Here is a 72,089-nt window from a genome sequence, read left to right as displayed (position 1 = left end):
CAGAAATATATTGTCAAGAAGGGTAAGAAGTGTGACCTCCTGCCAATGGGTGTGGAGCATTTTATTGCTTGGAGGAAAGACCATCAGAAAAAGATAGAAGAACAGGAAGATGCAAAAAAGAACATGGTCGAAGCTACTAAAATTTCTGCAGTCACCGTTCAGTCTGTAGATGAAAATAGTGCTGAAAAAGATGACCCAAAACGAAGGACGGTTTTGTTTCAAGGGAGAGAGGATGATATGACCAACACCAAATTTATTTGTATCGACGACCACCATGATGTACAAGACATTAGCCCGGGTCATGGTATGGCAGCTCCGCTCGTTACCATTAGTGATAACACCATGCAGCCTAATCAGGAGATGATTAAGGTTGAAGCAGAGTCACTAGTTGCTTTTGCACCAAATTATGAGATGCATGCTACGTTGAAAGGGGAGAACTCCAACATATCCACGTTTGAAGGTGTGCAGCGGCTTAATAGTTTCTTTTTGTTGTCACGTGCAGGACAAGACCTAGTTGTACATGTACGGGATATATGTTTTATTGAGACTAGTCAAAGAATCCTAATACGGTACTACTTCTCACGGCCAAGACCGCTAGAGCGACCGTACGTCAACATGTTTCAATGGTGGAAATTGCTTTGCTTGAAGGATACGGGCTGGGGTCCACCTCCAACATTAATCTGGTTGTTAGATTATCATATCTGCCGAGATGTAAAAGGCAGTTTAATTAGAGATAAGAATTTGACTTGTTTACGTACGCTAGTTTTATGGTTTGTCGGTCAAGTTAAAAGGGCCAGCTATACTAGTATAAATAGCCATAGTAGGGTCAATGTAAAGGTAGGTTATTTTTTTATGAAATAGACACGGTCTGTTTTTCAGGGTAGACACCCGTATCAAGTTTTGGAGGGATCTTTAGAAAACATCTGTGTTGCGATTTCTCTTCATGGAAATTGTTTTGCGCGTGAGTACCTTCATCGAGATTGGTTTTCTCGTGCTGGGCCGCAAGGTTCAAACCCTCTATTTCGTGTACATTGCGTGCACGGGCGGGAGGTTGCTGCTATTGGTGGTGGAGTGTCGCGAAAGGTCGGGCCGCAACAACGGATCGGATCTCACCACGAGGTTCGGTATACATCAAGACATGACCGAGATACCTCTCCGTTCAATAACCAATAGCGGAACCTGGATGCCCATATTGGCTCCTACATATTCTATGAGATCTTTATCGGTCGAATCGTTATGACAACATACGTAATTCCTCACTTTGTCTATTGGTATGTTATTTGCCCGAGATTCGATCGTTGGTATCTTCATACCTAGTTCAATCTCTTTACCGGCAAGTCTCTTTACTCATTTCGTAATACATCACCTCGTGACCAACTCCTTAGTTGTTTGCTTGCAAGCTTATGATGTGTATTACCGAGAGAGCCCCAGAGATACCTCTCCGATACTTGGAGCGACAAATCCTAATCTTGATCTATGCCAACTCAACAAACACCTTCGGAGATACCTATAGAGCATCTTTATAATCACCCAGTTACATTGTGACGTTTGATAGCACACAAGGCATTCCTCCGGTATCCGGGAGTTGCATAATGTGATAGTCGAAGGAATATGTATTTGACATGAAGAAAGCAATAGCAATAAAACTAAATAATCATTATGCTAAGCTAACGGATGGGTCTTGTCCATCACATCATTCTCCTAATGATGTGATCCCATTATCAAATGACAACTCATGTCAATGGTTAGGAAACCTTAACCATCTTTGATCAACGAGCTAGTCTAGTAGAGGCTCACTAGGGACACAGTGTTTGTTTATGTATTCACACATGTATTAAGGTTTCCGATTAATACAATTCTAGCATGAATAATAAACCTTTATCATGAATAAGGAAATATAAAATAACAACTTTATTATTGCCTTTAGGGCATATTTCCTTCAGTCTCCCACTTGCACTAGAGTCAATAATCCAGTTCACATCGCCATGTGATTAACACCAATAGTTCACATTGCCATGTGATTAACACCCATAGTTCACATCGCCATGTGACCAACACCCAAAGGGTTTACTAGAGTCAGTAATCTAGTTCACATCGCCATGTGATTAATGCCCAAAGAATACTAAGGTGTGATCATGTTTTGCTTGTGAGAGAGGTTTAGTCAACGGGTCTGCCACATTCAGATCCGTATGTATTTTGCAAATTTCTATGTCTACAATGCTTTGTACGGAGCTACTCTAGCTAATTGCTCCCACTTTTAATATGTATCCAGATTGAGACTCGGAGTCATCCGGATCAGTGTCAAAGCTTGCATCGACGTAACCCTTTACGACGAACTCTTTGTCACCTCCATAACCGAGAAACATTTCCTTAGTCCTTTTTAGGTACCTAAGGATAATTTTGAATGCTATCCAGTGATCTACTCCTGGATCACTATTGTACCCCCCTTGCCAAACTCATGGCAAGGTACACAATAGATCTGGTACACAGCATGGCATACTTTATAGAACCTATGGCTGAGGCATACGGAATGACTTTCATTCTCTCTCTATCTTCTGTCGTGGTTAGGTTTTGAGTCTTACTCAACTTCACACCTTGCAACACAGACAAGAACCCTTTCTTTGACTGATCTATTTTGAACTTCTTCAAAATTTTGCCAAGGTATATACTTTGTGAAAGTCCTATTAAGTGTCTCGATCTATCCCTATAGATCTTGGTGCCTAATATATAAGCAGCTTCACCGAGGTCTTTCATTGAAAAATTCTTATTCAAGTATCCTTTTATGCTATCCAGAAATTCTATATCATTTCCGATCAACAATATGTCATCCACATATAGTATCAGAAATGCTACAGAGCTCCCACTCACTTTCCTGTAAATGCAGGCTTCACCATAAGTTTGTATAAAACCATATGCTTTGATCACCTCATCAAAGCGTATATTCCAACTCCGAGATTCTTGCACCAGTCCATAGATGGATCGCTTGAGCTTGCACACTTTGTCACCACCTTTAGGATCGACAAAACCTTCTGGTTGCATCATATACAACTCTTCTTTAAGAAATTCATTAAGGAATGCAGTTTTTACATCCATTTGCCAGATTTCATAATTATAAAATGCGGCAATTGCTAACATGATTCGGACAGACTTAAGCATCGCTACGGGTGAGAAAGTCTCATCGTAGTCAACTCCTTGAACTTGTCAAAAACCTTTTGCGACAAGTCGAGCTTTGTAGACAGTAACATTACCATCAGCGTCAGTCTTCTTATTGAAGATCCATTTATTCTCTATGGCTTGCCGATCATCGGGCAAGTCCACCAAAGTCCACACTTTGTTCTCATACATGGATTCTACCTCATATTTCATGGCCTCAGGCCATTTGTCGGAATTTGGGCTCATCATAGCTTCTTCATAGTTCGTAGGTTTGCCTTGGTCTAATAACATGACTTCCAGAACAGGATTACCTACCACTCTGGTGCAGATCATGCTCTGGTTGACCTACGAGGTTCAGTAGTAACTTGATCTGAAGTTTCATGATCATCATCATTAGCTTCCTCTCTAATTGGTGTAGGCATCATGGGAACGGATTTCTTTGATGTGCTACTTTCTAAACTGAGAGAAGGTACAACTACCTCATCAGGTTCTACTTTCCTCCCACTCACTTCTTTTGAGAGAAACTCCTTCTCTAGAAAGGACCCATTCTTAGCAACAAAGATCTTGCCTTCGGATCTATGGTAGAAGGTGTACCAATTGTTTCCTTAGGGTATCCTATGAAGATGCACTTCTCTGATTTAGGCTCGAGCTTATCAGGCTGAAGCCTTTTGACATAAGCGTCGCATCCCCAAACTTTAAGAAACAAGAGCTTAGGTTTCTTGCCAAACCACATTTCATACGGTGTCGTCTCAACGGATTTAGACGGTGCCCTATTTAACGTGAATGCAACTGTCTCTAAAGCATAACCCCAAAACGATAGTGGTAAATCGGTAAGAGACATCATAGAACGCACCATATCTAATAAAGTACGATTACGATGTTCGGACATACCATTACGCTGTGGTGTTCCAGGTGGCGTGAGTTGTGAAACTATTCCACATTGTTTTAAATGAAGGCCAAATTCATAACTCATATATTCGCCTCGCGATCAGATCGTAGAAACTTTATTTTCTTGTTAAGATGATTCTCCACTTCACTGTGAAATTCTTTGGACTTTTCAAATGTTTCGGGCTTCTGTTTCATTATGTAGACATACCCATATCTACTCAAATCATCTGTGAAGGTCAAAAAATAACGATACCCGCCACGTGCTTCAATACTCATCGGACCGCATGCATCGATATGTATTATATCCAATAAGTCATCAGCTCGCTCCATTGTTCCGGAGAACGGAGTTTTAGTCATCTTGCCTATGAGGCATGGTTCGCAAGTATCAAATGATTCATAATCAAGTGATTCCAAAAGTCCATCTGCATGGAGTTTCTTCATGCACTTTACACCAATATGACCAAAACGGCAGTGCCACAAGTATGTTGCACTATCATTATCAACTTTGCATCTTTTGGCATCAATATTATGAATATGTGTATTACTACGATCAAGATTCAATAAACCATTTACATTAGGTGTCGTGGTTTTGTCACGGCAGATGTCATAGGGAAAGGACTTAGTCGTGGAGCCATCGCGACTGGTTAACTTAAAGGGGTTAAAGCGGACGAAGGACGTAGAGAGTTTATACTGGTTCGGCCCCTTGCGGTGAAGGTAAAGGCCTAATCCAGTTGTTTGTGGAATTGCTAGGGTTTCGATGACCAGGGAGCGAATTCGCTATGCCTGGCTCTCGAGTTGTTGTTTTCTGTCCCTAAACCGCCGCCGGGTCATCCCCTTATATACATGGGTTGACGCCCGTCGGTTTGCAGGATCCCGAGGCCGGCTCATAAACGTGTCTGGCCCGGTCTCTACTCTTTCTATCTTACAACACAAGCTTACATATCAATGTCGGTTTATGTCTACAGGCCTTAATCCGCCTTTGGGCCCTGGGCCTTTATAAAGCGCCATCGTCTTCATCTTCTCGGGCTTCAAATATAGACAACTTGTTATGGGGATAACCCGGCCTCTCCTGGCCGGTTTATACCCGGTAGTAATATCCCCAACATTAGGCCCCAGATTGATTTGAATTGGTTCATGTCAATCTTCAACACTTCATCATCTTCACAGAAATCTTGTAAACCGCCATGACTTCATGTTCCAGAATCGTGATAAACCGCCATGACGTCACCTGTTATTAAAAATTGCATACAGGTCACCTTCATTAATGAGCCTCCGACAATCGAGGCGATAGCTTCGTCACATATCCAATTTTTAGGCTCCTCAATTTTCGCACCTATCACTTATCCCTTTGCCTTTATAAATAAGACCAGGGGGTCCTTTCCATTCCCCCCCCCCCCCCCCCCCCGTGCCTCTTCGCATCATCCTCTTCCTCGCGCCGACCGAACCTTCGAGCTCTGCCGTCGCCATCGATCTTCGCATCTGCCTCAACAACGGCCGCTGCATCAACCTGACCGTACCAGAAAGCCGCGGCGCCTCTCCGCTGTTCTTTTGACATTGGTAAGCCTTCTCTCCTTCCACCCTAGATCTTATCATTAGGGTTTGTACTCATCGGAGTTCTTCGAAGTTCTTGGAGCTGTTCTTCCCTGTTTTCTTTAGTAGCACACATGGCAAGTTAGATCTGATACTTTCCCGTGCCTTTGTAGTTAAAACTCCTTTTTCCTCATTAGAGCATCTGCTTTGTGTAGAAAAACTCATCTGGAACTATTAAACTGCTTAAGCACCTGCGCTTTAGGTCGGAATATATTTTGATTTACCAACACGCTGCAGATCTGAAATTATCATATCAATCTGTAAAACTTGTTTTTCCCTCAATTAGGTATTTTAGATCTGTACCTTTCATACCAATATAGGTGGTTTAGCTAATTTGAAAAATGATAATCCGGTAGGTACCATTAGCCCCCTTTAAACCGCCGATGCATTTATCTTTGCTCTTTCTCCATTGTCAGACTCCGGTTTAGCAATAGCAAACTCCGGTTTAATAACATGCATATATCCTTGCTTCTGCTTATCTTGCGTCGTTTTATACTTATCCATTATGAATCTTAAACCGACAATAACCATGTTTCAGCTTTCCATTGAAATAGCCAAACAAGTGTATGAGTGCAATTGGGTCCCCTCCCGGGTTACTGAAGAGCAGTTAAACAGATGTGTCAGAATTGGCGCTTTAGCAAAAAAGAATGTCATCCACTGGAGAGTCCCTGGTCCGGAAAATCTTCCGGAACCCAAGGATGGAGAAGTAGTCGTGTTCGCTGACCATCTGGGTCGAGGTTTTAGTCCTCCCGGTTCAAAAAATTTCCGGGACGTGCTGGCCAGCTTCCAACTCCACCCTCAAGATATTGGACCAAACTCTGTGTCCAATATTTGCAATTTCCAAGTATTTTGTGAGGCCTATCTTCAAGAGGAACCCACAGTTGAACTGTTTAGGGATTTCTTCTACTTAAACCGTCGCACAGAGTTCACAGACGGACCCAACACTGAGCTTGGTGGAATGGCGATTCAAAAGAGGAAGGATGTCAGCTTCCCTCATGCCAATCCTCATAGCCACCCCAAGGACTGGAATCAGACTTGGTTTTACTATAAAGACACATCTCCGACTGATGAAAATCCTCTACCGGGTTACCGTCCTCACCGGCTTAGCAATACTCATCCATTTCCTCAAAGGCTGACTGATAAGGAACGGTCCAACTATGCACCTCAACTGTCAAAGCTCAGGGCCTTTATGGAAAACGGTTTGACAGGTGTCGACTTTGTTCGCTGTTGGATATCTTGGAGTGTTCTGCCCTTAAGCCGGCACCCCAGTTTAATGTGTGAATACACAGGGGATTTAAAAGATCCTCAACGACATATCGACATTCAGCTAATAGAAGCTGAAGTTACTGAGGCTGTCAAGAAGATACTGAATGAACCGGAAGCTGTCTGTAGCCAAACCGGATTAAGCCCTTTCTGCGTTTCCAATAAACCGCCAACTGTAAGAATCACAACTTGTTGCTTTAGCTTGCTCTTTTTTAAATACTGTCTCAAAATTTTGTCCATCTTTGTCAGGGCGATGACCCGTTCTGGAAGAAAAAGGCACAGGATAAACCGGCAAAACCACAAGACAAACCGGCAAAACCACTTCGCCAGAAGACCAAGGTTACCAAGAAACCTGCCAAGAAGAGGACCACTAAGTCTTCTGAACCAAATGCTGATGCTGACTTGGCTAATCCAGATTCAAAGGTAGAACTTGACTCTCTTGGTTCATTTTTCATACACCTCATTGACAATGACTATTATCAGGACGACGCTGAAGGCAGCCAAGCTGACGACATAGATGTAATTATCCTTTCCTCCGGTTCAGATCCTCTGCCAACCCAGAAAATCCGTCAAGCAAACCGGAAAATAAAATTTTCTCACCCCCTAGCTCACTTGGACCCAAACTTTCTTTTGAAGAAGCAGCAACACGAAGCCCGCCGCACAACCCGGCACAGCATCCAGGTAGTTACCTCCGCCGGTTTACCGAACACTCCGGTTCGGAAACATCAATCAGAGGTCTCTTACACTCTTGACACTTCTTGCCCCATGGCGGGTTGTTTCCGACAGCCTCTTAATCCGCCTGATTCGAATTATCAGGGAACACCTCACTCATCTTCTGGCGAGTCAACGGCCACACAACTTCCAACCCTCAAGACAGTTCCTGGGTGAGCTATGCCTTAAATTTACTTCTTAATGTTTTATGTTTCACCTGACATATTAATCTTTATGTTTGTTCTTCTCAGTGCCAAGCCTAGACCCAGCAAGAAAGCTCGGTTAAACAAACCATCTGATGATAATGTGGTTATTTAACCGGAAAAGACCCCATATCTGGAAGGGACAAATACTGATGTTATTCATGATGATCCACCGCCTCAAGATTATGACTTCATAGTTGAACAAGCAGAAGTTGACACCACCGGTCATACTGATAAACCGACTAGCCCGGCTCGCACGGATGACAAACCGGCCAGTCCAGCTAAGGGTGCTGATAAACCGTCAACTCCAGTGAAGGCTGTTGATGACAAAGAAGATGATATTATGATTACTGGCATCGGTCACACCGCTCCTGGCAATCCTGTCGCTTTATCGAAACATAGTGCCAAGGACGAGCTTTCCGCTATGGGCAAAGGCAAATGGAACACTGAGTTATCAAGCTACGCCCACCTCAGCGCTCAAGACATTCATTCTGGCTTCTTAAACCGTATGTATACAAGCCGCGACTATGAAGCCGGTTTAGTGAATCTAATGAAGGAGCGATATGAGGTAACTGCATAATTGCTTCTCTCTTGTGCCCAATTCAAATATTAACTCCAGTAGCCCCCAAGTGCCGGTTTATGATACTCATCTAAACAGGGACTTTGTAATATCTTAACTTTGCATGTGTATCCTCTAAGGGCCGGGTTATCTGTTTAAGATGAACCGGTACCGTTAGAATAGCAATATGGTAACTTTCGCCGGTGTAGTCCCCAAGGGCCGGTTTATCTTATGAAGATGAACCGGGACTTTTAAAAGAATACCCATACTCTTATTTTGAGCAAACATACATTAGCCCCCAAGTGTCAAGAGTAATACTTGTATTGCGCTTGGGACTTGTAGAACTTGCTGACAACGAGCAAATATGCATTAGCCCCCAAGTATCAGGTGCATAACTCGTTATGTGCTTGATACTTCAAATATGCACTGCCAACTTATGATATGTCTGTCTCTTATAGGGTGAACTGAGCAAAAAAGAAACTCAAACCGCTGATCTGCAAGAGAACCTCAAGTCCCAGCAAGCAGAAACTTCCAAAGCCAAAGAGGAGCTGACCACTGCCTTACCTGCTATGGAAAAACTGAAGGAGAGTTTCAACAAGGAGCGAGCTGATTGGGAGACAGAAAAAACCGCATTGCAAAAAGAGCCGAGGACGCAGAAGCAGCTCTTAAACCGGTGGTAGACGAGCTGACTGGTGTAAAGCGGCAAATTCATGCCATGACTGCTGTTGTGTTTGGTAAATATCCTGACTATAAATTTTCAACATATCATCCCATACCTTGCCGGTTTACTGATGTTTATGATGATGCAGTAACTCGCATTAGCCATCTGGGCTCTGACGTACAGAAGAAGCTCCAGGCTGCCTATACTCTTATAGAGCAGTTATATACCAGCGCGCAATGGATCATCTGCACTGCTTCTCACAGCAAACCGCCCCCAACTTTAATCAAGGAGACCTTAGAAAGGCTGTCAATGCTGCCTGCCCGGATAGAGGAGCTAAAGAGATCTGCTGCAAGGGCTGGTGCTCTAACCGCACTAACCTGGGCAAAAGCATGGGTGCCTGATCTTGATCCGGTGGATGTGGCTAAAGGCTATCCAAAGCTTAAAGGAAGACGGATCAGAATTTGACAATGAGGACCTCCGTGCCATAAACTGGGAAGTACGTCCACTGGCTTGCCAATTAGCTGAAGAAGCTGATCTTTCATATTATCAGGCGAATTATGACGTCAACAACAAACGGGTTGCCGCACCAACTCCTGAGGCTCAAAATCTCATCCGCCAATTTGTAAGCACACCTATGCCCCTGACATTGAACCGTCCACCCTTATAGGCGACGAAGCTGTGTTCCAAGCCCTAACTGGGATCGACTGGGCAACTATTGACTTCCAGCCGCTGGGTAGAGACGAGGAGGATGAACAGGTGCAAGATGATCTGCAGCCGTCAAGTCAACCCGGTGACGAATCATGATCCGGAGACCGGGTTAACCTTCTGCGAGCCGCAACACTTGCTGAAAAACAACTATTATTTTGGGCACTGAAACGCCTTGTAATAGGCTAGTTCAAACACTTGGTCTGTTATGCCTTCGTGCATATTTATTTTGCCTGATACTTGTTAATTCGCCATGCTTAAGATATATGATATTCATAAACCGTAGCTGCTCCTGCATATAAGGAGTTGAAAGTGTCCTGGCGGTTTACCGCTGGACGGGTCATGATGCCCAAATATATAGCCAGGGTTTATAACCAAGGCTATAGAAAGATGATCAAATATGAAAATAAATGATACCTGTGAGGGTAATAACCCCCATCTTGAGCAATGATAACTCCTTTCATATTGCGCCGGTTTATGATAAAACCGTACCGAGGTGTGATAAACACCGGATTGTTCATATACAACACTGGTGACTTATAGTCAAAACCAGACCGGGTTAATAAACGCCGGATTATAATTGATCACGTACTGACAACTTGTAGTTGAAAGTCAAGCCGGGTTAATGAACGCCGGTTTATCAAAACTATTATAAATGTCATCAAAAGAGAAAAAACTTGGCAAATAAAAGCATATGAAAAACATGTAGTCGAGGCTTTTCACGGGCTGCCAGGCCCCAAATTCGAGGCTTTTCATGGGCTGCCAGGCCACTGAGTTAAACCATTTCACAAAGCCTTTTAAGATGGACCTCAATCCTTAACCAATCGTCGTTTTAACTTTGACAAGTTCAGGGTCTTATGAGATTGACTTGTCGAAGTTCGGTGGGTCATACCAGGTTTACCTGGACGGAGTGTCTTACTTAAAAAAGGCAGGCTAACCCGGGGTTTTAGGTGTATAGACCAGGCTTCCAAGCCGTGGTTTGATAGCCTATTACAAGTGTAGATTCTTTGTTCATTGCGATAGCAAAAAATCCCCAAGCAATATTTTGAGCTATGCTCAGTAGGTGCCTATGTTTGAGTTGTTCTTTTGCAACACTCTCTTTGGCCTCTAAGTATTTTTATTTTGGCCTTGAGCAGATCAAGAGGTGTAGCTATGGTTCAAATACGACCAAGCCCCCAAGTGACTTTCCTTGCGGCCTTGCGCCGATCAAAAGGTGTAGCTATGGTTCGAATGCGACCAAGCCCCCAAGTGATTTTTAGATATGGCTTTATAAGATGAATCAAGGGGTAAACCGGATGCCGCCTTATGAACAAAAGCCCCCATGTAACCACACATGATATAAGAAAAAACAACAAATACCCCGCCTTAGCTGAGGCTCCGGTTTATTATATTGATCATAATATATACATTGTCATAACTATGTACATAAGCAGAGCCTATGGCTCATGTATAGTAAGGCCGAAGATGAGCGATATTCCACGGCCGGTGGGACTCCTGCTCCGATTTACGTGAGTCTTTCTGCTCTCGAACATCGATTAGGTAGTATGACCCGTTGTGCAGATTCTTGCTGACCACAAAGGGTCCTTCCCAAGGGGGGGATAACTTGTGCATATCAGTATGATCCTGGATGAGTCGGAGCACCAGATCGCCTTCTTGAAAAGTTCTGGTTCTGACCCGGCGGCTGTGATAACGACGCAGATCCTGCTGGTAAATCGCCGAACGAGCCGCCGCAATGTCCCGCTCCTCATCTAATAGGTCAAGTGCTTCCTGTCGTGCCTGCTCATTGTCAGCTTCGACATAAGCCGCCACACGAGGCGAGTCATGACGGATGTCACTAGGGAGAACCGCCTCCGCTCCATAAACCATGAAAAAAGGCGTGTAACCCGTGGATCTGTTGGGCGTGGTATTGATGCTCCATAACACAGAAGGTAACTCCTCCACCCAACAACCCGGCGTCCGTTGCAAAGGAACCATAAGCCGGGGCTTGATGCCTCTCAAGATCTCTTGATTGGCTCTCTCCGCTTGCCCATTAGACTGGGGGTGAGCCACTGATGACACGTCAAGCCGGATGTGCTCTCGTTGACAGAACTCCTTCATAGCACCTTTGGACAGATTGGTACCGTTATCAGTTATAATGTTGTGCGGAAAGCCAAACCGGAAGATCACCTTCTTGATGAATTGAACCGTCGTGGCTGCATCACACTTACTGACTGGCTCTGCCTCCACCCACTTAGTGAACTTATCAACCGCCACCAAAAGGTGGGTCTTCTTGTCCTTGGATCGCTTAAAGGGCCCAACCATATCTAGCCCCCAAATTGCAAACGGCCAAGTGATTGGAATCATCCTCAATTCCTGGGCGGGAACATGAGCTCGGCATGAAAACTTCTGACAACCGTCACACTTTTTCACCAAGTCTTCTGCATCAGCATGAGCCGTCAACCAATAGAAGCCATGACGAAAAGCATTAGCCACCAGGGATTTTGAACCGGCGTGATGACCACAATCCCCTTCGTGAATCTCACGCAGAATCTCACATCCTTCTTCAGGAGACACGCAACGCTGAAATGCCCCTGTCACACTGCAATGATGTAACTCCCCATTGATAATAGTCATGGACTTGGAACGCCAGATTATCTGCCGGGCCAAGGTTTCATCCTCCGGTAACTCGCCCCAGTTCATATACGCCAGATATGGGACAGTCCAGTCTGGGATAACATGAAGTGCTGCCACCAATTGAGCCTCCGGATCAGGAACATCCAGATCCTCTTCTGTGGGGAGTTTGACCGACGGATAATGTAGCACATCCAGAAAGACGTTAGGTGGAACCAGTTTACGTTGGGAACCCAAGCGACTTAAAGCGTCCGCCGCTTCGTTCTTCTGCCGGTCCACATGATCAACCTGATAGCCCTTGAAGTGACCTGCAACAATATCCACCTCTCGACGATACACTGCCATGAGCGGATCCTTGGAATCCCAAGTACCAGATACTTGTTGAGCCACCAGGTCCGAGTCACCGAATCACTTAACCCGGCTTAAATTCATCTCTTTAGCCATTCGAAGACCATGGAATAGAGCTTCATACTCAGCTGCATTGTTAGTACAAGGGAACATTAAACGGAGCACATAAAAAAACTTATCACCTCGTGGGGAAGTTAATACGACTCCAGCCCCGAGCCCTCCAATTGCCTGGACCCATCAAAATGAATAGTCCAATAGGTATGATCCGGCTTCTCTTCTGGCACCTGTAATTCTGTCCAGTCATTGATGAAATCTACAAGTGCCTGAGATTTGATCGCTGTCCGGGGCATATACTTTAACCCGTGAGGCCCAAGCTCAATAGCCCACTTGGCAATCCGGCCAGTCGCTTCCCTGCTCTGGATTATATCCCCCAAAGGAGTAGAACTGACCACAGTGATGGGATGACCCTGAAATATTGTTTAAGCTTCCGGCTCGCCATTAAAACTCCATACACCAGCTTCTGCCAATGCGGGTACCTTTGTTTGGACTCAATAAGCACCTCACTGATGTAATAAATCGGCCGTTGAACCGGATACTCCTTTCCGGCCTCCTTGCGCTCCACCACAATAGCCACACTGACAGCCCAGGCATTAGCATCCACATATAACAGCAAAGGCTCTTTATCAACAGGAGCAGCAAGGATAGGCGGCTCGGCTAGCTGCCGCTTTAAGTCTTCAGACGCTTCATTGGCGGCGTCGCTCCAGACGAAGTTATCCGTCTTCTTCAGCATCTGATATAAGGGGATAGCCTTCTCCCCAAGGCGGCTGATAAACCGGCTCAAGGCTGCAATCCAGCCTGCCAGGCGCTGAACATCGTTGATGCACTTCGGTTTAGCCAAAGAAGTTATAGCATTGATTTTCTCTGGATTAGCTTCAATGCCCCTGTTAGACACCAGAAAACCCAAGAGCTTGCCTGCCAGTACACCAAAGACACACTTGGCCGGATTAAGCATCATTTTATAAACCCGGAGGTTATCAAAGGTCTCCTTCAAGTCATCTATCAAGGTCTCCTCCTTTCTGGATTTTACCACAATATCATCCACGTAAGCATGAACATTGCGACCGATCTGATTATGAAGACAATTCTGCACACAACGCTGATAAGTCGCCTGGGCACTTTTGAGCCCAAAGGGCATAGACACATAGCAGAAGGCTCCAAAGGGAGTTATGAAGATTGTCTTCTCCTGGTCCTTAACTGCCATTTTGATATGATGGTAACCAGAATACGCATCCAGAAAACTCAAACGGTCGCAACCCGCCGTAGCATCAATGATTTGATCAATACGAGGGAGGGTAAAAGGATCTGCTGGACAAGCCTTGTTGAGATCTGTGTAGTCCACACACATACGCCAAGTGTCATTCTTCTTAAGTACCAGCACCGGATTAGCCAACCACTCAGGATGAAACACTTCAATGATAAACCCAGCCGCCAAGAGCCTGGCTACCTCCTCACCAATAGCCTTGCGTCTTTCTTCATTGAACCGGCGAAGAAACTGCTTGACCGGTTTAAACTTGGGATCAACATTAAGTGTGTGCTCAGCGAGTTCCCTCGGTACACCTGGCATGTCAGAAGGCTTCCACGCAAAGATGTCCCGGTTCTCAGGATGAACTCGATGAGCGCGCTTTCCTATCTCGGATCCAAGTTAGCGCTGATGCTAAACTGCTTGGATGAATCGCCAGGAACGAAATCAACAAGCTTAGTCTCATCAGCCGATTTAAACTTCAAGGCCGGTTCATGCTCTGTAGTTGGCTTTTTCAAAGAAGTCATATCCACCAGATCAACATTGTCCTTGTAGAATTTCAACTCCTCTGTTGCACAAACCGACTCAGCATATGCCGCATCACCTTCTTCACATTCTAAAGCGATCTTGCGCCTCCCATGCACCGTGATGGTCCCCTTATGGCCCGGCATCTTGAGCTGCAGATAGACATAACAGGGCCTTGCCATGAACTTAGCATAAGCCGGCCGTCCAAACAGGGCATGATACGGCTCTTGATTTTCACCTCTTCAAAAGTCAATGTCTCTGATCTCGAGTCATGCTCATCTCCAAAAGCCACCTCCAGAGCTATCTTACCAATAGGTTATGCCGATTTACCAGGCACTACACCATGGAAGACCGTGTTGGACGGTTTAAGATTTTTATCTGTTAACCCCATGCGACAGAAGGTTTCATAATAAAGGATATTGATACTACTCCCTCCATCCATGAGTACCTTGGTGAACTTATAACCTCCAACCTGTGATGCCACCACCAATGCCAGATGACCCGGATTATCAACCCGAGGTGGATGATCCTCTCGACTCCATACAATAGGCTGTTCAGACCAGCGTAAGTAACGGGGCACCGCCGGCTCAACGGAATTCACTGGCCTTTTGTGCAGCTTCTGATCGCGCTTGCACAGACTTGTGGTGAAGACATGGTACTGTCCACTATTCAACTGCTTCGGGTTGCTCTGGTAACCCGACTGCTGCTGTTGCTGCTGACTCCCCTGATGATTATAACCACCTTGGTTGCCCTGATTGCCTTGATTGCCATGTCCGCTCTGATTACCGTGAAAACTTGAACCGGAACTGCCTCCACCGTAACCCGGCCCATGAGATCCGGGGCCTGAACCGCCGCCCGGTCCATGATCATACCGAAAGTCTGAATTTTTGAACTCCTGCTTAATATAACAATCCTTCCAGAGGTGCGTGGCCGGCTTATCCCGCGACCCGTGCTTCGGGCAAGGCTGGTTTAACAGGTAAGACAGGCGCTCCGGTTTGGGACTTGGCACTCCGCCACGCGGGGGCGGTTTACCCCTACGACGCTGGCCTTTGTCCTGCGCGTTGGTATTAGCCACAAAATCTAAACTGTTATCCGCTTTACGCTTACCGCTGTTTCCATGACCTGCCGGGTTATGCTGCTGCCCCTTGGTGCTGCCGCTCTTCTTTCCCTTCCCTGTCTTGTCATCATCAGACTCGGGGTCCTTGGTACTATCAGAGTCGGCATACTTCACCAAGGCTGCCATAAGAGTCCCCATGTCATTGCAGTGACGTTTAAGTCGTCCCAACTTCAGCTTCAAAGGTGCAAACCGGCAATTGCCTTCCAACGTTAAAACCGTTGTATCAGCGTTGATGCGGTCTGATGAATGCAAAATTTTCGAAACCCGGCGCACCCAATGGGTTGTTGTCACGCCCCCGATTTGACCGTACACAGATCATGCACGCAAACGTGTACGATCAAGATCAGGGACTCACGGGAAGATATCACAACACAATTCTAAAACATAAATAAGTCATACAAGCATCATAATACAAGCCAGGGGCCTCGAGAGCTCGAATACAAGTGCTCGATCATAGACGAGTCAGCAGAAGCAACAATATCTGAGTACAGACATAAGTTAAACAAGTTGCCATAAGATGGCTGGCACAAAAGTAGCAACGATCGAAAAGGCACAGGCCTCCTGCCTGGGATCCTCCTAACTACTCCTGGTCGTCGCCAGCGGGCTGCACGTAGTAGTAGGCACCTCCGGTGTAGTAGGAGTCGTCATCGACGGTGGCGTCTGGCTCCTGGGCTCCAGCATCTGGTTGCGACAACCAGGTAGAAAGGAAAGGGGGAAAAGAGGGAGAAAAGCAACCGTGAGTACTCATCCAAAGTACTCACAAGCAAGGAGCTACACTACATATGCATGGGTATATGTGTAAAGGACCATATCGGTGGACTGAACTGCAGAATGCCAGAATGAGAGGGGGATAGCTAATCCTGTCGAAGACTACGCTTCTGGCCACCTCCATCTTGCAGCATGTAGGAGAGACTAGATGGTAAGTTCACCAAGTAGCATCGTATAGCATAATCCTACCCGGCGATCCCCTCCTCGTCGCCCTGTTAGAGAGCGATCACCGGGTTGTATCTGGCACTTGGAAGGGTGTGTTTTATTAAGTATCCGGTTCTAGTTGTCATAAGGTCAAGGTACAACTCCGGGTCATCCTTTTACCGAGGGACACGGCTATTCGAATAGATAAACTTCCCTGCAGGAGTGCACCACATAACCCAACACGCTCGATCCCATTTGGCCGGACACACTTTTCTGGGTCATGCCCGGCCTCGGAAGATCAACACGTCGCAGCCCCACCTAGGCTCAACAGAGAGGTCAGCACGCCGGTCTAAACCCTATGCGCGCAGGGGTCTGGGCCCATCACCCATTGCACACCTGCACGTTGCGTACGCGGCCGGAAGCAGACCTAGCCCCCATAATACAAGCGCGAGCTTACGGTCCAATGCGGCGCGCGCCACTCAGTCGCTGACGTCAAGAAGAGCTTCGGCTGATACCACGACGTCGAGTGCCCATAATTGTTCCCGCGTAGTTGGTTAGTGGGTATAGACCAAATGGCCAGACTCAGATCAAATACCAAGATCTCGTTAAGCGTGTTAAGTATTCGCGAACGCCGACCAGGGCCAGGCCCACCTCTCCCCTAGGTGGTCTCAACCTGCCCTGTCGCTCCGCCATAAAGTACCAGTTGGGGGCCGTCAGGAACCCAGGCCCACCTCTACCGGGATGGAGCCACCTGTCCTTTTAGCCCCCTCACCAGAATCACTTGCGGGTACTCAACGAGCCGACCCGACTTTAGTCACCACATGTGTCATGTATATAAAGTATATAGTATATACCCGTGATCACCTCCCGAAGTGATCACGGCCCAGTAGTATAGCATGGCAGACGGACAAGAGTGTAGGGCCACTGATGGAACACTAGCATCCTATACTAAGCAGTAGGATAGCAGGTAAGGGTAACAACTGTAGCAACAATGACAGGCTATGCATCAGTATAGGATTAACCGAAAGCAGTAACATGCTACACTACTCTAATGCAAGCAGTATAGAGAAGGAATAGGCGATATCTGGTGATCAAGGGGGGGGCTTGCCTGATTGCTCTGGCAAGAAGGAGCGGCCGTCAACAGCGTAGCCGGTCGGGGCACCAGCAGCGGCGTCGGTCTCGTAGTCTACCGGAGAAGAGGGGGAAGAAACAATAAATATAATGCAAACATAAGCATGACAATGGAAGACATGTCAATGCGCGGTGCTAGGTGTGCCCTAACACGGTAGGCGGTGGTACTGGGAAAGGGGGGAAACATCCGGGAAAGTATTCCCGGTGTTTCGCGTTTTCGGACAGATGAACCGGAGGGGTAAAGTTGCGTGTTTGCTATGCTAGGAATGTGTGGCGGGCGTACGGGCTGCGTATCCGGATTCGTCTCATTGTTCTGAGCCACTTTCATGTACAAAGTTTTTCCATCCGAGCTACGGTTTAATTTATATTAATTTTAAAAGATTTAAATCATTTTTAGGATTTATTTAATTATTTTAAAACAACATTATCCAGAACAGTGCACGCTGACGTCAGCATGACGTCAGCAGTCAACAGAGGAGTTGACTGGTCAACTGACGTGTGGGTCCCGTTCGTCATTGACTGTTTAGTTAATTAGGATTTAGCTAACCTAATTACGGTTTAATTAAACTAACTAATTAATTAGGTTAACTAAACAGGATTAATTAAGTTAATTAACTTAGTTAATTAATTAATTAAATTTATTATTATTATTATTTATCTTTTTTTTTTAGAAAAGGGGGCGTGGGGCCCCCGTGTCATAGGCCCAGGGGAGCATATCGGGGCAGGCACGGCATACGGGTGCGGGTGCCTGGGCGTGGCCGTACCCAACCGGGCGCCGGACAAGGGAGCGCGCCGGCCGCGGCGAAGGTAGCAGGGCCCGCGGGTGGCTGGGCGCCGGCGGCCGGCGGGCGAGGCCAAGCGGGGGAGGAGCGGCGCGGGGCAGCAGTGTCGGGGGCGGTCGGCGCGACGACGGCGGTTGGCTGCAGCGGGCGGCGCCAGCAAAGGCAGGCGCGAGAGGGGGGCGGCGCCTGCGGGCACGCGTGGGGAAGGTCAGAGCGGGGCGGGCGAGCGACAATGAGTGTGGCGGACGCGGCGGCCTGGCTGCCGGCGACAACGGGCGCGGCCACACGCGGGAGAGCACACGCGGGCGTCGCCAAGTGAGCAGGAGGTAGCGGCGAGCGCGGCTCGCGCAGTGGGACGCGGATGCGGGCAAGGACGAGGCAGGGCGCCGACAGGGACGAGCGAGGGAGGCTGGCCGAACCATGAGTGGGCGCGGTAAGCGCGCGTGCGCACGGCGGAGGAGGCTGGAGCGGGGTGAGCAGCGGCAGTGGGATGCGCGGGCGAGCGGAGGTCGCCGGGGCGATCCGTGCGCGGGCGCGCACGGGCCGCGGCGAGCGCGTGGGAGACAGGGGAGAGAGTGGAGGGGCGCGGGGCGTGCTCACGGGGCCGGTAGGGGAGTGGCAGCGGGGCGCGAGGTGGTCGACGGGGACGACGGCGCGACGGAGAGGAGGCAGACCATCGGGGAGGAGGAGGCAGTCCGGCGAGGTGCGTCGGCGACGGACGGCGTCGGGCGGCGGGGATCAAGCGGCGCGGGCGCGGCTGGTCCTTGCCCCGATCTCGATCCAGATCGGGGGGAGGAGCGGGCGACGTGGGGGAAGTGGGAGTGGTCGTGGGTTAGGGTTTGGTGGTGGGGCAGGTTAGTAGCCCAGGGGGTTCGGCGCGGGTGGGCTGGCTCAGTGGCCTGCTGGCCGGCTGGGCCGTGGCCCAGTTGGCCGGGGGGTTCTTTCTCCTTATTTTCATATTTTTGTGTTCTTTTCTTTTCTGATTTTCTTTTAGTTACACATTAATTTTAGTTCAGGAAAATATAACAATAGCCCCTAAATTAATGTTCCAGAATAACCCACTGTCGTAAAAGGTTTTACCCCGAATTAAAATAGTTTAGCAATTTATAAAATACCAAAAGCATTTATATAATTGTTTTTGCTACGGTTTAAATCATTTTAGAGTATTTAACATTTTATAAAAAGTGTGGTTTCTCCGCCATAATTACCTATGCATTATTTGGCTCACTCCGAACATTTTAGTTTTATTATTTGAAAAAATTTATTGTTTGCCTTTAATTAAAATTTGAATTTGAATTGTTTTGAACTAATGCGAGATTATCAACAATAACCGAGGTGACGTGGCATCATTAGTAGAGGGTTACTGTAGCTTAATTATCCGGGCGTCACAATTCTCCTGCACTACAAGAAATCTCGTCCCAAGATTTAAGAGGGGAGTAAGGGGGAAGAATAGGTTACGAAATTCTAACGATTCTTCTCGATCTTGGCTGCTCTTCTTGAAGAGATCGATCAATTGCATTAATGTCTTCATTCCACTGCTTCAGGTCATCATTATGAAGTCGTCATCCTTTCTTCGGGGGTTCCATCGTACTTAGAAAAGAAATAGGAGGGTATTCCGGGAGAACGAACCTCTAGAAGGTTGACCATCGGGTCGATAACATCGGGGAAGGTGGCGGAAAGTAACTCTCGAATTGAAACTTAAGAAGATATCGAGAGTAAAGTAAGGAGGTATCATGGGATGTTTCAAGCAGGTAGGCAATCGTTCGATGCCTGAAACAAAGTGTTGAAGGGGTTTAGAGCAATGTGAATAAGCATTGCATCTGATACGAGTATAGAACAGTAGGCAGGTGGCCGTGAATTACATACAAAGTCAAGCGTGAGGAATAATCTTGGGAACAGGGGGTGTACAAGAGAGTCAGGTTTCGATCCTGTGGAACTGTGGGTTATGGGCCCACCATGTGGGGTTTTTTTATAGGAGCAGTGACATCTTGCACGGTCATGATAGCAAGGCATGTCATAGAGTACCCTGTCAGTTATGTCACCAACACGTTGGTACCAAGGGCGAGGGACGAAGAGAACCATTTTCCTGCTCGTTGAAACGAGGCGGACCAATAGGCAAAGTTCTCATCCATCGGTGGCTACCGAAATGTCATCAACAAAAGTAACATGGTCTACTGAGAGAGTGGTACAACGAGGTGCTCAACTAAGCAGGGATTTATCTCTGCTTAGCTAAGTCAGAATACAAGAAAGGTTAAACAAAACAATGGAAAGGAAAATATGATTATCAGAGTAAACAGAACAATGGAAAGGAAAATGTGTTTAAACACATATTTCAAGGGTATATCCTTCCCAAGGACAAGCAGAGCATGATATCCATGACAGGATATAATGTAGAAAACTCTTTAGGTAAGGGGAGAGAAATTTCATGACATTACCCATACAACGGTGTTTGGATAATTGAGCAGGAAACATTTAGCATTGGGCTTCAAATGTTCTTGTTGAAATTCGGAGTACCACAGACATGCTTCGAGATAGCATTGACATGGTCTTCGAACATGGTCGGACTTTGGATGCTCAAAGGATTCATCAGGAACAACTTATAGAATAAGTCTTACAATTTCTTCATGGAAGAATGGCTAACCTTGCTAAAAAGGAAACTATAACAATAGGTCCTCTGGCTAGGGGTGCTAAGCAAAGACACCACCTTACCGGGTTATGTAGAGACCAAGGTTATAACTCTTGGAAATATGTTCCAACCATCATATCTGACCGAGATTCAGATCTGATTGGTGTCAAGATAACTCAGACTCGGGATGCCTGAGAAGAAAGGTGCAACACAAATTGTCAAAACGACTTCGAAGATTCTCGGAGATGAACTATGGAAGCGAGTTCCGAACAAGGGTTCGTCATTAAATCAAGGAGAGGTGAGGAGATGACTGATTGACTCAGCGACAATCCATTGAGATTTCCAAAAGATGGATTTCCACAACTATGTGAACAAGGAGATAACATTAGCTAGATCGAATGACTTAATGATGTATGCTCGAGGAAAACATACATAGTTAAACATTGGTTGAAATGTGCACCCGAAATATAGGCTAGGTAGCACGATCAATGTTCGAATGATGATTCATTAAGCCATAGACGTAGAATGAAACTATAGACCAATAACTTCAAAGCAATAGGGTTGCTAGAAGTTTATAATTTACACATCACAGACCATTTGTCGGTATTTCGTTTAGGAACAACACGGGGACGAAGAAAGAATGGTGATGGTGAGAAGTATCACTGTACCAAGAATTCTTAAGAGGTGGAGTAATGCTCACGACATTCTTGACATCAAAGATGGTAATACTCCACGGTAGAACATACATAGGTTGGATAGCAGGGAAATCAAGATACAACACAAAATACGAACAAGTTTGTGTTGGGGGGGAGGCAAGAATGTTGTCGATGATAACACAATTCATCGAGGGGCAAGGATGGTGTTTCTCATCCTGAATTTCGACACACAACTTGGAAGAAGTCAAATTGTTGACAATGATCACGACAAATTTGTCGAGAGGTTTTCAAGAAGATGCAATTGATCGACGATGACATCAAGTCAAAGGAGTGATGAAAGCGAAAGGTTATTGGAACCACGGGTAGGACACAAACTCGGAATCAAGTATTGTTATTCAAAGCGAAATGATATGATGAGGAAGATCAACGTAAGCTTAGCTCATCGTCAAAAATTGTGCTCCGGGAAGAAGGACCAAGTAGCACAGTTAAAATTTAGCACGACAATGATATAGCCGATAAGGCTAGGAATGACTTGAAGGATTATTAAACTCATAGCAACAAGAATTACTTAGAGTTATTGAATCGGAGTGCGGAATCGATTCACTTATCGCTGTTCTCGAGTGACTAATAACTCAGAACCTGGGGGGATCTGTGATCGGTGAGAAGCAATACTAGATGAAGACTTGCAGGAAGCAACACAGTTCTCGAGATACCAGAGGTTAATACTCGATGATAGATTAAAGTAAAGGTTGGACAGGTGCAATGATCTGCAGAGGACAAGTGGTTTAACTTGTCTGAGAAATTGAATCAAGGGGAACAGTATGGTCAGAAACACATTTGTAAATGATCAAACCACGGATACAAGAACTTATAACAAGGGGGTAACTATTTTACGAGAAGCTTTCATGATAAGATTTACATCGTGTCCATGGGCATGAACACAAAGTTCAAGGTCGACTCCCACTTCTCTAATGCATAACCTTTCATTCACTTCTCGCCTTCAACGAAGTTGTGCTGAAATTTTATCTGACATATCAACAGTAGAGTATGACCCGTAGTAGTTTCCGGGTTCACACAGATTAGAAAAAAGGCATAGGTTCAACCCATCAGGGTCTCTTAGGAACATATGCCACAAACTTCAGGAGTAAATAACACAAGCTCGAAAGCAGAGCATGGTTGGTCAATCAGAGGATAGGATTTACCAATGGAGAAAGAACTTCCAAAGTGATTGGATATGAAGGACGCTATCGGATAAAATCCCACAAAGGATCCGGTGCTCCTCAAGGGATCTGATGTGAGCATTGGTACTCAATCAGAGGAAGATACAATGCAAGGAGATCAAATTATAGAAACAACCGACTAATTCAATCAAATGCAAAGGAATTATGTTTTCCAAATTAAGAGATCAGAAGCAATGTTCTGATTAGGGATGGATAAGTTGAATAGCCTTAGGGGTACAATCGACGACAATTGGATTGGTTGAGAACCAGCTCATGTTTAAAATGACGTCTGAGCCGGAAAGATAATTTAAAAGGATCAACAGATGATTGTGTGCATTCGCACTCATGTTGAATCAAAAGGATCAAAATGACGGCGCCTAAGGATACTAACGAATATTGCCAGACATATGGAAAGCCTCCATCATGCAAGCAACAAGTATTGCAGAGCAATAAGCTACTAAGGATTTTTGGAGGATCGAATAGTATTTCGAAGACCATTGTGAAACACATGAACAACTGGGGGATGAGCGGATACTCGATAAGTGCGAGAATTATCCGTAGGGGTATTCAGGTGACAAAGAACAGCAAGGCAGTAAGCTCAAAGGATTATCGAAACAACGACGAGTATTTTGGGGTATCTTGCAATAACAAGACCAACTGGGGATGAATGTAAGAACAACAACTGCAAGTAGTTATCCATAAGGGTTGACGGTGGAAGGGGAATTGCAAATGCGATGAACACAAGTTCTCGGGTTAACAGCGGAGAGTATCTTCAGGGTCTTCACGTGCAGCAGACGATCATCAGTAATAAGGGGCTCTCCGGGTGAAAGTGATAACGAGATCCTAATGTTAGATTTAGCAAATATCATTTAACCCGAATAGAAGAGATGTCAGAGTCCCAGAGTATAGGTTGAGGAATAAAAGATCCTACTACCACCCAATGGTGACGTGGGCCCGTAAGCCACACAGTCATGTTATTAAAAGTTTTTCAATGACTAGACTCGACTTCGGCCAAGGAGTTGGAAAGGGGGATTCCTACAGGCAGTTGGCTCTGATACCAACTTGTGACGCCCCCGATTTGACCGTACACTAATCATGCACGCAAACGTGCACGATCAAGATCAGGGACTCACGGGAAGATATCACAACACAACTCTAAAACATAAATAAGTCATACAAGCATCATAATACAAGCCAGGGGCCTCGAGGGCTCGAATACAAGTACTCGATCATAGACGAGTTAGCGGAAGCAACAATATCTGAGTACAGACATAAGTTAAACAAGTTGCCATAAGATGGCTAGCACAAAAGTAGCAACGATCGAAAAGGCACAGGCCTCCTGCCTGGGATCCTCCTAACTACTCCTGGTCGTCGCCAGCGGGCTGCACGTAGTAGTAGGCACCTCCGGTGTAGTAGGAGTCATCGTCGACGGTGGCGTCTGGCTCCTGGGCCCCAGCATCTGGTTGCGACAACCAGGTAGAAAGGAAAGGGGGAAAAGAGGGAGAAAAGCAACCGTGAGTACTCATCCAAAGTACTCGCAAGCAAGGAGATACACTACATATGCATGGGTATATGTGTAAAGGACCATATCGGTGGACTGAACTACAGAATGCCAGAATAAGAGGGGGATAGCTAATCCTGTCGAAGACTACGCTTCTGGCCACCTCCATCTTGCAGCATGTAGGAGAGAGTAGATGGTAAGTTCACCAAGTAGCATCGTATAGCATAATCCTACCCGGCGATCACCGGGTTGTATCTGGCACTTGGAAGGGTGTGTTTTATTAAGTACCCGGTTCTAGTTGTCATAAGGTCAAGGTACAACTCCGGGTCGTCCTTTTACCGAGGGACACGGCTATTCGAATAGATAAACTTCCCTGCAGGGGTGCACCACATAACCCAACACGCTCGATCCCATTTGGCCGGACACACTTTTCTGGGTCATGCCCGGCCTCGGAAGATCAACACGTCGCAGCCCCACCTAGGCTCAACAGAGAGGTCAGCACGCCGGTCTAAACCCTATGCGCGCAGGGGTCTGGGACCATCGCCCATTGCACACCTGCATGTTGCGTACGCGGCCGGAAGCAGACCTAGCCCCCTTAATACAAGCGCGAGCTTACGGTCCAATGCGGCGCGCGCCACTCAGTCGCTGATGTCAAGAAGAGCTTCGGCTGATTCCACGACGTCGAGTGCCCATAACTGTTCCCGCGTAGTTGGTTAGTGCGTATAGACCAAATGGCCAGACTCAGATCAAATACCAAGATCTCGTTAAGCGTGTTAAGTATCCGCGAACGCCGACCAGGGCCAGGCCCACCTCTTCCCTAGGTGGGCTCAACCTGCCCTGTCGCTCCGCCATAAAGTAACAGTTGGGGGCCGTCAGGAACCCAGGCCCACCTCTACCGGGATGGAGCCACCTGTCCTTTCAGCCCCCTCACCAGAATCACTTGCGGGTACTCAACGAGCCGACCCGACTTTAGTCACCACATGTGTCATGTATATAAAGTATATAGTATATACCCGTGATCACCTCCCGAAGTGATCACGGCCCAGTAGTATAGCATGGCAGACGGATAAGAGTGTAGGGCCACTGATGGAACACTAGCATCCTATACTAAGCAGTAGGATAGCAGGTAAGGGTAACAACTGTAGCAACAATGACAGGCTATGCATCAGTATAGGATTAACCGAAAGCAGTAACATGCTACACTACTCTAATGCAAGCAGTATAGAGAAGGAATAGGCGATATCTGGTGATCAAGGGGGGGCTTGCCTGATTGCTCTGGCAAGAAGGAGGGGCCGTCAACAGCGTAGTCGGTCGGGGCACCAGCAGCGGCGCCGGTCTCGTAGTCTACCGGAGAAGAGGGGGAAGAAACAATAAATATAATGCAAACATAAGCATGACGATGGAAGACATGTCAATGCGCGGTGCTAGGTGTGCCCTAACACGGTAGGCGGTGGTACTGGGAAAGGGGGGAAACATCCGGGAAAGTATTCCCGGTGTTTCGCGTTTTCGGACAGATGAACCGGAGGGGTAAAGTTGCGTGTTTGCTATGCTAGGGATGTGTGGCGGGCGTACGGGCTGCGTATCCGGATTCGTCTCGTTGTTCTGAGCAACTTTCATGTACAAAGTTTTTCCATCCGAGCTACGGTTTAATTTATATTAATTTTAAAAGATTTAAATCATTTTTAGGATTTATTTAATTATTTTAAAACAACATTATCCAGAACAGTGCACGCTGATGTCAGCATGACGTCAGCAGTCAACAGAGGAGTTGACTGGTCAACTGACGTGTGGGTCCCGTTCGTCATTGACTGTTTAGTTAATTAGGATTTAGCTAACCTAATTACGGTTTAATTAAACTAACTAATTAATTAGGTTAACTAAACAGGATTAATTAAGTTAATTAACTTAGTTAATTAATTAATTAAATTTATTATTATTATTATTTATCTTTTTTTTAGAAAAGGGGGCGTGGGGCCCCCGTGTCATAGGCCCAGGGGGGCATATCGGGGCAGGCACGACATACGGGTGCGGGTGCCTGGGCTTGGCCGTACCCAACCGGGCGCCGGACAGGGGAGGGCGCCGGCCGCGGCGAAGGTAGCAGGGCCCGCGGGTGGCTGGGCGCCGGCGGCCGGCGGGCGTGGCCAAGCGGGGGAGGAGCGGCGCGGGGCAGCAATGGCGGGGGCGGTCGGCGCGACGGCGGCGGTTGGCTGCAGTGGGCGGCGCCAGCAAAGGCAGGCGCGAGATGGGGGGCAGCGCCTGCGGGCGCGCGGGGAAGGTCAGTGCGGGGCGGGCGAGCGACCATGAGTGCGGCGGACGCAGCGGCCTGGCTGCCGGCGACAACGGGCGTGGCCACACGCGGGCGTCGCCAGGCGAGCAGGAGGTAGCGGCGGGCGCGGCTCGCGCGGTGGGATGCGGATGCGGGCAAGGACGAGGCAGGGCGCCGGCAGGGACGAGCGAGGGAGGCTGGCCGAACCACGAGTGGGCGCGGTGAGCGCGCGTGCGCACGGCGGAGGAGGCTGGAGCGAGGTAAGCAGCGGCAGTGGGATGCGCGGGCGAGCGGAGGTCGCCGGGGCGATCCGTGCGCGGGCGCGCACGGGCCGCGGCGAGCGTGTGGGAGACAGGGAGAGAGTGGAGGGGCGCCGGGCGTGCTCACGGGGCCGGTAGGGGAGTGGCAGCGGGGCGCGAGGTGGTCGACGGGGACGACGGCGACGGCATGACGGAGAGGAGGCAGACCATCGGGGAGGAGGAGGCAGTCCGGCGAGGTGCGTCGGCGACGGACGGCGTCGGGCGGCGGGGATCAAGCGGCGCGGGCGCGGCTGGTCCTTGCCCCGATCTCGATCCAGATCGGGGGGAGGAGCGGGCGACGTTGGGGGGAGTGGGAGTGGTCGTGGGTTAGGGTTTGGTGGTGGGCAGGTTAGTAGCCCAGGGGGGCTCGGCGCGGGTGGGCTGGCTTAGTGGCCTGCTGGCCGGCTGGGCCGTTTGGCCCTGTTGGCCACGAGGGGTTCTTTCTTCTTATTTTCATATTTTTGTGTTCTTTTCTTTTCTGATTTTTTTAGTTACACATTAATTTTAGTTCAGGAAAATATAACAATAGCCCCTAAATTAATGTTCCAGAATAACCCACTGTCGTAAAAGGTTTTACCCCGAATTAAAATAGTTTAGCAATTTATAAAATACCAAAAGCATTTATATAATTGTTTTTGCTACGGTTTAAATCATTTTAGAGTATTTAACATTTTATAAAAAGTGTGGTTTCTCTGCCATAATTACCTATGCATTATTTGGCTCACTCCGAACATTTTAGTTTTAATATTTGAAAATTTTTATTGTTTGCCTTTAATTAAAATTTGAATTTGAATCGTTTTGAACTAATGCGAGATTATCAACAATAACCGAGGTGACGTGGCATCATTAGTAGAGGGTTACTGTAGCTTAATTATCGGGCGTCACAGTTGTTGATTCTCCTTCCTCCTGGACACAGGCAGCTAAATCCACAATTGACATTCGTTGCTTGCACGTGTCTTTGAAATTCTGAATAAACCGGGCTCTTAACTCGGCCCATGATCCGATGGAGTTAGCTGGCAAGTTCTTCAGCCAAGTGCGAGATGTTCCTTCCAACATCATGGTGAAGTATTTAGCACATGCCGCATCATCTACGTCCAGCATCTCCATCGCCATCTCATAACTCTCAACCCATGCCTCGGGGGATAAATCGGCAGTGTAATTTGGCACTTTACGTGGGCCCTTGAAATCCTTGGGCATCCGCACATTGCGTAATGCTGGGATGAAACACGGTACCCCCAAAGAACTGGAGGTCACTCCTGGTTCCACCGAAGTTGTTGGACGAACCGGAGTAAGCTGACGGGCCGCGTTCTGTGCTGCTAACTCAGCCTCCCAACGTGCCCTAGCACGGTCCACCACATCCTGAGCATCAACACCGCCACCCGCCGGTTTATGGCCTCGAGGCGGATTACGGTTCCACGCACTGCTAGACACAGCCGGTTCATCAATATGCCTGCTGTAGCTCTGGCTTGGGCGGGGGGTGGAATGAATCCTCTCGCGACTGTACGAATAGGCCTGCTGCTGAGTCAAGGTTGTCTGAAGAAGCTCCCTAGCCCGTCGTGTCTCCACCGCTACAGGGGATTCACCATCGACTGGGAGGGCTGCCAATCGTGAAGCGGCCGCGACTATGTTATCCAAGGGGTTGGAGTAATGACCCAGAGGTGTGGGCACATGCTGGGATGGCATATTCTGAGGAGGCGGATCCATTGTGCGTGGCTGAACCGACGTCCCTGTTCCAGGTGCCTCGACCCGGTTTACCACTGGCTGGTTGCTGGTTCCTGCTCCTGGCGTGTTGAAGAGATTCCTGGCTTCGTAAACCGGAGGCAGGTGAGATCGGTACCTCCTCCTCATGACATCATTCGATGCGTTTTGATCCAACATAAGCCGATAGGCCTGTGCATCTAACTCGGCCTGCTTTGCCGTCATCCTGGCGTTTTCAGCGGCCAGGTCTGTTTTGGCTTGGGCTATTTGATCCTTTACCTTTGCCGCTTCTGCGTTGTGCCGCTCCTGATCCGCCGGGTTGACTTCAGCCGCTAGCAGTGCTGCCAGGGTGTCGAATAAATCGGACAAAACCTGAGCCGGCGGTGGCACAGAGCCTCTTGCCCCAGCTGTCGTCGCTGCTGCTGAACCGGAGATCATTGCCGCGGTGGTCGAAGATTGTGGCGATGACTGTGTATCGGCCATGAAGATCGCAACCCGGCTTGGCGGATCAAGGGAGTCCGGAATACTGTCGCCATCGGAACAACCACCAAACCGGCCATCCTGCAGCTGGTACTCGGTCTCTCCAGTAGATGACTCGTCACCGGAGTAAACGACGGTTTCACCATCATATTCCGATCTATCCTCAGATTCCACTCCGTGGATGACTCCCACGAAGGCACGCTTCTTGGCATGCTTAACCCAGGCAGATCTCGCACGCTGAGCCGTTTCGATGATGTCGGTGCAGATGTCCGGCTCAGGTCCCGGTTCGCCAATCTTGCCAACGAATACGTGAATGCCGCCAAAGGGGACCCGGTACCCGTACTCAATTGAGCCGGACTCGGGGCCCCAGCCTGCGTCGTCGATGTAGAGCTTGCCGCGACGACTCTTGGTCATCCGGCCCACAGCGTATCCCTTGAGTCCTTCAAAACTGCCCTCTAAGAACTTGAAACCATCGTGCGATAGCCCCACGGTGGGCGCCAACTGTCGTGGTTTTGTCACGGCAGATGTCCTAGGGAAAGGACTTAGTCGTGGAGCCATCGTGACTGGTTAACTTAAAGGGGTTAAAGCGGACGAAGGACGCAGAGAGTTTATACTGGTTCGGCCCCTTGCGGTGAAGGTAAAGGCCTAATCCAGTTGTTTGTGGAATTGTTAGGGTTTCAATGACCAGGGAGCGAATTCGCTATGCCTGGCTCTCGAGTTGTTGTTTTCTGTCCCTAAACCGCCGCCGGGTCATCCCCTTATATACATGGGTTGACGCCCGTCGGTTTGCAGGATCCCGAGGCCGGCTCATAAACGTGTCCGCCCCGGTCTCTACTCTTTCTATCTTACAACACAAGCTTACATATCAATGTCGGTTTATGTCTACAGGCCTTAATCCGCCTTTGGGCCCTGGGCCTTCATAAAGCGCCATCGTCTTTGTCTTCTTGGGCTTCAAATATAGACAACTTGTTATGGGGATAACCTGGCCTCTCCTGGACGGTTTATACCCGGTAGTAATATCCCCAACATTAGGTGTATGACCATAGAAGGTTTTATTCATGTAAATAGAACAACAATTATTCTCTGACTTAAATGAATAATCGTATTGCAATAAACATGATCCAATCATATTCATTCTCAACGCAAACACCAAATAACATTTATTTAGGTTCAACACTAATCCCGAAGGTAGAGGGAGTATGTGATGGTGATCTTATCAACCTTGGAATCACTTCCAACACACATCCTCACCTCGTCCTCAACTAGTCTCTGTTCATTTTTGTAACTCCTGTTTCGAGTTACTGATCTTAGCAACTGAACCGGTATCAAATACCCAGGGCTACTATGAACACTAGTAAAGTACACATCAATAACATGCATATCAAATATACCTTTGTTCACTTTGCCATCCTTCTTATCCGCCAAGTATTTGGGGCAGTTCCGCTTCCAGTGACCATTTCCTTTGCAGTAGAAGCACTCAGTTTCAGGCTTGGGTCTAGCTTTGGGCTTCTTCATGGGAGCGGCAACTTGTTTGCTGTTCTTCTTGAAGTTCCCTTTCTGTCCCTTGCCCTTTTCTTGAAACTAGTGGTTTTGTTAACCATCAACACTTGATGCTCTTTCTTGATTTCTACCTTCGTCAATTTCAGCATCGTGAAGAGCTTGGAAATTGTTTTCGTCATCCCTTGCATATTATAGTTCATCACGAAGTTCTAGTAGCTTGGTGTTAGTGACTAGAGAACTCTGTCAATCACTATCTTATCTGGAAGATTAACTCCCACTTGATTCAAGCGATTGTAGTACCCAGACATTCTGAGTACATGCTCACTGACTGAGCTATTATCCTCCATCTTGTAGACAAAGTACTTGTCAGAGGTCTCATACCTCTCGACATGGGCATGAGTCTGAAATACTAATTTCAACTCTTGGAACATCTCATATGCTCCATGGCGTTTAAAACGTTTTTGAAGTCCCGGTTCTAAGCCGTAAAGCATGGCGCACTAAACTATCAAGTAGTCATCATACCGATCTTGTCAAACGTTCATAACGTCTGCGTCTGCTCCTGCAATAGGTATGTCACCTAGCGGTGCATCAAGGACATAATTCTTCTGTGTAGCAATGAGGATAATCCTCAGATCATGGACCCAGTCCGCATCATTGCTACTATCATCTTTCCACTTTTCTCTAGGAACATATCAAATATATATAGAAGCTATATCGTGAGCTATTGATCTACAATATAGATATGCAAATACTATCAGGACTAAGTTCATGATAAATTAAGTTTAGTTAATCAAATTACTTAAGAACTTCCACTTAAATAGACATCCCTCAAGTCATCTAAGTGATACGTGATCCAAATCAACTAACCCATGTCCGATCATCACGTGAGATGGGGTAGTCATCAATGGTGAACATCTCTATGTTGATCATATCTACTATATGATTCACGTTCAACCTTTCGGTATCCAGTGTTTCGAGGCCATGTTTGTACATGCTAGGCTCGTCAAGTTTAACCCAAGTATTCCGCATGTGCAAAACTGTGTTGCACTCGTTGTATGTGAACGTAGAGTCTATCACACCCGATCATCACGTGGTGTCTCAACACGACGGACTGTAGCAATGGTGCATACTCAGGGAGAACACTTTTACCTTGAAATTTAGTGAAGGGATCATCTTATAATGCTACCGCTGTACTAAGCAAAATAAGATGCATAAAAGATAAACATCACATGCAATCAAAATATGTGACATGATATGGCCATCATCATCTCGTGCTTTTGATCTCCATCTCCAAAGCATCGTCATGATCTCCATCATCACCGGCTCGACACCTTGATCTCCATCGTAGCGCCGTGGTCGTCTCGCCAACTATTGCTTCTACAACTATCGCTAACGCATAGTGATAAAGTAAAGCAATTATATGGCGTTTGCATTTCATACAATAAAGAGACAATCATACGGCTCCTGCCGGTTGCCTGATATCTTACAAAACATGATCATCTCATACAATAACGTATATCACATCATGTCTTGACCATATCACATCACAACATACCCTACAAAAACAAGTTAGACGTCCTCTACTTTGTTGTTGCAAGTTTTACGTTGCTGCTACGGGTTTCTAGCAAGAACCGTTCTTGCCTACGCATAAAACCACAACGGTGTTTCGTCAAGTTTGATTTTTTAACTTTCTTCAAGGACCGACCACAGTCAAATTCGATTCAACTAAAGTAGGAGAAATAGACACCCGCTAGCCACCTTTATGCAAAACTAGTTGCATGTCAGTCGGTCGAGCCGGTCTCATGTGCGTGGACATGTAAGGTTGGTCCAGGCCGCTTCATCCCACAATACCGCAGAATCAAAATAAGACGTTGGTGGTAAGCAGTATGACTAACACCGCCCACAACTCTTTGTGTTTACTCGTGCATATCATCTATGCATAGACCTGACTCGGATGCCACTGTTGGGAAACGTTGCATGGGAAACAAAAAAAAATTCTACGCACACCCAAAGATCTATCCATGGAGATGCATAGAAACGAGGGGAAGAGTGCGTCTACATACCCTCGTAGACCGTAAGCGGAAGCGTTTCACAACGCGGTTGATGTAGTCGAACTTTCTTCGCGCTCCAACTGATCTAGTACCGAACGCACAGCACCTTCGCGTTCTGCACACGTTCAGCTCGGTGACGTCCTCCGCCTTCTTGATCCAGCAAGACGGCGAGGTAGTAGATGAGTTCCGGTAGCACGACGTCATGGCGACGGTGATGGTGAAGTGATCTCCGCAGGGCTTCGCCTAAGCATTACGAAAATATGACCGAGGGAGTAAATAGTGGACGGGGGTGCCGCACACGGCTAAGACAATGTTGTATCCTTGTGTGGCGCCCCCTACCCATGTATATATAGGTGGGAGGGGAGGAGGCAGCCCCTAGGGCGCCCCAAGAGACCTGGCGGCGGCCCTAGGGCTGCTGCCTTGCCCTGCGCCCCCCCTTTCCTTGTAAGAAGAATGGGGAAGGAAAGAGGCGGGAGGGAAGGAAGGGAGATTCCTACTCCACACTTTCCTTTCCCTACCCTCTTTCCTTCTCCTCCTCATAGGGCCGGCCTGTATGGGGCGCTGGTGTGTTCCCTCTCTTGGCCCATAAGGCCCATATCTTTGCCGGGGGTGCCCGAAACTCCTTTCCGGTGACCCGATAAGTACCCGATACCCTCCGAAACACTTCCGGTGTCCGAATACCATCGTCCTATATATCAATCTTTACCTCTCGACCATTTAGAGACTCCTCATCATGTCCGTGATCTCATCCGGGACTCCGAACAGCATTCGGTCACCAAATCACATAACTCATATAATACTATATCGTCAACGAACGTTAAGTGTGTGGACCCTACGGGTTCGAGAACTATGTAGACATGACCGAGACACCTCTCCGGTCAATAACCAATAGAGGACCTGGGTGCCCATATTGTCTCCTACATATTCTACGAAGATCTTTATCGGTCGAATCGTTATGGCAACATACGTAATTCCCTTTGTCTATCGGTATGTTACTTGCCCGAGATTCAATCGCCGGTATCTTCATACCTAGTTCAGTTTCGTTACCGGCAAGTCTCTTTACTTGTTCCGTAATACATCACCTCGTGACCAACTCCTTAGTTGTTTGCTTGCAAGCTTATGACGTGTATTACCGAGAGGGCCCAGAGATACCTCTCCGATACTCGGAGCGACAAATCCTAATCTCGATCTATGCCAACTCAACAAACACCTTCAGAGATACCTGTAGAGCATCTTTATAATCACCCAGTTACGTTGTGACGTTTGATAGCACATAAGGCATTCCTCCGGTATTCGGTAGTTGCATAATCTCATAGTCGAAGGAATATGTATTTGACATGAAGAAAGCAATAGCAATAAAACTGAACGAGCATTATGCTAAGCTAACGGATGGGTCTTGTCCATCACATCATTCTCCTAATGATGTGATCCCTTTATCAAATGACAACTCATATCAATGGTTAGGAAACCTTAACCATCTTTGATCAACGAGCTAGTCTAGTAGAGGCTCACTAGGGACACAGTGTTTGTTTATGTATTCACACATGTATTAAGGTTTCCGATCAATACAATTCTAGCATGAATAATAAACCCTTATCATGAATAAGGAAATATAAAATAACAACTTTATTATTGCCTCTAGGGGATATTTCCTTCAACGATACCATCGCTCCGGAGAGCGGTACTACCGCGGCCCTATAAGGACTACATAGAAAGATCCCAAGCAGTACTCCTGACAGTAGGCTATCAAGAAATAGATGGCATTGTCGTACTAGTGCCTCCCTAGTACCGGGGCCAAGTCAGGGGAGATTGAGCCCCCTCAGAACTTGGACCGGCACTATGTCCGATAGTTCCGCTCCAACACGGGAGCGGTACTTCCAGAGTAAACAGCGGTAGTGCGGCTCTAGCACCACATCAAAGACAGAGGGGGGAAGAGGTAATAGGTTCGATACTTTGTTCGGTAGTACTGCTTCCCTGGTTACTACCGGCTTGACTTTTAGGTAGCGGTAGTACTGCTCCCTCAGTCGCTACCAACCTCGGTACTACCGGGTAGGAAAAATCTAGAAGCAACAGAAGTAGACAGAGAACTCCTCGAATGTTTGGCAGGTTAGGGCATATCCAACGCTGACCGCAAATTTGCTCCCGCAACCATCCGCTGACAGGGGGGCAGTCCACGTACATGGATGTCGGAGCCCACCATCCAACGCTGCCTGCATACATTTCAAGCCGGGCTTCAACTTAGTGGGCGAAATTCATGCAAACCAACTGATATTCATCAAAGTCCAAAAAGTATATAGAACAAATCATCCATACATAGCATGCAAATTAGTCTAATACAACAATTTCTTAAGTTAGATGTCCAACAAGTTTTTCAACGGATCATGTCATCCCATACATACTGCCCTTTTAGCTTCATCCAACAGTGTGTATATGTAAATAGCTGTCCCTCTGTCCTATGGTACATCACGACAGTGTGTACGGGATACACAATGTGTAGAGCAACATTGAGTGAATGAATAATTCAATCAACAAGTTAAGGAAGCAGAAGAAAAACTTACAATCTCCTCCTCTGTCGCGTGCAATGGCCACCTTGCATCCAGGTGATCAACTACATGACAAAACTTGGTGACGATGGTCTGGATGGCATACCATCGATACGATAACGACCTCACATTACGATCATGGATGATGTGCATATTGTAGGGCGCAATGTGGTGGCCTCCATGGAGGTCGCCGACAGGGTGGCGGGGTGTACCTGAGTACAAACAGCTCAGGGTGGACAGCACCGCGGTAAAAGGCGAGCAGGCGCGTCGGTGCTGGTTGCAAACGTCCAACAATGCCTGTGTGGCGGCCGAAGAGGTACATCGGCGATGACGGAGGTGGAGGGTGCGGATGCAAAGCAAGCAGGAGAAGTGGCAGAGTGGAAGAAAATGGGGCCGGGAGGGCTGATTTAGTGGATCTGGGGTGTCAATGTCCAACTTGTCTGCTGCCTGGACTCCTGCAAGCCCCCCCCCTTTGTCTCCACTTTGCCGGAGAAAGTGCGTCCGGATCGATACAGGCCCATGTTGGATGGCTTCTGCGGTCCGGATGTATGCGGGTGGTTTGAGGGTCGGCGTTGGAGATGCCGTTATGTGGGTGCAATTTGGTTTTATGTACGTGTTCGATTTCAACCATACCTTCCAACGCAAACCCCCCTCTTAATAGTACGATTTTCTTGTAACTCAGGAGAAAATAATCGTTGGAACATTGTATTTGACCTTTTTTCTTTCAGAGAACTTAACATTGTTGTTGTTGTTGTTGTTGTTCACAAACGTATTTTAAAAGTTTATTAGTAACCCATTATTTATGAGTAAATATTTTGCACAACACACAATTAGTAAATATCTCGCTTATTGCAATGTGGATGTAGTGGTCAACTAATAATGCTCACGTGAAGTGGGCTAGCCCAACAATGTTCTTTCCTGCGATTTTGTGAACCTTCCACCAGCGGTTTAGGAAGGCCACTCATATTTGGCGTGTAGGTCGCTAAATAGCAAGCTGGGGCGTACCCCCTACAACGTCATCTCCTTTTTGGGCCGGCCCAGTTCAGGATTCCTTCCCCTCCGGTTTTGGAAAGGTTCTAGAACCTTCTCAGAACCTTTTTTTTTTGCTACTTTGTTTTTCTTCCGGTTTTTGTTTCTTTTCCTTTTCCCTTTTTTTATTTACGATTATTTCCATCTTTCTTTTTCCTTTATCTTCATTGTTCTGTTTTTTCGTTTCCTTTTCTTTATTTTCCTTTTCCCTTTTCCATTTTGTGGCCATCTCTCAAATTTTTAAACATATTTTCCCAAATTATGAACAGTTTTCGAACTCATGGACATTTTGTAAAATCGTGAACAACTACCAGATTCACGTTTACAAATTCGCGAACAATTTTTGAATTGATGAACATTTTTTTATGAATTCGAAACATATTTCAAAAAAATTGAACATCTGTCTGAAAACATGAATATTTTATTTGAATCAGTGAACATTTTTTGAATCAACGCGCATTTTTTGGAAATTGGGGGAACAATTTTTGTAATTCACGAACCTCTTTTATTTTGACAAACTTTTTTGAAATTGATGGACATTTTCCGAATGCTTGAATTTTTTAGCAGTAAACTTTTTTGAATCGATGAACTTTTTTTGTAATTCATAAACATTTTTTGAATTTTCTGATCATTTTTACAAATTCATGATTTTTTTTGAATTTGCAAACATTGTTTCAATTTCGTAACTTTTGTCAATACACGAGCATTTTTTCAAAATCATGAAAAACTTTTTATTTTCGAACTTTTTCTCAAATGCATGGTTTTTTTAAATACGCGAACATTTTTTGTGAAATCACAAACATTTTTTGAATCCGCGAACATTTTACTATTTCTTGGACTTTTTTTCTTCCCAAATGCACAATTTTTAAACTTTCAGAACAATTTCTAATCCCAAATTATTTATAATAGGAAAAACACAGAAAGAAAAAAAAAGTAAAAAAGCTCAAAATTTTGAAAATAGAGGGCCCCACTAATGGGCCGGCCGAGCTTGCTTGGGGAGAGGGGTGCGCACTGCGGCTGCTCTGAGCGCGCACCACCGCGCCTAATAGGTGCTCCCGTTTAGGAACTACCTGTCTGGTTTTTTTAGGAAGGCTATCATGGCTAGCTTTATTAAAATTAAAACACGGTTACATCGTCTACGAGCTTACCGACAACAATGTCAGGGGGCTCGTTTAACCAACTAAAAGAAGACTTATTACAATAGCTATGATTTGCTAGCACGTAAGCCACTTGATTACAAGAGCGAAGACAATGCTTGAAAGTGACCTTCCCGATCATAGTACCTATATCCACACACTCTGCAAATAAAGCTGTTGCTTCATCCCACCATCTCGTGTGACCGGTACAGAAGTTAATGACTTCGAGTGAATCTGGTTACTGGAAATGTTTGGTCTGGTTTTACTTTATTTCCTGTTTTCTGTTTTCTCTATCGATTTTATACCGTTTTCTCTATTTTACTTTTTATAAGTGCATGTTGACATTTTTTAAGTACACAGAACTGTTTCGAGCACACGTGAAACATTTTGCACATTTTTCAAATGCACTTGGAATTTTTTAAAATACAGGGTGGACATATTTTAACACACGTTGAGCGTTTTCAAATATATGTCAAAATTTTCTATAAATATACTGTGAACATTTTTTTTACATATCAAATGCCTTTAAGATAAATGTGCACAATTTTTTCATACATGTGAACATGTCTTAAATACACAAAGACCTTTTTATGAAAAAACAAGGATGATTTTTTAAACACACGATGAACATTTTATAAATCTATAACTACTAGTAAAGGGATTAATGCTTCTATACGTCCGCCATCAAATTACGCTTGAAGTCAGCAAGCATCAATACCACCCAGAAGTAGCAAAAAACGATTCATTTTGTTCCTTAAAGTTGTTAGCCATCGCAAGCACCCGACCGCTGAAGCCTTACTCTTCCACCTCAGAGACCCGAGTTTGATCCCACCTTCTCCTCTTTTTTCTACGTTTTCTCCCTGATTTCAGGTTAGCTCTAAGATAGAGCTGTCTTGCCAAAGTCCCATCTTAGCAGATGGGCTGCACAATGTTTCAATTTCGGCCAAGCTACTTTATTTTTAACCTTTCTCTTTTTTAGCAGATTCAAGTACTTTTCGAAATATTTATATCTTTTAAATCGTAACTCTAAATTTAGAATGTTATATATGGAAATCTCTCAAAAAATGTGTAGATTCCAAATATGATATTATCTTGCATTTAGTCATTTCTAAAATTATGTTTATGTTGCACCCTTCATTAGTACTTCTCTTTATATGAAAATGTCTATTCGTTATGCATGTGCTTACAGATTGATTGTTTTCGTGGATATATCTAATATGTTTGCAACCAAATTAAGTCTTAACTTGGATTACAGTTGCAAACATATATATCAGTAAGACAAAAATAAGCTCTAATGCACCGAATATCCAATTCTGAGCCCGGGCTCATCTGCACCCGGTTAAGAAATAATTCATAAAAAAATCAAATGGTAGATAACTTGGTGCGTGAGGTGCGCTCCAAATTTCAGAGCATTTGGACATTTGAGTAGCTCTCAGCAAAAAAGGCAAATTGGATCAAAGCAGTATACGAACAGTAGACTATTTAACAGAACCCAAATTTGTTTTTTTTTCCGGGAGCTACTCAGAAGTCCAAATGATTTGAAATTTGGACCGAACATCACTCACCAAATTATCTACCATGCCAAAAAAATTGGATTTTTTTTTGAATTTTTCTAGTATTTATTTTGATTTTTTTTATTCAGCACATGTGCAGATGCTCCTGGAAGCCAAAATGCCTCACTCCTTATGCACTTGCTATCATTGAGTACTAAAGTGTACTTTGCTATTTTCAGCCAAATCATGATTTGTTGGGTAACATAGATGGGGAACGCAACAAGGACGTGAATTGATACTGGTTATGTTTATGCACAACACCAGTTATCATGTTGTTTATCGTATGACACCATGAAAGATTTCAAGTGATTTGTTGGTGTTGTTGAGTGTGTACAAGGGAGTATAATGATATTTTTTAAGATACATAACTAAATACACGTTGAGAATTTCTATAGAATAGTAAAATAAAAAAGTATATATTTAAGGGTTTTTCAAAATATATATAAAAAGAGGGAAACAAAAAGTCAAAAAGGTAAAAATAAAGCCTATGTAAACGATTTTTTTTAAGAAAACAGAACCGGGACGCGGTTTTTTGGCTCCGGGCAGCATACGCTCTAATGAACAGTAAAATAAAAAAATAGTAAATACAATTTAAAAATTTGGATTTTTTTTAGATGTTCGTATTAGTGTAGCAAGTGTGCTTGACAATTTTCATGCCATATGGGTTAGCAGGGCTTCAACGGTGAGAAAAACAAAATTAAATGTAACATTTCACATTCGACTTGTTTTTGTGCACAGGTCAAATTCTTAAGTTTTTCTCTGGAAATTTGCATGTACCATTTGGGTGTGACAATAAAAATATCTATTTTTTTTAAAAAATGTGACATTTTGTATAATCCAATTTCGGCACGCAAGAGCATGTGTTCCCTAGAGCCCAAATGGATTTCCAAACAAAAGCACACATATGTGACTTAGTAGCGGCATGACCCAAAAACTGACACTAACTATGGGACATAAAAAAAGGATAGTGAGGCAGCTAAGCACTTGTGGTAAGCAATCCAAACAATTAAAAAAAACGACAGTGAGGCAGCTAAGCACTTCATCATAATGGAAGGCATGAGCACCTAGAAAGGCCTCGACTCAAGATGTGGGCCACGGAATGCAACCTTTTTTTAGGATTTTCTAACTAAGAATAAGAAAATACGACAAAAGAAATTAGCACAAAACAACTTGAAACCCTAACAACAAGGAAAATAATGCATAAGGTGGAAAAAAGGCATACATCAAGAACTTCACCAAAACCTTCTCCGTCTATGCCAATTTCAGTTAGGCGATAAACGAAAAATGGGGACCAAAATAGACAGACAGCCATGCATACGGCGTAACTGATTCACGGACGAAACTACAACATGAGTGTAAAACAACTAATACTACAGCCTCCTCGAGTGTATCAACATCTGCCAGCACCAATAATAAAAGAAATGCGCACTACAGAATATAAACACAAAGTTACATCATGCACTGTTTGAAAAAAATTAAAAGTTCTCCCAAGAAGAGGAAGGATGCAGGCCTTTTTGCTGTTTACTGAGTGAGAGAAGGATGCACGACCTTGACATGATTAAACTAAGTGAAACTAGCCAATGAACTGAATAAAATGAGCAAGATGTAGAAATAAGGGGGACTAATTTAACCGAGATACTGAGGACCATAGAATATACAAAAGACCATCTTTTTCAATAAATCAGAACTAAGGAATTATAATTTACAAAAGAAGAAATGAAGGAATTACACTGAAAAGTGAAGCAAAAATGACTTGAGCCAAAGGACTGAAAGATTTATCACAAAAATGACAGACCAAACATGAAACAAAAATAATGGACTTGACAGGACTTGCAGTTTAGGTAGGTCATAGACAATGATAGGTGAAGGTTTGAAAACTGCAACAGAGGTAAACTATCGAGAATGATACACTGAAAAATGATGCATACACAAGGACTGAAGAACAAAAGACTGTGATACTTAAATCACTGAACAAAATGATAATATTCACGACAATTTAACTATGTCATAACACAACGCACAAAAGTACTCTATTATAGCTAAACTGCTGCCTCAACGGTATTCCATTTTTCATGACTCATGATTGCAATCAGCAATTCAGGCGTTTAGTTTGATCACCAACGGCGAGGGAAGTCCCAAAATAGGTGAGTTTCACCTGAACTTTGGTCATTCCTCGTACAGAAGAACCGGTGCTGGAGCATGGAACTGGCCAGCTGATTTTCGAAGTTGTAGCTCCCCCATCTATCAACAGGCAATCCTGATGCAAGTGATTCGACAATGTCAATGAGCATCCGTACAACCAGATAAGAAAACAGGAAAAAATATTACTCCCTCCGATCCGGATAAGTTGTACTAGAGCTGCGACAATTTATTTGGATCGGAGGGAGTATTAAACTCGATTAGAATGTTAAATACTAGTGAGATTCTGCTGACATGCTAAAAATCTGCACTGGTAACTTCAAATGCAAACAAGCTTATAATAGCTTATAGACATTTTGGCTCTCGCTATACAATCTTAGAGTAGGCTGAGACAAAATATCACGGAAATCACTAATCAGTATACACACATGTTCAGCGATTGAGCCTAACAAAACCTACCAAAATTCACTATCCCCCATGCTAGCAGAACGACACGTACACTGAAAATTGACAATGAACAACCAAATTTGCAGACAAACACCATCGCTTCTGACAAAAGAACACATGCCGCCACGGCGCCTTTCGACTGAATCGTTGAGCAATAACTCGTTTTCCATCACTGATAAAGGCTCTCTCATGTAAAAACAAAGACAAATCATACGCAGGACACATGAACTGGACCAAAATTGCATAAAATGAAGTCTCTAGAATCCTTGCACAGGGAGGCGAGGGCGTCAACCATCTAGGGCAAGGAGTAGATCGAATGGATGGAATCGAGGGGACGCCTCCTTGCAAGTCAAGGGGGAAGTGCAAGGGTGGTGGTGGATGCAATTGCCGCTCCGGCATGATGACCCCACCGGCAGCGCCGTAGACAATGAAAACACATACAGGGAAAGGGGGGCGTGGAGGGATAAAAGGACCGACGGCGACTGCTGCTTCCGCTAACTCTCTCAGGGCGCACACGACGGGGTATCCCATACTGGCTTCTCCGCCATGCCCCTTGCCTCCATCCTCTGCCCCCCCCCCCCCTCCCTCTCTCTCTCACTCTCCTGATGACTATGACAGACAACAATGGCTCACAGCAGACAACCCCCAAAAAAGGGTCGTAACCCGCAAGACCATGTTCCAGAAACCCACAACGAAACCCGGTAACCTGACAAACACAGCCACAACGTGCTGGGATTCACGCTCCAAATCCAAAAGCCACAAAATTTGTCTGAACGCGAAATAAAAAACAATTGACTGAAAATTAGCAAAAATGTAATACTAGAATACAACAACATAAGCAACTATCACAGATTTAGAACTGACCAAAAAAAAGAAAGAAGGAAATGGTATCATAAGGCAACAGCTGTAAACAAATTGAAGGCCAATCTGCTGCACTAATTCATTCTGGAAGACTAAAACAATGGCACCACATGTAACAATACCAACATGCTTTACCTGACACCATTATGATTGCTAAAAACTATGTCTTCAATCCTCATACACAAAAACTACAACAGAATCTAAAGATGCAGAATGAAACGTGTCAGTTGTAGTCTCTGCATAAAGCAATAGATGGTAGAAAACCACTAATATGCAGTGAGAAGAAGACAAAAATAAGTTTGAGTACCTCAACAAAGTTCTGTGAGAAGATTAATCTGAGCTTAATTCTGGGCTTCAAACTCCTGCTTGCTCATGAATATTGCAACTGGCTCACCAGGGGAAGGCGGATTCTTGTCCAGCACAGAAGCATGCTTTCCAGCTTTGGCATGAGCAGCTCCATCAAATACCGGCAGGACCTCAACATGTTCAAGACCCAACTGCCTTCTGATCAGCTCCAGGTTCTCTTCGAGCACATTTATTTCACCAAAAGGAAGCTTCAAATTTAGAGCCTGGGGACCAACGTTCCTTGCTTCATCTTTCTTGAACCTGATGAAAGGCATGCAGAGCTTCTGGACTTGTTTGAAGTTTGTTTCGCGATCGATGAAGCAGTTCCTCAATGCTTCATTAATCTCCTCGTCGGGGGCAAAGGAGCGTGCTTGGCTATCAAAATTTGACTGAAGCACCCTTAAACATTGCTCTTTCCATCCATCATAGTGCTCGTTGACGTATATCAGACCAACAGTGAGCTTGTTTTCTGCTGAGGGAGGAGGTGCAGCTCCCTTCTTGGGTTTCTTGGAACCAGACTCTTGCTTCTGAAGCAACTTCCTCATTAAAACAATGGAGTCCTGTAAATATTTGTTCGCACTTCTTAGTGTAGGATCCGGGGTGCCTGCAACTGGCCAGCCAGCTTTTATTGCAAAACCTTCCTTCTTCAGGATCTTTTGCCACACATGCTCAGCATAGTGGGGACAGATCGGGGTGATAAGCCTGGTCTGGACTTCCATAAACCGCCCCAACAACTCACGGTTCATGCCCGCCGCTCCACAAGAGAGTCTATACTCATCTCTAGCCAATTGCAGGTCATAGAAACCAGACTTGAGGGCATCTCTGAACATGAAGGCGTTGTAGCTCTTCTCAGTTTCTTTTACAGCAATGTTGATCTCATTAGCAAACACATGGTCAGCATACGTAGAAGGAGGACCGCCTCTCAGAGAAGATTCAGCGGCTATAACTTCTTCCATCCAAGCGATTTCCTTTGTAAGCCTCAAAATAGCAGCATTTGCAGTTTCAAAAACAAAGTTTGCATCGTCCATACCATCGCCAGCATCAGCAAGGGCAAACCTAGTGGCATCCGAAGAGAAATCTTCAATAGCCTCCCGAAGAGTTCGGAAGTTCCCTGTGGACTTGGACATCTTCTCAGAGTTAAGCATAAGATGCCCGTTGCAACGAAAACCACGAGGCCAATGATGCTCTGGAAGAAGTGCTGTATGATTGTAGATGCTGAATGTCAGATGGTTCTGGATAAGGTCCTTGCCAGATACCCGAATATCAAAGGGGTACCAATACTTGAACTCTTGCTTCATTTTGCTCAAGAGGGCAGGAGAGATGTTGCTATTGGGTGCCGGACCGTCACAGAACACATATTCCCATACTTCATCTGTCATTTCTTCAGGCTTGATAGAAGATATTTCTTGTCCATACATGTTACCATTTTGTAGATGATGAGCAATGGTGTAATAAGCCATGTACAGGGTTGAATCTGAGAGAGATTCTACCAGGAACTGCTCATCCCATGGAATGAGCGTACCTAGGCCAAAAGAGCGTGAACATGCCCACTGGTTCAGCCAGCCCAACGTGTGTTCGAATCCGTTACGGGTTTCAGCTGAGAATGTATTCATATTTTCCAAACATTTGACTGCCTTCTGCTTCCATTCAGCTTCTCCATAAGTTATGTACCACTGATCTGTAAGAGCAACGACGCACTCATCGCCGGACCTTGACATAACTTTCTTCTCAGGCTCACTATACAACACAGCAGAGCCTTCTCCAAGAAGCTTGTTCTTTATCAGTGGCTTCGCTTCTTGAACTTTTCTACCATTAAACTCCCCTGCAATCATCACTCCATCTGTAAATCCTTTAAGGTATGTCATCCTTTTTGCTTCAGCAAGCTTCTCCTTGTCATTCTGGCTCTTAATCTTAAGATCAAGGCACACCTTCTCAGCTGACTTATCCCCAAACTCAGGTATGTTGATTATTGGTATGACATTAAATGGAAGAACCCACTCATCTTGGACCCCATACTTCTGTCTCAAAGCAGGCTTTGTGATTAAATCTTGCAGTGCCATGTAATCATCTGGCGAATCACTTGGCACACTAGTCACAATGCCAGTACCTTTATCTGTCAAGATAGTGAGCATGGGAAGTGCATATATGATATCATTGAATGAAAGAGGAGACTTCAATGGCAACCCAATCAAATCATTGCCAGTAAGCTCAGCTAAGCAGGTAGGCTTTTCCGGGACCCTGGATAGATGCTGATACGCAAGATTAAGTGCTGACCTTGCTGTCACAATGAAGACATCAGTTTCATTGATCTCAAAAGCCCCATAATTCCCATCAGGCAATACCCAACAGTTTGTTTGCCCATACATTGTCTCAGGTCTTAATGTAGCAGCTGCCAGATAAACATTCTTTCCTTCCAAGGCCTTCAACTTGGGAGGAAAAGGTGGGATCACCATCATTTTAATCAACACATATTCTTGTGGCTGCACACCTTCACCTGATGCCCTATCATGATCAGCACAAGGTTGGCCATCCAATGGAGAGTAGATCGTGTACCTCATATCCTTAACAACTTTGCCCATTTTCTTCAGCTTTCTCATCTGCCAGCGAACAAAAGCATCATAGAAAGGATTCATATCAGTGGTTATGAATGAGCGCCTCCAATCACAACCCAGACCAAAAGCCTTAAGATCTTCCTTTGCCAGCGGAGGGAAGTAGGTTAACCAGTGAGACGGATCCTGAAATTTGGCGATTTCTTCATTCGACAGACCAAAGCCCCTCATGATCTCCCACTGGAACTTCTGCATACCAGTCTTTGCAGCAGCCTTAGATTTCTTACTCTTAAATTTATCTGGGGCAACAGCAGCAGCCTGGTCAGCCTGGCTATCATCTGCCACTTCAGCACTTGAATCATCCTCTGCAGCAGGAAACACTGGAGGGTTTCCATACTGTTGAATCTCCCTAGCAAGCTTATCAGCTGAGGCCTTGATGGGCATCCCAGTACAATGAAAACCAAACGGCAAAAGGACATTTGAGCCGCGGAGTCTGTGGTATGCAGCACCGAACTCAAGCTTGGACAATGAGAAGGCGTGACCCAAATGTAGCAATCCATTCATGTAAGGGTATGGAAAATTGCCAAAGAATTTTTCACCAGGGCCAGGAAGTCCATTGCCAGGTTCAGCCTCAAAAACCTTGCTCTCCTCCCAGCATGTTTGAGCTTCTGATTGGATCTTGAGCAGAAGGTCTCTACGTGCATGACTCTTGGCTCCATCAGTATTTGATGACATTTTCCTGCGATCAACAAAAAAACAATGTGTCAAAAGGGCAAGCATATGGATGTAATCTAACTCAATTCAGGAATATATGCATATATCTTAGATACATTGATGAGGCATTTTTTAAAACGAATTGTAGTGCAATCTCCTTGAATATCTCGTTTCAAACATTCCTGACAAACTCATGGATATGAAAGCCATGTGATGAAGCTAATTATGTAACAGAATCATAATAAACCATAAGCAAACGTCATCAAGACATCAAACAAAATTAGCCTTCTACTACAAGCTAATTATGGAGGTCATGTAAGCTGGTGTTATGTTGCATAGTTGTCTAACAATGTAATGTTTCTTCTGACACTGATGCTTGTGTAGGTTGGTATATTTGATGCAATAAACAGCACAAGAAAAAGAAGATACTCCCTCCGCCCAACAATATAAGATGTTTTTGCAAGCTAAAACAGCTTGCAAAAACATCTTATATTATGGGACAGAGGGAGTACACGCTAATGGAGATGGCTGGAGGGAACTGCAAGGCAATTAACATTGGATTCCGAGTGGAATTGGTTCTTTGACCTTTCTATTAAGTATCTTGAGCTCAAATTGATTCACGTGGATGAAAGTTAGCATATGATACCGTCACAGTACTGACAGTTTGTGGGTTAGTTTAATTAACTTGCTTTTGTGCGTTTGGTACAGTCCTCTGTCATCTTGGACAATGCTTGCTAACTGAATTCACTTTCTGCAGATAACATTTCTGGAGACAATATGTAAAGATCGAAGCATGATCGAAGGAATGTAAGCCTACAAGTTGAGCAAAGTCCTGACCAGCTAGAAACCGAAAGTCCCTCAAAATTTCCCCTGTGGTACTAGAAAGATAGCATTCATGACCTTGTTTCTGTGTAAGAAATTTGCAGGCCGGATTATGAAGCTGGATTGCAGGAGTTGCAGGCCCGGGAACAGAAGCTACGCATCACTTGGGCCAATTACGACCCCACGAACTACTAGAAGAAAGCCGCCAGATTACAAAGCATAAGAATCAGCATCGATCTGCCTGCTCCAGAGCTACGAATCTGTAGCCGCGGCGGCGCCGTTCTACTGTCGTAGTGGCAATCAATCGCGCGGGTGGACGGGGAACGCGATGGGATGAGTACCTGACGGCGGCGCGCGAGGCAGTGAGCCGCAGCAGCCTCAGGGCGGGGAGCGAACCGGGAGCCAGCAGAAAGCGACGGCGACGGCGATGGAGGCGGCTGCGGATGGAGGGGGCTAGGGTTTATCCTGGCACACGGTCACGTGGGCCTTGATTGGCGACTTGGCGTGCACGAACCAGGACCATCAGCCTGGAACGGGCCGCCCAAGGAACTTGATTCTTTTTTCCTTTTATTTTTGCATCGACGAACTTCTGGAACTTGGGGTTTATTGCATTTTCATGAGCGTGATTTGTCAAAAAGTTTATTACTCTTTTCTGCCGATCATCCTCAACCTCAAGCACAAAACCATCTGTCGGAAAAAAAGAATTACGATCTCTCCCTTTTTTACCCTTAAAATAAAAAAAAATCTTTTTTTTGCGGGGCCCTAAGAAATATCTTGAGATAAATTCATCCATTTCACGTCATCTAACCAATTTTATGCCCTTTTTAGATCATCTTCGACGGCAGCCTCAAATTTGAGGGCAGCAAAAGTGAGTTTTAGGTCATCATTTTTTTTCTTCTCCAACGGCGGCCCTAAAATAGGGTATCACTACTCCAACAGATGTCGTAATTCGTAAAATAAAAGAGATAGCTGCCTTAAAATAATGCACCCAACCACATCTTTCTTCTCGAGAGTTGCATATGTATTGAAAAATGAACTATGAATAGATTTTAAACTTTACAAAATCACCACATATCAAATTGAAATTCAAATCCATGTATTAAATTTAACTTCAAAACCCCATTGCTTATCATAAGGTCTTCTTCATTGCCTAGTGGTCAGCTGCATTGATGCAAGACTTTCTTTATTTTTGACTTCTCAAACCCCAATCATTGTTCTTATTCGTTTTTTTCTTAAGTGTGAGGCACACGCTTGCGCTCAACTCTACATAGGTAGTTGAGTGATTGATTAACGAAGTCATGCGGTCTTACTATTGTACCCGGTATGTCTTGGGATTGGTGTTTTTGAAGCAATCACTAATCCATGATTTTCTTTTGTCCATGACAGATATTGTTTTGTTCCCAATATAATATTGGCATTCCCACTAAACTTTTGGGAATTGATTTAGGCTTCATAAAAATAATTTTCTCTTTCTTGACCTCCATAGCAATGGAACTATGTATCCATGCTAGCTAAGTTTTGCAAGTTTGCACGAATGAGCAAGGTTTTGGACTTTGATTTTCAATGTTTGTTTTAGTTAGCACCAATGAGCTTAGGTAGTCAACCTTCTTACTCGAGAGCGAGCAAGGTTTAATACTCAGTGGGACCGCTAACGGTGTCCTGTTCGCTCACTCAAGGGGGGGGGGGCGTCTTGGTGCATATCGGGGGCCCCGCATGGTCAGGACAAGGGAGAAGCCCTAAGGAAGCGCCGGAGACCTTCTTGCCCTCCAAGACAAGGGCGGCGGCGCCCCATATCACATCTGTCAGCGTGTAAATCCTATACCTCCATGCTTATATAGAGGGAGGTTGGGAAACCCTCTAGGGCATCGCATCTCAGATAACAACTTTCGGTAGCAATCTCATACGCCATTGTAACCCCTCGCACGAGGTATCCCTCTATCATGAATAACAAAAGCAAGCAGGATGTAGGGGATTACCCTACGGAGGCCTGAACCTGGATAAAACCCCTGTGCGACCTTCGATTTGAGACTTCCAGCTGCGCTTGGACCCCTACCGAGGGATCTGATGGTTTTTTGCTCCGTCCGTTGGCTCGAGGCACGGGCGGCGCTGGCTGGAGATCAATCTCAGATCGGATCTGTTTAATCCTTCGACGACCTCTCGCCGAGAAAGAGCCTAGTCTTCGCCTCCCTCACCTTCGTGATCGACGACATGGGCCGGGTCAACGTCAACCCACCGGCACACCCTTACACTTAAGCATATTCAGCAACACCTCGCGACGGCTGCCACCGATCAGGACGGCCTATGCCACTGCCATGGTCAATGGGATCTGCGGGCCACCTCTGCCATGCATACCGAAAGGAGCCCGCACCAACCACTCAACTCGTCACGATGGTCCGCGGCAATGGTCGCCCCACCCGCACACCAGAAGACTATTTATAAATACAATACACGGTGACCACTTCTTTGCAGTCCTTCTGACGCCACATATGCATTGATATTTGTGTCCACCTTGTGAGAACACTATTTGTTTTCTTATAAAAAGTAGCAAATAACTAGTTTTTTTAGGGGAAATAACTAGTTAGGTGGAGTAAAATGAATCCCTTAAATGGAGTCAATTTCTTCAAAAACCAGGAATGATAGCTCTAACAACCAAGCAATTCTCATTAATTGAAATCATCGTGTTCAGTGCTTCATTGGGTGTGTCCTAGGAATTTGATTTGGTATTTTTGATCGACCTCGAGTTGGATGACTTATAAAGGGATAGCTAAATGGATTACGTGGTATCCAATTCCCAAGAAATATTAGAATTTAAAAAGAGGGAATGTATTTCAGAAGTAACAAGATGTTTGAAAACATGCATATGACCTCTTAGGTTTGAGAAATTCTGAAGATACACAAATAGAGCAAACTTGGTACTGCAAAATCGGGCCATCTTGAATAATATGGTATACTATTGAATACCGCATGAACTTGTGTGGAAGATTGTCTAATTATGCCAAAGAAAAACGTAGATTTTTTTTCAAGATATTTGAGTCAACAAAAGTATTTATAGGAATTGCAGTATATTTAAAGTGCTATGAATATTTGCAAAAGACAGCGTTCTGAAGCGATCCTATAGATTGCAACCATACGAATGAAACAAATCACATAAAATGATTTACCAAGATCGTGAACCTGGAAAAGTGCAGACAATATATTAACGTGCGAGCTAGTCATAAGTGGTAATGAATAAATTCAGCGCAATAGCCCCCGTAGCTCAGTTGGTTAGAGCGTTGGTCTTATGAGCCGAAGGTCGCGGGTTCGAGCCCCGCCGGGAGCACCTTTTTGTTATTATTTCATTATGTAAACGTTGATAAATACTCCCTTTGTCTAAAACGTGTATAAGTATTTCTTTCTCCATTGGAGCCGCACCGGGAGTATCTTTGTTTCGTTTTATCATGTTTTTTAAATCGTTGATTGATATAGTAGTACGTCCGTTTTTTTCCCAGGATAACTCGAGTGAATTACTGCGAGTTATGAGTACATTCAGCGAGCTAGAGGTCACGAACTCCGTCAGGGGCATCCCCATAGACTCCTGGTCTCCATTAGTCCGTGGGCAAGGCCATTGCACTTCCGGCTCAGAGCCACCACACGGGATGAACTGAATCTTTGCATAATCTCATTAGGAATCATGAATCAGCGGGAACTATAGCGACGCAACTGGGTGCTCAGCTTGGAGGTCCCTGATCACTGTCACGCAGCACATCCCCTCTGGATAGTGGATACAGCCGCTACTGCCGATAGGCCGGCAAGTGCTGATAGCTTCGGTTTCCTGGCGTTGATTTGCCGGTTGACGGAGACAAACGCTCTGCCCAGCCAATCCCTTGCCATGGCTCCAACCGTCCTTGCCCAGCCTGTTCGGGGAAATGCGACACTAGTGCTTTGCCTGAATCATTGCCAGTGCGTATGCATTTCAGTTTCTCGTCGTACCTGAGTAAAAAATTAGCTGATCCCGCAACAGATTCTCTACCATTCCCATGGACTTCTTCCAGCGTGTCCACTATAAGCGATGGTCATCAAGGATATTCTGACGGATTATGCCACCTTCATTGGACTTAAAATCAATTTCCACAAATCAGACTCTCATTCATTTCAGCTGTGATGAAGACAGGTGTGGTCAATTGGCCAACATCTTTGGTTGTGTGACGAAAAAATGCCTTTTACCTGCCTTGGATTACCTCTGGGTACTACATGACCCAGTCCTAGAACTCGTGCCTCTAGTTTGCATGGTGGATCGAAGACTCTTGGCCACGCTCAATATGATCTCATATGGCGGCAAATTATGTCTACCTAATTCAGTGATTACCTCTCTGGTCATCTTTGTCCTTTGCTCTCTGCGACTGCCGACCAAAATCATTGAACTGTTGGACAAGATACGGAGGAGATGTCTATGGACCAAGAAAACTAAGCAGGGTGATAAAAGTAACTCTCTAGATGACTCCTTGCTGCTCTGCCGGTGGGTTAGGGAGCGGGGCTGCTGAGCAGGAGGCTCTGCAGCTTCCCTCTCCCACAGTACCTCACTACCGCAGGCTGCTGCTAACGCGACACTACGATCAGAGACCCTTCGAGGAAACTGTGTGCGATGCAATAATCGCAAACGGTGATGTAAAAAACCGTCAAAAAGGATGCAACACGTTTGCGATGACGGATGCATCAAACATGGTTCAGATTTTAGTTGCGTGTGCGATGAAGGACATACGGTTAAGTTTAATGAACTGTTTGCGATGAGGAAGAAGAATAGAAACGGGCAGCCAAATGAATGCGTGTGTGCGATATACAACATACGGTTCACTCGGATGAACTGTTTGTGATTAGGCAACACACAAAAAAAACGGTCATCCAGATCAAGGTGAGTGCGATATACGGCATACGGTTCACTTGGATAAATTGTTTGCTTTGAGCCAAGAGAACAGAAATGGTTCAATTTAACAGGATGTGTGCGATACGCGGCAAACAGGTCTGTAAACAGAAATGTGTGCGAAGACCGATAATAACACAGACGATTGCTTCTAATAAGACGTATGTGGTATGCTCTGTCTACACAACATCTATTGGCCTGGGCAACCGGCGGTCATCCGGGTACGCCATAAGGATGTGAAGAGACATCCTATATCAGCACGGACTAGTTGCTCCACCAATAGCTCATCTAGGAGAACTCTCAAGTTAACTGTGCTCAGGCTGGAGCAGCCATGAGATGGGTGACCGGATGGGAAGTTGTCAAAATTTCAAAACCCACTGATGGATGGATCATAAATGTCTTTAATGGACCTTTAAGATACATCCCATCAGTGGATTTTGAAATTTTATCACGTTCTGATGATTTTTAATAATTATTTTCGTGAACAGAAAGTTTCTGCAATTTACAGCAAGATCAAATAACTATCATCCAAGAAGATCCTATAGGTTCAACTTGGCACAAACACTAATTAAAATATAAAAACACATCTAACCAGAGGCTAGATCAAATATTTATTCCTAAACAGAAGCAAAAAGCAAAAAAAATAAAAAAATAAACTGGGTTGCCTCCCAACAAGCGCTATCGTTTAACGCCCCTAGCTAGGCATTGATAATTTTAATGATGCTCACATGAAAGACAAAAATTGAAGCACAAAGAGAGCATCATAAAACACGTGACAAACACTAAGTCTAACATACTTCCTATGCATAGGCATCTTATAGGAAAACAAATTATCAAGCCAAGAAAAAACTAGCATATGCAAGGGAGCGGAAAGAAACAATAGCAATCTTAACATAACGAGAGGTAATTTAGTAATATGAAAATTTCTACAACCATATTTTCCTCTCTCATAATAATTACATGTAGGATCATAAGAAAATTCAATAATATAGCTATCACAAAACATATTCTTAACACGATCCACATGTATGCAAAGTTGACACTCTTTCAAAATAGTGGGATTATCATTAACTAAAGTCATGACCTTTCCAAACCCACTTTTATCAAAAATTTCATAAGATTGAATATTCTCCAAATATGTGGGATCTAAAGTTGACACTCTTCCAAACCCACTTTCAATATTATTGCAAACACTATTATCAATCTCGTATTCATCATGGGGCTTAAATAAATTTTCAAGATCATAAGAAGAATCACCCCAATCATGATCATTGCAACAAGTAGTAGACATAGCAAAACTAGCATCCCCAAGCTTAGGGTTTTGCATATTATTAGCACAATTGACATCAAGAGAATTTATAGTAAAATCATTGCAATCATGCTTTTTATTCAAGTAGCTATCAAGTATGGGTGCAATAGCAATGATCTCATGTTTAACATAAGGAACTATAGAAAATTCATCTTCATAAATATTGGCATCATGGCCACAAGAAGCATCATGTTCATCAAGGGATATTTCAACCAAATCATCGGAATCATCATTATCTATAGATTCATGCATATCATTATTTTCTTTCAAAGCAACGGTCATTCTTTCAATAAATTCTTGGACATAGACATTATGAGCAAGGTTTTCATTGCAATATTTAAGTATGATGGAATTTTCAGATTTGTTGAGAGTAAAATCATACTTTTCAATCAAAGAAGCAACTTCATGAGCACCCTTAAAAAGACAAATTCTTCAATTTGTTCGATATCATAGTAACTATAAACACCCTTTGCATAAGAAGATAAGATTTCATTATCATTGAACTCACATAGGTAGGGAAGGTGTTTTTAGGGTTCTTAGAGCAACAAGTAAAACCACAAATTTCACAAAGATTCCAAGCATAGCATAGCAAACTATTTATATGATACCATAAGAGCTTCCCCTTTTTAGACAAACGATGACGCACAAAATGAGCATGCTCATCTAAAGATTTCCCATCAACTAGGCTAGTTGGGGTTTCAGCACGAGCGCATAAGGATCGAAGATGATCCAAGTAGAACACTTTAAGTGGATCCATATCAATAGATTTTTAGCAAGCAAAGATGCAAGCAAATAGAAGGCACATGGTAACACGAGCAAACAGAAGGACGAACGGAAGAAGGGCAAATAAAATGGCAAAGGTGAAGTGGGGGAGAGGAAAACGAGAGGCAAATGGCAAATAATGTAATGCGGGAGATAAGGGTTTGTGATGGGTACTTGGTATGTTGACTTTTGCGTAGACTCCCCGGCAACGGCGCCAGAAATCCTTCTTGCTACCTCTTGAGCACTGCGTTGGTTTTCCCTTGAAGAGGAAAGGGTGATGCAGTAAAGTAGCATAAGTATTTCCCTCAGTTTTTGAGAACCAAGGTATCAATCCAGTAGGAGGACACGCACGAGTCCCTCGCACCTACACAAACAAATAAATCCTCGCAACCAACGCAATAAAGGGGTTGTCAATCCCTTCACAGTCACTTATGAGAGTGAGATCTGATAGGATAATATTTTTGGTATTTTTATGATAAAGATGCAAAGTAAAGAAAGTAAAATAAAAAAGGCGCCAAAAATAGCTTGTTGTCGGGAGATTAATATGATGGAAAATAGACCCGGGGACCATAGGTTTCACTAGTGGCTTCTCTCGAGAGCATAAGTATTACGGTGGGTGAACAAATTACTGTTGAGCAATTGACATAATTTAGCATAGTTATGAGAATATCTAGGTATGATCATGTATATAGGCATCACGTCCGAGACAAGTAGACCGACTCCTGCCTGCATCTACTACTATTACTCCACACATCGACCGCTATCCAGCATGCATCTAGAGTATTAAGTTCATAAGAACAGAGTAACGCTTTAAGCAAGATGACATGATGTAGAGGGATAAACTCATGCAATATGATATAAACCCCATCTTGTTATCCTCGATGGCAACAATAGAATACGTGCCTTGCTGCCCCTACTGTCACTGGGAAAGGACACCGCAAGATTGAACCCAAAGCTAAGCACTTCTCCCATTGCAAAAAAGATCAATCTAGTAGGCCAAAATAAACTGATAATTCGAAGAGACTTGCAAAGATAACCAATCATACATAAAATAATTCAGAGAAGATTCAAATATTGTTCATAGATAAACTTGATCATAAACCCACAATTCATCAGTCTCAACAAACACACCGCAAAAGAAGATTACATCGAATAGATCTCGACAAGAGAGGGGGAGAACATTGTATTGAGATCCAAAAAGAGAGAAGAAGCCATCTAGCTAATAACTATGGACCCGAAGGTCTGAGGTAAACTACTCACACATCATCGGAGAGGCTATGGTGTTGATGTAGAAACTCTCCGTGATCGATGCCCCCTCCGGCGGAGCTCCGGAACAGGCCCCAAGATGGGATCTCACGGGTACAGAAGGTTGCGGCGGTGGAATTAGGTTTTTGGCTCCGTATCTGGTAGTTTGGGGGTACGTAGGTATATATAGGAGGAAGGAGTACATCGGTGGAGCAACATGGGGCCCACGAGGGTGGAGGGCGCGCCTGGCGGGGGGGGGGGGGGGGGTAGGCGCGCCCCTACCTCGTGCCCTCCTGGTTGATGTCTTGACGTAGGGTCCAAGTCCTCTGGATCACGTTCGTTCCGAAAATCACGTTCCCGAAGGTTTCATTCCGTTTGGACTCCGTTTGATATTCTTTTTCTGCGAAACTCTGAAACAGGCAAAAAACAGCAATTCTGGGCCGGGCCTCCGGTTAATAGGTTAGTCCCAAAAATAATATAAAAGTGTATAATAAAGCCCAATAATGTCCAAAATAGAATATAATATAGCATGGAACAATAAAAAATTATAGATACGTTGGAGACGTATCAGCGGGTTACATGTAGAGTCCAACTCGGATTAAGACTTAAACTATTCTGACTTCTCTTCATGGGCTTCTTAACGTCTTGGGCTTCATAACGTCTCGGGCTTCATAACCCCAGGCGACTCTATCTGTCGGGTTATGATTGTCAACCGAGTTATCATCTGTTTGCCGGGTTATGACTGTCTACCGGTTTATGATGGTCTGCTGGTTTATGATGGTCTGCCGGGTTATGACTGTCTGCCGGTTTATGATGGTCTGCCGGTTTATGATCTGGCTTAACCCCTACCGGGTTATCATCTGACTTAACTCCTACCGGGTTATCATCTGACTTAACTCCTGCCGGTTTACCAAGTACCAGCCAGGTTATAACTCCGGCCGGGTCATACCGCGGGGTATATCCCCGACATTAGCCCCCAGTTTAATTTGGATTTATCCATGTTAAACTGATCCTGATAATCCTTAAGTCCTTGTCATTTCCTTCTTCTAGAAAATCCGGGTTAATAAGCCAACTTCATAATCAATTTGCTGACATTGGTTTGTCGCGGAGAAATATTGTGAAGAATAATTCATTTGACTCAGCTCCCAATGCTCTGACTTGACAAAAATACTGGCCTTTGAAATATTCAACTGATCTTCAGCCGGTTTAAGGATGTAGAACTTGCCGGTTTATAAATATTGATGGCACCGGGTCATAATTGTAGTTAACATCAAACTTGAAAATATACCTCTTATATGCCTATCACTTGTAGCCCCCAAGTCTTAAGAAGGTAGCGTAGCAACAGCTTAAGACTTGCTTCAATATAAATGTCACAACCTTGAAGAAATCTGATTTGTTCATCTCCGTCATTAGTCATAAACTGAGTATTCCACATATGTCGCCCCAAGTGTCGGATTGTCATGCTTGCAGCAACCTGGGACTTGAAATTGCCTTATGCTCATAAAAACTTCAACCAGTGTAGCCCCCAAGGGTCGGGTCATTATGCAATAATGAGCAGGGACTTTGTAAATATAATCATGTAGATTTGAGCAGTGATGTGTAGCCCCCATTGTAGGGGTTGAACCCACGTCCACAAGGTTAAGAGCTTTGTGCTTTATCAACTGAGCAATGGACCCTTCAATATAATGGATTTAACTTGTGTACCTTGAATTGTTGACAGGAGCAATTGGTAGCCCCCAAGGGCCGGCTCATTATGATGTGATGAGTCGGGTCTTCAATAAGGCTAGTAAAAATGACTTTGCATTAGCTGCCAAGTGTCATGGTGCATGCTTGCAGCGACATGAGACTTGCATTTTTGATGTAATCTCAACTTGAATAATGTAGCCCCCAAGTGTCGGGTCGTAAGCCTGCACCGACTCGGGACTATTCCTTCCATTGTAGAATAAATCATATCCATTGATAAAATAATATCTATTGCGCTAAAGCGACTTTGAAAACCTCAGTCATAATACTGGTTATTGATAACCATAATAAAAAATCCAGCCATGTTGGCTATTAAACATTTGAATAATATACCCAATGATTTATAAGCGCATGATTCCAATGGCGCAATCCAAATATATACTGGCGACTTATAGTCGAAAGCCAGGCCGGGTTAATAAAACCGGATGTTATCTTATCTCATACTAGCGACTTATAGTCAACAACGAGGCCGGGTCAATAAACACCGGATTATAACTGATCATGTACTGACAACTTGTAGTTGAAAGCCAAGTCGGGTCAATAAACGCCAGTTTATCATAAGATATTATAAACCTCATCAAAGGAGAAAAAACTTGGCAAATAAAAGCATAAAAAGAACATGCGAGGCTTTTCATGGGCTGCCAGGCCCAAAATCGAGGCTTTTCATGGGCTGCCAGGCCACTGAGTTAAACCATTTTACAAAGCCTTTTAAGATGAACCTCACATTAACCAATCATCGTTTTAACTTTAACAAGTTCAGGGTCTATGAGATTGACTTGTCAAACGTTCGGCGGGTCATACCAGGATTACCTGGACGGAGTGGCTTACTTAAAAAGGCAGGATAACCCGGGGTTTTAGGTGAATACACCTGGCTTCCAAGCCTGGCTTGATAGCCTATTGCAAGGGTGTAGACTCTTTGTTCTTTGAGAAGCAAAGAGCCCCCGAGCAATATTTTGAGCTGTGCTCAGTGGGTGCCTATGTTTGAGTTGTGCTTTTGCAACACTCTCTTTGGCCCCCAAGTGATTGCCCTGGTGGCCTTACGCCGATCAAGAGGTGTAGCTATGGTTCAAATACGACCCAGCCCCCAAGTGATTTCCCTGGTGGCCCTACGCCGATCAAGAGGTGTAGCTATGGTTCGAATACGACCAAGCCCCCAAGTGATTATTGTGAGCTGTGCTCAAGGGGCACCTATGTTTGATCTGTGCTTTTGCAACAGACTCTCTTTGGTCCCTTTAATTTTTCCTGAGAACTCGAACTTGCGAGAGATTAATTCTTTTTGAACCGGAAATTCTTAAACCGGATACTGAGAGCTTCAAAGCTTTGTGGGAGATAGCTTTCCCTTGAACCGTATTTTAAATCGAAATCCTTCTTTTTATGCCGGAAATTTTCTGACGGCCTTTAAATTTTCACCAATATGGCGGTTTAGGGTCCTGCATTAGATAACTTTGCAAGCCGGAGTAATTGCTCATTTAAAGAAAGCAATATATAATAAAAATATACTGGATGGATTTCACCTGATATGTTAGGCCGAAAATTATCCACCGCGGAGTTGATGATCACCACGGTGAAGCTTGAATTCAATCACGACCGAGTCGGCCGCGGGAGCAGACAGATGAGCCGGCCGCGGTGTTGTAAGCCAGCACGGACGGGCAAGTTGTCCTCCGCGTTCTAAGCCGGCGCAGACGCGTGAACTAGCCGACACGTTGATGAAAACTGGACCGCGACACACATGTCTGTGAAATCGCACAGCACAACCGAACGTGCATCCGCGGTATAACACCACCCCTTTTCCTTTTAATAGTCGCCCTGCATAAAAAATATTACATGCCGGAGTAGCTGTTGTCGGATGAATTAATATGTACTGATAAAATACATAGGAAAAATAACACCTGGTATTTTTTTGTCAGATGAACGTGAATGCTGATTCTGAATAATACCAAACGCAACTCCACATGACCTCCTCCTCCTTTGTCCCTTTCTTTTTCTTTGTCTTCATGTGATGAAGAAAACAACAGTAGCTTTTAATCTCCTCGTATAAGTAATACATGTTGCTCACGTCCTCCACACCACATGGATGCAGACCAGAATACGAGGCAGCCGTTGTCCCTCACCACATCGCAGGAGCCTTTTGGATTTTTGTTTTTAAAAACTAAACTGGGGTATGTGAACACATGGGAAGCAGTAGCAGCGTGTCCTCATAACGGCTGTACGTAGACTGGGGGAGAGCACTTTCAGGCAAACCGCATTAGAGAAGCGGAGGCGCGATAGACCACACACGGACGGTTCAAAGCGGGCGCCTCAGTAGGAGAGGAGGCCACCGGCGGTTCAGCAGTTAGAAGCGGTGGGCGGCTCAAGACAGCAACCGCAATAGCAGCGAGTTGGCTCAGCGTGGCAGCGGCTAAAAACGGGACCGCAACGGAGCAACGGAGGCGAGGCGACTCGGGGCCGCGGCGGTGACTCACAGGTTGAGGTTGGCCTGGTGCGGGCGACGGCGGCTCAAGTTCAGAGGCAGCGGCAGCGGCTCACCGCAGTAGGTTATAATCATGGTGGCGGCGACTCGACGCATGGCGGTTCAAGCAGAGGTGGCCGGTGGAGGCCGGGCGGTTTAGAGGCGAGTCACGGCGGTTCAGCATCGCAGGCTGGCGATGCAGTGAGTCATAACAGCGGTGGAGGTGACCCGGCCGGGGCGATTCGTAAACCGGCCGCGGGCAGCGTGAGTCGGCCGGAGGCAAGGGCCGCAGCAGTAAAGGCGTCTGGCGGCTCAAGGCACGGGTAACGAGTAAGGGCGCGGCAGCGGCAGCGGGTCGACACAGCGGCCCAAGGCGGCCACTTTGAAACAGAGGTAAGGCCAAACCGGGGTTAGCAGCTTCTGCACTCAATCTTTGCATGATGACAGTTGTAGTTTCCATCTCCAGTAGATTTGACTGATTCTCTGAGCTCGAACCTGAAGCATGGCCGCAATCTGCACTTGTCTTTTGTCTGATCTCAGAGAGCCATATCAATTTAACTCCTGCAGGATTTGTACAGTACAAAGAGCAGGAGCCCCAACGTATTTAATCCTCTGTATTATACAAAGAGCAGGCAGCCATGAGCGACTTGCTGTAGATACAAGCAGCGTGGTAAAAGTGGAGAGCAGCAGCGCCGACTCGGCCACGGTGGCTTATGGCAGTAGAGGACGGTAGAGATGAACCGGTGTTGGAGTATAGTAGCCAGGGCGCTCCGGCGGGTCAACGGCGCAGGCGAACCGGGTGGGTCCACGGCAAAGGAGAACTGCTGGCTTGGAGGTGGCAGCTCGGGGGCGCCGGTTTAAAGCAACGAGGCCGGTTTGTGGAGACGATGGCAGTTTAAGGCGGCGGTAGGCCGAGGTCACGGCGGGGTGCGATACGTGGCATACAGTTGATCCATCCGATCTGTTTGTGATGGAATAAGCCGTGTGTGTTATGGGGTGGAATTAATCTCAATGTCCTTGTTTTGAATTTTTTTGTTTTTCTTAACACATGTTAAAGAAGGTCTACCGCATTACTTTTTGACTATGTGCGATACGTGGCATACAGTTGATCTATCCGACCTGTTTGTGATGGAATACGCCGTGTGTGTTGTGGGCAAACGCTTGCTAGTATACAACTGTTTGCGATTGATGAATTCATCACCGACGGGTTCTGTAGTGTGGTCCATGTTCATCTGATCATCATCTACTTCTTGTGCTAGCCCAATGTTCCTTATATGCTAAGTTTCCATTAATTGATGGCATTTTATGAACACACCACCGTTTCCCGCCATTTCCTCACCTGTTTCCCGCCACCCAGCGATATTGCGCATAAACCTAGGCGGTGCACGATGCACGGAGGCAACAAGCGCAACCTGTAGCACATCCACCTTTCCCCAAGCATGCCAACTCACCAAAGCGCCGCCTCTGCCATCAACCTCGTCGACGAGGAAAACGAGAAGGCTCCACGGCCCGTGGAGGCCGAGGCGCTCCCCGGCAACGCGATGGACGATGCCGTGATGCGCGTCATCGCCAGGGTTGAGCAGACCCTTGGCGCATGATGCTTGAGCGCCGCGGATCAAGATAGGCATGTCAGCGCTGAGAGGCTGAAGCTCGCCGCACAACATGATCGATGGCGCGCCGCAGAGCAAGCAAGGCGCGTCCGCACCGATAGGGTGCGGCTCGCGGCACAGCGAGACTGTTGGAGCGCCGTAGAGCGAGAGGCGCGGTGCGCTGCACAGCAAGAGCGGATCCATCGGCGCTTGCCTGCTGTCGACACGGCGTCGCAGCTGGGAACACATCCTGTCAGTACCCCCATTCCTCGCCAGGAGTGGGCAGAGGCCCTCTGCGCCGTACTTGCACCAGAGGCCTGCCGCGCCGTACTTGCGCTGGACGCCCGCCGCGCCATTCGCATGGGTCGCGCCGTTCGCCTTGTCCGCGGCCCGCTTGATGCCAATGCGCTGGTCGGTAGGATCGACCGCCTCCTTGGCCCAGGTGTCCACCTGGGTGCAGTAGAGGAACATCGCCGTCGCATCCTCGAGCTGGTGATCTTCAATGAAATAGCCAACTTGGAGCTCGAGATCGCGCTCCAGATGTACCGCGAGCGTGTCGACCGCTTGGACGAACGCCTGCACGAGTTCAGGCAGAGACAAGAGCTACCGTAGGCAAGGGCTGCTGGTCATGGTCTCATGGATGCGTTTTATTTTGTTTAGTCGTTTCGACGTGGATAGCTATGTATTAACAACAATCATAATATTGCTCTATTAATTGCTCTGTTTCAATGTGTGAACTCTGTTTTCCATCCTTATATGTTCTGTTTCAATGTGTGTATATACGCTTTTCATTCTGTATATGTGGATGATAACAGCTAGATTCAAATTAGTATACAAAAACAGATAGAAAATGGAATTCATAATATATATATATATATATTAATTGTTCATTAGTTCATCACATAATATATATAATATCATCACTATACGTGATGATACTTAACTACTAGGTATAATGCATAAAATTGAAAACGAACAATACTAAAACTAATAATCCCTCCTGATGCGCGGCATCTTCCCAGCGCGGAGGCAGTACTCCGCGTCCTCCGCCTTGCAGCGGTTGACGTACCGATCTGCCTCTTGCTGGCTGACGAGCGCGGATGATCTTGCCATTTCGTTGGGCGCCCACCGGAGCTCCTCGTCGGTGGCACGCTGGAGCTTATCGGCCCACCTCCACGCAGCGGTGATGCGCCTAGCGCCTTTGACCTTCCTCACGAAGTACCCGTCTTCATACACCTCCTCCGCATGACGACGCGCCCGCCCCCAAAGCTCCACCTTCTCCTTTTCCCAGGCGGCATCACGGGCTTCACAGGCCGCCTGGTACCTGGCTTCCTCCTTCGCCATCTCCTTCTTGAACGCCACTTGCCTGGCTTTCTCAGCCGGCGGCAGTGACTTTTTCCACAGACAAAGATTGTACTGGCTCCAAAACCAATCCAAAGTTGGGGGGTGCTACCTCTTGAGCATGCGTTGGTTTTCCCTTGAAGAGGAAAGGGTGATGCAGCAAAGTAGCGTAAGTATTTCCCTCAGTTTTTGAGAACCAAGGTATCAATCCAGTAGGAGGCCACACGCAAGTCCCTCATACCTACACAAACAAATAAGAACCTTGCAACGAACGCGATAAAGGGGTTGTCAATCCCTTCACGGCCACTTGCAAAAGTGAGATCTGATAGAGATGATACGATAATATTATTGGTATTTTTATGATAAAGATTGAAAGTAAAGATTGCAAAATAAACAGCGAAAGAAATAGCTAGTTGACAGGAGATTAATATGATGGAAAATAGACCCGGGGCCATAGGTTTCACTAGTGGCTTTTCTCAAGATAGCATAAGTATTACGGTGGGTGAACAAATTACTGTCGAGCAATTGATAGAAAAGTGCATAGTTATGAGAATATCTAGGCATGATCATGTATATAGGCATCATGTCCGTGACAAGTAGACCGGCTCCTGCCTGCATCTACTACTATTACTCCACACATCGACCGCTATCCAGCATGCATCTAGAGTATTAAGTTCATAAGAACAGAGTAACGCATTAGGTAAGATGACATGATGTAGAGGGATAAACTCAAGCAATATGATATAAACTCCATCTTTTTTATCCTCGATGGCAACAATACAACACGTGTCGTTTCCCCTACTATCACTGGGATCGAGCAACGCAAGATTGAACCCAAAGCTAAGCACTTCTCCCATTGCAAGAAAGATCAATCTAGTAGGCCAAACCAAACTAATAATTTGAAGAGACTTGCAAAGATAACCAATCATACATAAAAGAATTCAAAGAAGATTCAAATATTGTTCATAGATAATCTTGATCATAAAACCACAATTCATCGGATCTCGACAAACACACCACAAAAAAGAGTTACATCGAATAGATCTCCAAGAAGATCGAGGAGAACTTTGTATTGAGATCCAAAGAGAGAGAAGAAGCCATCTAGCTAATAACTATGGACCCGAAGGTCTGTGGTAAACTACTCACACATCATCGGAGAGGCTATGGTGTTGATGTAGAAGCCCTCCGTGATCGACTCCCCCTCTGGCGGAGCGCCAGAAAAGGCCCCAAGATGGGATCTCACGGGTACAGAAGGTTGCGGCGGTGGAAATGGAGTTTCGCGGTGCTCCACGATGGTTTCGGGGTACGTAGGTATATATAGGATGAAGAAGTAGGTCGGTGGAGCCACGAGGGGCCCACGAGGGTGGAGGGCGCGCCCCCCTGCCTCGTGGCCTCCTCGGTTGTTTCTTGACGTCCACTCCAAGTCCTCTGGATCACGTTTGTTCCAAAAATCACGCTCCCAAAGGTTTCATTCCATTTGGACTCCGTTTGATATTCCTTTTCTGCGAAACACTGAAATAGGTAAAAAACAGCAATTTGCACTGGGCGTTGGGTTAATAGGTTAGTCCCAAAAATAATATAAAGTGTATAATAAATCCCATTAAACATCCAAAACAGAATATATAATAGCATGGAGCAATCAAAAATTATAGATACATTGGAGACGTATCAAGCATCCCCAAGCTTAATTCCTGCTCGTCCTCGAGTAGGTAAATGATAAAAACAAAATTTTTGATGTGGAATGGTACTTAGCATATTATTCAATGTAATTTTCTTTATTGTGGCATGAATGTTCATATCCGAAAGATTCAAGATAAAAGTTTAATATTGACATAAAAATAATAATACTTCAAGCATACTAACTAAGCAATTATGTTTTCTCAAAATAACATGGCCAAAGAAAGTTCATCCCTACAAAATCATATAGTTTGGTCATGCTCCATTTTTGTCACACAAGAATGCTCTCATCTTGCACAACCCCGATGACAAGCCAAGCAATTGTTTCATACTTTAGTAATCTCAAACTTTTTTCAACTTTCACACAATACATGAGCGTGAGCCATGGATATAGCACTATGGGTGGAATAGAATATAATGATGGGGGTTGTGTGGAGAAGACAAAAAAAGAGAAAGTCTCACATTGACGCGGCTAATCAACGGGCTAGGGAGATGCCCATCAATTGATGTCAATGCAAGGAGTAGGGATTGCCATGCAACGGATGCACTAGAGCTATAAATGTCTGAAAGCTCAACAAAAGAAACTAAGTGGGTGTGCATCCAACTTGCTTGCTCATGAAGACCTAGGGCAATTGAGGAAGCCCATTGTTGGAATATACAAGCCAAGTCTATAATGAAAAATTCCCACTAGTATATGAAAGTGACAAAACAAGAGACTCTCTACCATAAAGATCATGGTGCTACTTTGAAGCACAAATCTGGAAAAAGGATAGTAGCATTGCCCCTTTTTATTTCTCTTTCCCCCTTTTTGGGCTTTTTTATTTGGGCTTTCTTTCTTTCTTTTTTTGGGACAATGCTCTATTAATGATGATCATCACACTTCTATTCATTTACAACTCAATGATTACAACTCGATACTTAGAACAAAATATGACTCTATATGAATACCTCCGGCGGTGTACCGGGATGAGCAACGAATCAAGAGTGACATGTATGAAATAATATGCATGGTGGCTTTGCCACAAATACGATGTCAACTACATGATTATGCAAGGCAATATGACAATGATGAAGCGTGTCATAATAAACGGAACGGTGGAAAGTTGCATGGCAATATATCTCGGAATGGCCATGGAAATGCCATAATAGGTAGGTATGGTGGCTGTTTTGAGGAAGATATAAGGAGGTTTATGTGTGATAGAGCATATCTTATCACGGGGTTTGGATGCACCGGCGAAGTTTGCACCAACTCTCAAGGTGAGAAAGGGCAATGCACGGTACCGAAGATGCTAGCAATGATGGAAGGTTGAGAGTGCGTATAATCCATGGACTCAACATTAGTCATAAAGAACTCACATACTTATTGCAAAAATCTACAAGTCATCAAAAACCAAGCACTACGCGCATGCTCCTAGGGGGATAGATTGGTAGGAAAATACCATCGCTCGTCCCCGACCGCCACTCATAAGGATGACAATCAAAGAACACCTCATGTTTCAAATTTGTCACACAACGTTTACCATACGTGCATGCTACGGGACTTGTAAACTTCAACACAAGTATTTCTCAAATTCACAACTACTCAACTAGCACAACTTTAATATCACTATCTCCATATCTCAAAACAATCATCAAGTATCAAATTTCTCCTAGTATTCAATGCACTTATATGAAAGTTTTTATTATATCCATCTTGGATGCCTATCATATTAGGACTAATTTTATAAACAAAGCAAATTACCATGCTGTTCTAAAGGACTCTCAAAATAATATAAGTGAAGCATGAGAGATCAATAATTTCTATAAAATAAAACCACCACCGTGCTCTAAAAGATATAAGTGAAGCACTAGAGCAAAATTGTGTAGCTCAAAAGATATAAGTGAAGCATATAAGTATTCTAATAAATTCTGATTAATGTGTGTCTCTCTCAAAAGGTGTGTACAGCAAGGATGATTGCGGTGGACTAAAAATCAAAGACTTAAATCATACAAGACGCTCCAAGCAAAACACATATCATGTGGTGAATAAAAATATAGCTCCAAGTAAAGTTACCGACGGACGAAGACAAAAGAGGGGATGCCTTCCGGGGCATCCCCAAGCTTAGGCTTTTTGGTTGTCCTTAGATTTTACCTTGGGGTGCCTTGGGCATCCCCAAGCTTAGGCTCTTGCCACTGCTTGTTCCATAATCCATCAAATCTTTACCCAAAACTTGGAAACTTCACAACACAAAACTTAACAGAAAATCTCGTGAGCTCCGTTAGCGAAAGAAAATGAAACACCACTTCAAGGTACTGCAATGAACTCATTCTTTATTTATATTGGTGTTAAACCTACTGTATTCCAACTTCTCTATGGTTCATAAACTCCATTACTATCCATAGATTCATCAAAATAAGCAAACAACACACGAAAAACAGAATCTGTCAAAAACAGAACAGTCTGTAGTAATATGTATCAAACGAATACTTCTGGAACTCCAAAAATTCTAAAATAAATTTCTGGACGCGAGGAATTTATCTATTAATAATCTGCAAAAAGAATCAACTAAATAGCACTCTCCAGTAAAAAGTTGTAGCTAATCTCGTGAGCGCTAAAGTTTCTGTTTTTTACAGCAAGATTAAAAAGACTTCACCCAAGTCTTCCCAAAGGTTCTGCTTGGCACGAACACTAATTAAAACATAAAACCACATCTAAACAGAAGCTAGATGGATTATTTATTACTAACAGAAAGGAAAAATATTGGGTTGTCTCCCAACAAGCGCTTTTCTTTAAAGCCTTTTAGCTAGGCATTGATAATTTTAATGATGCTCACATGAAAGACAAGAATTGAAGCGCAAAGAGAGCATCATAAAACACATGACAAACACATCTAAGTCTAACATACTTCCTATGCATAGGCATATTATAAGCAAACAAATTATCAAGGCAAGCAAAAACTAGCATATGCAAGGAAGCGGAAAGAAACAATAGCAATCTCAACATAACGAGAGGTAATTTAGTAACATGAAAATTTCTACAACCATATTTTCCTCTCTCATAATAATTACATGTAGGATCATAAGCAAATTCAACAATATAGCTATCACAAAACATATTCTTAACACGATCCACATGTATGCAAAGTTGACACTCTTCCAAAACAGTGGGATTAACATTAACTAAAGTCATGACCTCTCCAGACCCACTTTTATAAAAAACTTCATAAGATTGAACATTCTCCAAATATGTGGGATCTAAAGCTGACACTCTTCCAAACCGACTTTCAATATTATTGCAAACACTATTATCAATCTCATATTCATCATGGGGCTTAAATAAATTTTCAAGATCATAAGAAGAATCACCCCAATCATGATCATTGCAACAAGTAGTAGACATAGCAAAACTAGCATCCCCAACTTAGGGTTTTGCATATTATTAGCACAATTGACATTAATAGAATTTATAGTATCATCATTGCAATCATGCTTTTTATTCAAAGATCTATTGTGAATCACTTCATAAAGTACTTCATCACAATTTTCGGATTCACGAATTTCAAGCAAAACTTCATAAAGATAATCTAGTGCACAAATCTCACTAGCAATTGATTCATCATAATTGGATCTCTTAAAAAGATTAGCAAGCGGATGAGGATCCATAGATCTTAGGTTCTCTGTTTAGCAATAAATACACAATTATTCCTCGATACTGGTAGGAGAAGAACCCGACTCGGTATTCTTAAAAAAAGAGGGGAAAAAAATCATTGGCTTATCAAATTCTCTATCGAGCCGTGAAAAAGATTCAACACTATCCCGAGCACACGCAAGGGAACCGTAGACAGGCAAGTGAAATCCAATCCACGAAATTATCCGGATAGAGGATAGTCTAGATCAATTTTGAGAAAAATCTCTCTCTATATAGATAGGTATCTCTGTGGATAGAGTTATTAAATTTAAGTAAGAAAACCACACTTTAATATTGAACTGTCGGCACCAGTCCTACAACCAAACAAGCAAACGAGCCAAGTAAGACATTAAGGCAAACGAAAATACAAACAGAAGAAGGGCGAACGGAAAAAGAGGGCGAATAAAATGGCAAAGGTGAAGTGGGGGAGAGGAAAACGAGAGGAAAATGGCAAATAATGTAATGCGAGGGATAAGAGTTTGTGATGGGTACTTGGTATGTCTTGACTTGTGTGTAGACTCCCCGGCAACGGCGCCAGAAATGGCTCATTGTCGGGAGATCAAATCTTGACTTGACTTGGTGCACACCTCCCCGGCAACGGCGCCAAAAATCCTTCTTGCTACCTCTTGAGCATGCGTTGGTTTTCCCTTGAAGAGGAAAGGGTGATGCAACAAAGTAGCATAAGTATTTCCCTCAGTTTTTGAGAACCAAGGTATCAATCCAGTAGGAGGCCACACACAAGTCCCTCGTACCTACACAAACAAATAAGAACCTTGCAACCAATGCGATAAAGGGGTTGTCAATCCCTTCATGGCCACTTGCAAAAGTGAGATCTGATAGAGATGATAAGATAATATTTTTGGTATTTTTATGATAAAGATTGAAAGTAAAGATTGCAAAATAAACAACGAAAGAAATAGCTAGTTGACGGGAGATTAATATGATGGAAAATAGACCCGGGGGCCATAGGTTTCACTAGTGGCTTCTCTCAAGGTAGCATAAGTATTACGGTGGGTGAACAAATTACTGTCGAGCAATTGATAGAAAAGTGCATAGTTATGAGAATATCTAGGCATGATCATGTATATAGGCATCACGTCCGTGACAAGTAGACTGACTCCTGCATGCATCTACTACTATTACTCCACACATCAACCGCTATCCAGCATGCATCTAGAGTATTAAGTTCATAAGAACAGAGTAACGCATTAGGTAAGATGACATGATGTAGAGGGATAAACTCAAGCAATATGATATAAACCCCATCTTTTTATCCTCGATGGCAACAATACAATACGTGTCGTTTCCCCTACTGTCACTGGGATCGAGCAACGCAAGATTGAACCCAAAGCTAAGCACTTCTCCCATTGCAAGAAAGGTCAATCTAGTAGGCCAAACCAAGCTGATAATTCGAAGAGACTTGCAAAGATAACCAATCATACATAAAAGAATTCAGAGAAGATTCAAATATTGTTCATAGATAATCTTGATCATAAACCCACAATTCATCGGATCTCGGCAAACACACCGCAAAACAGAGTTACATCGAATAGATCTCCAAGAAGATCAAGGAGAACTTTGTATTGAGATCCAAAGAGAGAGAAGAAGCCATCTAGCTAATAACTATGGACCCGAAGGTCTGTGGTAAACTACTCACACATCATCGGAGAGGCTATGGTGTTGATGTAGAAGCCCTCCGTGATCGATTCCCCCTCCGGCGGAGCGCCAGAAAAGGCCCCAAGATGGGATCTCATGGGTACAGAAGGTTGCGGCGGTGGAAATAGGGTTTCGTGGTGCTCCACGATGGTTTCGGGGTACGTAGGTATATATAGGAGGAAGAAGTAGGTCGGTGGAGCCACGAGGGGCCCACGAGGGTGGAGGGCGCGCCCAGGGGGGTAGGCGCCCCCTGCCTCGTGGCCTCCTCGGTTGTTTCTTGACGTACAGTCCAAGTCCTCCGGATCACGTTTGTTCCAAAAATCACGCTCCCGAAGGTTTCATTCTGTTTGGACTCCGTTTGATATTCCTTTTCTGCGAAACACTGGAATAGGCAAAAAAAGCATTTTGCACTGGGCCTTGGGTTAATAGGTTAGTCCCCAAAATAATATAAAAGTGTATAATAAAGCCCATTAAACATCCAAAACAGAATATATAATAGCATGGAGCAATAAAAAATTATAGATACGTTGGAGACATATCAGGGGGTCCGACGCAACTTCGTCCGTCGGCGCGTAGGGGTCCTCCTCGTCGCTGCTCTTCGACTGAGCGTCCTCGGGGGGCGGCGACTCCTCGTCGGCGCGTGGGCAGATCGGCGGCGCCATGGCAGAGCTTTGAGAGAGAGAGGGGGGGGGCGAGCGAGGGGAGGATGTACATGAGAATGCAGGCGGGACGACGTGAGCAAGGTAGTATTTATTGGCAACCCGAATCTAGATCGACGGGAACACTACACACGCCGGTCGCCCGAATTTACGAGTACTGTAGTTTGAGTTACACACGTTTCCCGCATTAGAATCCGTGTGTGAACATAATAGCGGACAGTTTCCAATACAGAACCGTGTCTGAATAATAACCCCCGCCATTCACCTTCCAAACCTCGAGGCTCAAAATAGAGTGCCAATCATGTGGGGTCCTGTTGTCTTGCTAGATCTTTACATTTTCTTTTTGAACACGAGATATTTACATCATCTGAAGATTTTTTTCACTCGCACACAAGTACACAAAAATACGATTTTTCAAACCGTTATGGTTGGCCATTGCATGTAGATGTAGTTCAAATTTGAATTACGGTCATTAAATGGCTAGAAAATCACTTAAATGTCTTTAAAAGGTCAAATGACCCCTGAAATTTTCCAAATTTTCACATGACAATTGTATTAGTGCATGTTAAACGTAGAAACTTTTTTAAAGGCCGTAAGGGGAAGCTATCTCGCGTTCGTCATCAAACATGCATTGTTCCCTCTCAGAATCACTAACCTTCTAGTGAGTTGCTCCGGTTTGTGAGGGGTGTGTGTCCAAACTTTCGTCAAACAGGCCAATTTTGTTTACCACATCATCTTGGTGGCATGACATTACATCAAGCAAGGTTTCATGTTTTTCTGATCATTTTTTATTTTTTTGGAATTTAAATGCCATGGCACTCCATGCATGTACATGTGTCTATGCCGTGAGACCAATATGTTTGAAAATTCCTTCTAATTTACTGCACATGGAATTAACTCGCACACAAGTACGCAAATATGATTTTTCAAACCGTTATGGTTAGCCGTTGCATGTACATGCAGTTCAAATTTGAATTACAGTCAATAAATGGCTAGAAAATCACTTAAATGTCTTTAAATGGTCAAATGACCCCTGAAATTTTTCCAAATTTTCACATGACAGTTGTATTAGTGCACGTTAAACGTACAAAAATTTAAAGGCCGTAAGGGGAAGCTATCTCCCAGTCGTTATCAAACATGCATTGTTCCCTCTCGGAACCACTAGCCTTCTAGTGAGTTGCTCCGGTTTGTGACGGGTGTGTGTCCAAACTTTCGTCAAACATGCCAATTTTTTTACCACATCATCTTGGTGGCATGACATTACATCAAGCAAGGTTTCGTGTTTTTCTGATCATTTTTTAATTGTTTGGAATTAAAATGCCATGGCACTCCATGCATACGTATGCATGTGTCCATGTCGTGAGACCAATATGTTTGAAAATTCCTTCTAATTTACTGCACATGGAATTAACTCGCACACAAGTACACAAATATGATTTTTTAAACCGTTATGGTTAGCCGTTGCATGTAGATGTAGTTCAAATTTGAATTGCGGTCATTAAATGGCTAGAAAATCATTTAAATGTCTTCAAAAGGTCAAATGACCCTTGAAATTTTCCAAATTTTCACATGACAGTTGTATTAGTGCACGTTATACATAGAAAAAATTTGAAGGCCGTAAGAGGAAGCTATCTCCTGTTCCTCATCAAACATGCATGGTTCCCTCTTGGAACCACGAGCCTTCTAGTGAGTTGCTCCGGTTTGTGAGGGGTGTGTGTCGGTGTCAAAACCGGCCGATCTCGGGTAGGAGGTCCCGAAGTGTGCGTCTGAGGATTGAAGGTAACAGGAGGCGGGGGACACGATGTTTACCCAAGTTCGGGCCCTCTTAATGGAGGTAATACCCTACTTCCTGCTTGACTGACTTTGATGAGTATAGGGGTTACAAGAGTTGATCTATCTCGAGATCGTAATGGCTAAACCCTAGATGTCTAGCTTGTATGAATTCTGATGATCTCTACAGACTAAACCCTCCGGTTTATATAGACACCAGAGGGGGCTAGGGTTGTACAGAGTCGGTTTACAGAAAAAGGAAGTTTCTTATCCGAACGTCAGGCTTGCCATCCACGCAAAGGAGAGTCCCATCCGGACACGGGGGAAGGCCTTCAATCTCGTATCTTCACGACCCATTAGTCTGGCCCATGTCACATAGCCCGGATGCCCGGGGACCCCCTAATCCAGGACTCCCTCAGTATCCCGAAGCAA

General features: G+C 44.8%; 1 protein-coding gene and 1 non-coding gene across 2 annotated transcripts; one reads left to right on the top strand and one right to left on the bottom strand.

Moving 5' to 3' along the window:
* Positions 1–40,885: 40,885 nt before the first annotated feature.
* On the bottom strand, positions 40,886–47,478 carry LOC109757967 (leucine--tRNA ligase, cytoplasmic). The gene is made up of 3 exons (XM_020316810.4): positions 47,235–47,478; positions 42,771–46,096; positions 40,886–41,273 (listed from the first exon to the last, which is right to left on the bottom strand). Exon 2 carries the CDS (start codon positions 46,090–46,092, stop codon positions 42,805–42,807), a length of 3,288 nt encoding a protein of 1,095 aa, XP_020172399.1. The 5' UTR covers positions 46,093–46,096; positions 47,235–47,478; the 3' UTR covers positions 40,886–41,273; positions 42,771–42,804.
* A 2,660-nt stretch (positions 47,479–50,138) lies between these two features.
* On the top strand, positions 50,139–50,212 carry TRNAI-UAU (transfer RNA isoleucine (anticodon UAU)). The gene has a single exon. It is a non-coding gene; the product is annotated as a tRNA-Ile (tRNA).
* Positions 50,213–72,089: the final 21,877 nt, after the last annotated feature.

This window comes from Aegilops tauschii, chromosome 2, assembly GCF_002575655.3.
Source record: "Aegilops tauschii subsp. strangulata cultivar AL8/78 chromosome 2, Aet v6.0, whole genome shotgun sequence".
Classification (NCBI taxonomy): domain Eukaryota; kingdom Viridiplantae; phylum Streptophyta; class Magnoliopsida; order Poales; family Poaceae; genus Aegilops; species Aegilops tauschii.
This window is presented reverse-complemented; position numbering and strand designations above follow the sequence as displayed.

Bases quoted from the DNA above. Each gene is read 5' to 3' on its own strand.
- LOC109757967 (XM_020316810.4), bottom strand. From the start codon at position 46,092: ATGTCATCAAATACTGATGGAGCCAAGAGTCATGCACGTAGAGACCTT.